Below are 71,071 nucleotides of genomic sequence, written 5' to 3' on the forward strand. Positions count from 1 at the left end.
AAGCAAGACTAAAACGGACTACAGTTACTTTTGTTTAACCAAAAATGTGGGAGAATTTGAGGCCATGTGGTGTCTTAAAAATGCTTTGTGTTCTGTGGTGAATGAGGATCTTATTTTCAGTCGTTTTCTGAACTGACAATGTGTCTGTTTGGTTATTTGCTTTGTGAATAAAAGTGGTTTGAAAAATCAAAAAAAAAAAAAAAAAAAATCTCTCTCTCTCTGTCTCTGTCTCTGTCTCTGTCTCTGTCTCTGTCTCTGTCTCTCTGTCTCTGTCTCTCTCGTCCCTGTTTTGTGTATGTGTTTTATACAACATATAGGTCTATTACGCAGTCTAACTTCACCAAAGCACCAGCATCATCATGATTATAATATGACAATATGGCAGGCAGTGTAAAAAACACCAATGTTCTTTTATAGCCAGAAATGTCTGAACTTGGTCTACTGCTAATGTCTGGCATTAATGATTCACTCTACGGACATTAATGGATCCAGTGAGCTCCCAATTTGATCTAACAAAGGTCAGCAGAGGAAAAACAAAATGTTTAAATAAGTCTTGTGCTCCTCGAAAAACTGTTTCATTTTCAACTGGATGTACATTATCATTTAAAATTGTTTGTATTCAACTTGTATTTTGTCAACCTCAAAATTGCACAAAAGCATATACAGTGTCTGTTTCTGTTGTAGACAGTTTGAACACACACTTTCTTGTGCACGTATATAATATACATATGTTTATATTTAATTTTGTATTATTTGTATTCTCTGACTCTGGGATAGTGAGAAACAGAATTTCGATACCCCTGTATGTGTAACACAAATAAAGGAATTGACAATAAAGTTGATTTTGGCTGACTTTGACTTAGTGATTTTTTTAAATACAAAAAATTAAATAATATGAATAATAAAGATAAGTACAAAATAATAAATAAATATAGGATATGTCAAATATTTGTTGTTTTAAAGAAGAATGTTTCAAAAGACAAGATAAATCTTAACTTAACTTTTAACTGAAATTAACTGTTTGCTCTTGCTTTTATTACAAGCAAACAATTAGAAACACTTATAATAAAATACACCATAATTAAAATATAGTTAGTATGTATTGAAATCAAATATACATTGTCATTTAACGCCTTTCCTCTTACTTTTGGCAGCTCTGACAACTTGCACTGTAAAGGCACTAAGAAACGCGCATTAACTTTATAGCTGCAGCTGGCTGTGTGTGAACAGACTGTACATGATTATAATGTGATGTAGCCTATATTGTGTACGTGTACGTTATGGTTATGTCAGAGCCGTAGGGTTATGTCCTTAAACGCCCTGGCGGTCATGACTGGGGCAGCTGTCTAATATTTCGCTGTACAGGAAACGGTCAGTCTGATCTGGCAACACTGATAAGAGGCTCACTTTCAGACAGCTGTAAACATGGGGCTGCAGGCTCAAACTCTTGTTTCTGCAAAGTGGCTTGCAAACATGGTCAACCGAAACCTCGTGGGACCTGGTCTGCGGATCCTGGACACGTCCTGGTACCTGCCCATGATGAACCGAGACGCCAAGAAGGAGTTTGCAGAAACTCACATCCCAGGAGCGTCTTTTTTCGACATTGACGAGTGCTCGGACAGAACCTCAAAGTTCGACCATACGCTCCCAAATGAGCAGTTTTTCGCAGACTATGTAGGGAATTTGGGCATTGGAAATGACAGCCATGTGGTTGTTTACGACGCCAGTGACTTCGGAGCGTTTTCCTGCACCAGGGTTTGGTGGATGTTCCGCTTGTTTGGCCACCCTCAAGTGTCGGTGCTCAACGGGGGGTTTCGGGACTGGGTCAAGCGAGGACATCCGACAACAGGCACGTATAGCCGGCCTGAAGCAGCGCGCTTCACCGCCACCATGGAGCGCTCCTGGGTGAAGTCATTCGAGGACATGACAGAGAACATTAACAGACAACAGTTCCAGGTGGTGGACGTGAGGCCCCGGGAGAGGTTCCTTGGATGGGAGCCAGAACCAAGAGAGGGTATGTCTAATGTTTGCACTTAAGTACTTTTTAGTTGTTGTGCTGCACATTCTTGGAGAGGTGTCATGGCCATTTCCACTGATCATAATTCCATTGTTGAGGTATACTAAAATAGATTTATATTGTGCATTTTTCCAAACTCACATTGGTTTCTCATACAGCATCTCTGTAAACTACTTGTATTCACTGAATTTCACTCTCTGCCTTTAACGGCTTGTTGTAGCTCCAAAAGCTCCAGCCCCCACCCTCCCTGTGAGCACAGTGTGCTCTGATTGGTCGGGACGTTGTGAATCGCGCTGAGCTCCGTGGAGGTGTTGTTTCCTTGTTTAGCATACATAGCGAAACACAGCAAACTCATCCTGAGCACACACAAACTCACAGCCGAAGTAAAAACAATAAGTGTGGCTTGATATTGAGTAAGAAAAAGGTTGATAAACTCTGTGAGAATGGGTCTGCAGAGAGAATTTTGCCGCGATCCCAACTGTCTGTTATCAGCCTGCAGCCAGGGAGGAGAGAAATCAGCAGAGCTGCCTGTGTGTGAGGAAGTCCGTGGATTGGTCAATTTGGACCAGTCAGCGGGGGCTAACGGCTCCGCGGACGTAACTTAACGGCTCCACGGATTGGTCCATTTCGTTCCGGGTGCGGCATGACATCATGCCGTACCCGGAAGAATCAAATGGACAATGACGTATCTCCAACGAGGCGTTTTGGGGAGGTATTTTCTGTGTTACCCCTAGATTCCACCGGGTCCGTCTGCGCCGCGTTGCGGTTTTGGTCCGGCCTCCTCCGGCGTCATACCCTACCAGGCGCGTTTCAGAAGCATTTCAGAAGCGGAGCGTCTTGCCTGCCGGCTCGCAGTTTTTGTTGATTTGGGCATATTTCCTGGACAGGCTACTTTGTACAGACAAAGTTAATAATAACTGTAATATTCCAGTTATAAACGACATGAATCAAAGATGTGTTGCTGGTAAAAAAATGCATTCATCATCATAATTATTCTATATATACAATTTACACAGTGCCTGTAAACCGGAGGAGAACGCTGGCATTTCTCCTCCTACTTGAAAGACTACGGAGGGATAGGGTCTGCAAAATTAGTTTGTGTGTGTGTATATATCGTATATATAGCTCTGAACGTTCCACTTCCTGCCTGGCCGACCTTACGTTACGGCTGTGCCGCGACAAAAATAGGATTCGATCCTAATTTTAGAAGAGCCCTGCGCCGAGCCGCTTCTGGGACGCTTCTAAGCCGTAACGCGCCGCGTGTGGTGGAATAGCACCCATTGACTAGAGTGGCCGCGATCGCCGTGAGCACCGCGGCGCAGCCGTAACGCGCCCGTAACGCGCCCGTAATGCGCCCGTAACGCGCCCGTAACGCGCCGCAGACGGACCCGGTGGAATCTAGGGGTTAGAGTTTTACTCACTACAGGGTGTACTTTGAGGGTTTTGACTCTGCACACCGTTTACATGCATAAAAACCTTCATAACACACAAGGGGACGGGTAATAACCGGAAAAGCATGACACCTCTCCTTTAATACAAATAAATGTGCCGGTGAATCTGGCGCATTTCCACTACAGGGCCTCGCTCGGCCTCGCTCGGTATGGCTAGGCCTCGTTAGGCCTTGTTAGGATTGGCTCACTTTTATGCTGCATTTCCATTACAGTTTAGTAGCTGGGGCAGTGACTATAGTAACGCAGTGTAAGCCGTGACGTCATCTTCAATGAGAACCACAGAAAACCAACATCAGCCGTTAGCTGTTAGCCCTCAGAGCTCACAGCTCCTCATATCTGTTCAGAAACTAGACAAAAGGTATAAGCGAATACAGTCGCTGGTTTATTTATGTCTGTATAGGCCGTTGTTGTGAGTGTGGACGGTCGGAGCATATACTGCGTTAGCTTAGCCGATCTCCATTTAGAAAACACGCATTTTAAAAGGTTTTTTGCCTGCCGTCTGTCTGCAGACTTGTCAAAGCATTAATTCATGGTTTTTACTAACCAGTATCAATGTCTGTTGTTACACTGTCAAATATGTTCATTTTGTTGTAGTTGTAGCCCCCTTGCCAGCGATTCTCTCTCTAGTTTAGCATACTCAGCCCGACTCAGCCTGGTTGTTGGCCCGGAAAGAACCTCGATTTTATGGGGCCAGAAAAACTGTGTAATAGTAGCCTACCCGCTAGCCGGAACTACGCCAAGTGGAAACGCAACCAAAAACGGGCTGGGCACGGCACGGCACGGCACGCTTAAAGCGAGCTCCGCGCTGTAGTGGAAATGCGCCAAAGTCACTACAAAAGGGCATCATTTATATAGCAAACAGTTCCCCTCAAAATCAATAATGCAAACACATGACAGCAGTGTGTAGCATCAGTGCTATGCTAAATGAGTGCAAAGGTCATATAGTATAGGCTAGGCCATTTCTTTGAATGTTGTCACATTGTGTCCACACAATTTAGTATTGAATTTATTGAGATGTGATTGTTTTACTAAAATGTATTTTGAATGTTTTTAATTTAATGTCACCAGACTTTGTGTAAAGCCCCTAAGGATTGGTTTAAAGTACAAAGTGTTTTTCTTCAAAATCATCAACAAACAAGCAACAGAAAAATATATTTTTGTTTCACAGATCCTTGAATATTGAATATTTGATCTGCTTCATCAAGACTTGGTTGTTTGGTATTTGATTGACAGTCGCTAAGAAACTAAAGCACATAGCCAAACAAATATCATCAGACAATGATTCAAATGTTGTTTATTGATGATTGTTCCACGGAAATAGGTGACTGTATATGTGATATATATATGAATAAAACACATATATACTACAGAAATGTATCACATGAAGTAACCATAACTTGTAAATTTAGCAAATAATGTAGGACCCCATTAAGTAAGAGAACATTTTAAAAACAGTGGTATTTAATTGTGCTACACGTATGTCCAAAGATGTAATCTACTATATTTCTTTCCCACAGGTGTCAAATCAGGTCACATCCCCGGCTCTAAATGCATGCCTTTCTGGGAGTTCCTGGATGAAGACGGCATGATGCTCTCCCCGGAGAAGCTGAAGGAGTTCTTTGAGCAGTCTCAGATCGACCTGAACAAGCCTCTCTGTGGCTCCTGTGGCTCCGGGGTGACGGCCTGTCACATGGTGCTGGCTGCTCATCTGTGCGGGGCCCCGGGGGCCACTGTGTACGACGGGTCCTGGTATGAGTGGTTCACCAAAGCTCCACCTGAGCATGTAGCCACCGAGGTCAAACCAGAGATTTAGTTTACCAATCTGCATTAAAAAAACAAAATCACACTATGATACTGATACATTCTAACGGTAATCACAGTCAAATAATCTTCCAGAAATAAACAGAGTTCTAAACTTAAAGTGGACCTATCATGGTATATTTAAATGATATATTGTAGGGCCATACCTATGTAAGGTATATTTATACGTTTCTGTTTTCAAAATACCAAACAGATCATGCATTTTAGCCATGCCTCATTTCGCTCAATTTGCACTTTTTTTAGCTCTGCTCTGCAAGGGCAGATTCAGTGAGAACAGCACCATCTACTGGCCTGGCATATGTACTACAGCGTCTACAGCGCTTTCGAACGGCAATGGCCGTGGCTGTGTCGTCCTGATTGGTGGAGTTGGCCCAATAGCCGTAGCGCCACTGTCCTGACGTCAGGACAGTGTTCAAATCTGGATCAGTTTTTATCAGATCCGTTGTAGCCCCTTTTTTAGAGATTTGGGTATGGAGGAAAATAGAGAGGGTTGTGTTTTCTGACACTTGGTGAGTTCCCTGGAACACCGGGGACACATATGCATTTTGCATGATAGGTCCCCTTTAAGTATATGCTGTGTGTGCTTGTTACAAAATCAAAATGTGGATTTTAAAGAGGTCCTATATGCTTTTGGGGTTTTTTCCCTTTCCTATGTAGTCCTGCCCTGGGGGTCTTCTAAGGCTAAAATCCCTAAGTTCCCTCCTCTTTTTTTGTTTACTTCCTGAACATAATGACATCACTATGCAACGGCTAGCGCTCCAACACATTGTAATGTACATGATAGGCTACTGGGCTGGACCTGGATCTCTAAAGCGGTTGACCAATCACAACAGAGCCGGCCAGCTAACCAATCAGAGCAGACTGGGCTCTGGTTTCAGACAGAGGGTGAAAAGAGGTGCTGCAGCACAGGCAGAATGAGAAAAATAAAGAGCTTTTTGAACATTAAAGCATGGAGACATGTCACAGTAGAGACACTACATACAAATATAACCTGAAAACTAGTATAATAGGGCCCCTTTAAAACAAAGTCTGTATTTTATAAGAAACCAGACTCTAATCTAGATAATGCAATGTTTGCTTTATTGTATTTTTAAACATGTTAAAATAAACTACTGCTGTCATATTACCAAGACAGGCCTTATTTACTGAGAATAATTTTACATTACATGTTACTTGTTAGACGCTTTTATCCAAAGCGACTTACATACTCAATACTGTGGGCAATCCCCACAGGAGCAATTTGGGGTGAAGTGTCTTGCCCAGGGACACAACGACATGCTGACTGCAGTGGGGTTTGAACCCTGATCCGAACACCAATGCACTAGTCCACTGTGCCACACTGTTTTCAATGTTGCTGTTTTTACTCCCCTTCTCCCCCATTATTGGAGTATTGGTGCCATTTTATGATTTTATGTGATTTGACATAAATCTATTTTGTAATAATCATTTCAATAATTTCTTATTAATAAATGCAAGTTTAAGAATGTGTGTCTAATTTTATTTGGTTGTCTTTTTGTTGGCCTATTATCTTCAACTTATGTTATGTTATGTTAAAAATGTTCCTATAAACCCATTGAGTGTGAGGGAGACTTGGTCAATCAATATTTCTTTGACCTACAGTGTGTTGCCTGTCCTCCACTGACAACTAACACAGCCATGGGCGTAGGAAGCATCCTGAATGTGGGGGGGACATCTTTAACGGGGGGTGTGGGGGCGAAAAAATATATAGATTTCCTGTATTCTGGTGCATTTTAACAGGTGGTTTGATACTTTTATGTGGCTACACTAGCATGACGAAAATGATGGGTACATTTTGTAATTTCATCCAGTAGTAAAGAAAGGAAACATATTTGATTATTAATTCAGAGCTGTCTTTGAATTAATAAAAAGCAGTTTAAATGCCCATTTTTTGTACATTTATATACAACAATAAATATTTGTGAGTGCATTGAGAGATATTGTTGTGGAGAGACATTTATATATAAATCGCAAAATACATTTGTGAATCCTTCTGTGAGCATTTATTAATATTGAGACTGATCTGACTCCATACAGATGTTAAGTTCACCTAGGAATGGTATCATTGACATAAATGTTCAAATAAATGTTGCTCTTCTGTCTATATTGGTCATATGATGCCCCTTGACTGAAATGTTTCCTGTTCAATATCCCCACTGATTTCCTTAAAATCCTGGGATGAGAGTCCACATCACAATTTACTCTCAACTGTCATTTCCCTTTCATCACTCACCTCAGCAATGGACCTCTCTCCACTGTCCCTGTATTCTGCCTCTGACTTACTCTCAAGTGCCTAGATGTCAAGAGAGGTGGTGAAGTGATAATTATTTATTGAGCAGTATACTCTTTCACATTGAATCATAACAAGTCATACTGAATGTAAATACAACTGACTCTAAAGTAAGTCCCAGTCTGTGACATTGACCAAGAAAGCTCGACAGCGGCTCTTCTTCCTCCGCAGGCTGAGGAGGTTCAAAATGGATTCCAGGATACTCTGCAACTTCTACAGGTGCACGATAGAGAGTATCCTCACTGGCAGCATGACGGCCTGGTACGGCAGCTGCACCGACCTCGATCGTAAGGCTTTACAGAGGGTGGTGAAAACTGCACAGCACATCACCAGGACGGAGCTGCCATCCATGGAGGACCTTTACTCCCAGCGGCTCAGGAAGAAATCACTACGGATTATCAAAGACCCCCATCACCCCAGCCACAAACTGTTCTTTCTGTTGCCGTGTGGCAGACGTTACCGCAGCATCCGGGCAAGGACAAGAAGATTCGGAGACAGTTTCTTCCCGCGGGCAGTGAGACTGTTAAACAATTGAACTGTTGAAACAACATCAAACATTCAACTGCTACTCAGTAGTATGTATCTAATACCTAATATATATATATCATTCCAATAACTTGTATATAGACTCATACTGCACTATTCACATCATAACTTTATTTCATTTTTATAACTATTATTATTTTTGTATTGCTCTTGCTCTTATTGTTATTATGTTATGTTATTATGTTGCATTGTTGGAGAAGCCTGTGACATAAGATTTTCAACTGCATAATTACTCTGTAGCTATGTCAGATTGACAATAAAGAACCTTGAACCTTGAACCTTGATTGGACATTTTGAAGACTCAAAGTCCCAAGCAGTAGGTAGAATATTAGCTAGTCTATGTAATGTGCACAGAAAATAAATAGTTAACTGAATACTGGGATGGAAACTCCTCTCCAGAAGTGAGACGCCGCCATCACTGTTAACTGATTAACTGCTACCAGCTGATTACTTACTTTCCTCTTCTTTGAAAAAAATGTTCTTATGTCCATGTTGTCTGGGGGAGAAAACATATCAAACCAAGAGATCGTCAGCTTTGATTTTCGCTGTATTAACCATTTCCTGAACATTTGGTGTGTGTGCCTTACCTCCGCTACCGGCATCGCTTTATACAACAGATCTGAGCTGTCCAACTATGACATCACTCCTTGAACATGCGCGCGCTATGTGAGAATCTGCCTTGGTACAAAGTAGCAGTGAAAACATGGTACGGAGTTTCATTGATTTGGGCATTCTCTCAATAAGCAAGTGGAATGGATTTCATTTGATAGTGAAGCACTGACACAGCGCTCTACAAAGTGCGGCGAGTGGATAGACCGATTCACGGACTTTCCGCATAGTAAAAGTGGGGGGGTCTAAACTAATCATTTGAAAAAGTGGGGGGGACTTGTCCCACCCTCATATAATGGCTGCGACGCCCATGAACACAGCTAAATATTTACTTTTCTGGTTACTGAATAAAGGAGCTTTAACTCAATGCCATGCACTGGACATATTCAAAGGGAAAAAAGAGATGACGCTATACTCAGAGTTAGCATAACAAAACCAGGAGCTTGAACTGACTCTCGGCTCGTCATGGCGGCACAAACCCGGGCTTTGGTGTCCTGTCAGTGGCTGGCAGATGCAATCAGAAAGAACCTGGTCGGACCCAAACTTCGCATACTCGACGCGTCATGGTACCTCCCCAAAACCAAGCGCAACCCGAGGGCAGAATTTGCGCTAAAACACATCCCAGGTTCCTCGTTATTTAACCCGGACAACTGCAGAGACAAGACCTCTGCTTTTGATCATATGCTGCCAACTTCCAGCCACTTCTCCCAGTATGTAGGAGATCTGGGCATCGGGAATGACACACATGTAGTTGTGTATGACACCAGTGACTTCGGGCCGTACTTCGCGCCCCGGGTGTGGTGGATGTTCCGGTTGTTTGGACACGGGTCTGTGTCGGTGCTGGACGGGGGCTTTAAGAACTGGCTGGCTGAGGACCATCCGGTGACTTCTGACTACTCCAAGCCGGAGTTTAGTGAGTTTAAGGCGACCCTGAATGCGTCCTGGGTGAAGAGCTATGAAGACATGCTGGAGAACATCAGGACCAAGAAGGTGCAGGTCGTGGATTCCAGGTCCGCGGGGAGATACAGGGGTCTGGAGCCGGAGCCCAGAGACGGTGAGATGCATATTTAAACCACATGTTTTTCCATTGTGCAGAAACCAGAGCAACTAAATTCCTAAGTCTTACATTTCCTAGGAAAAATGCAGGCTTAGTGCAAAGCTCAGAAAGTTGCATGACAATAGTTAATTGCAATTCTGCCAGTTGTATGCAATAAATATAACTGACCATGCCAAAAAGTGTGATTTCAAACACAGTTTGTTGATGTGCACTTATCAATCACAATGACATCCTTGTAGTAGTAGAATAATTACTCAAGATATTTTATTACAGTATAAAAGCACCGCATTTACACTGTAATAAAATATCTTAGTAAAAGTACTGGCAAAAGTATTGGTATCAAAGTATATTTAAAGTAACAACAGTAAAAGTAGTCATCTTGCAGAATGGCCTTTTCATAATTGTATGTGTTATATATCTTGGTTGTAATTATGTATGCATTAGAGATCTTAAATACTTTATTTAGTGGCCTGTATCTTAATCCCTAAAAAATGTAACATTATTTTACTTCTTTATTTATATTTTTGCGTCAATAATCTGAATCTGTATAGTAACTAGTAACCCTAACGATTCAGTAAAATATTGTCTAAAAAATGTAAATACTCAAGTAAAGACGCTTACAAAAACCTCAAAATCATACTTAAGTACTTGACATTAGTAGATCTGCTCAGTTACATTGTCCTACTGAGTAGTAGTTTTGAAAAAAAAGAAATGACCCAAGATCCATTTACTAAATGTATTTTTCGACATATATCGTTATCGTTTTCAAGTTTCATAAGATTTATTGTCATATGCACAATAGAAAGATGGTCAAACTGTCATGGTGCCAACTGAACCACCTTCATTACAACGAAGCATCTGCTGAGGAAGTCCATTAGTAGTGTCTGAGAGCTTCTGTGAAAAATCTGATTAGAGAACCTCAAGTTGTGTTTGTTTTCTTTATCTTATGTCATTATTGTCCCACATGTTCCCACAGATGTTTCTCACTCCTATGTTTCACCCTCACAGACACACTGCCGGGTCATTTCCCCGGTACCATCAACATGCCGTTCCCTTCCTTCATGGACGCCTCTGGGAAGCAGCTGGATTCTGAAGGCCTGTCCAAACTGTTCAGCGTGGCGGGGGTGGATCTGCAGCAGCCGCTCTGGGTCACCTGTAGCCAGGGGGTCACGGCCTGCCACGTTGTTCTGGCCGCTGATATGCTCGGGTACCCAGGGGTCTGTGTTTATGACGCCTCCTGGCGTGAATGGTTTAAAAGGGCATCTCCGGAGTATATCATATCAGAGGGAAAGGGAAAGAAGGTGTGATAAGAAGCAAGGCTCTTAGTTTGACAAGGGAAAGCTTCCAGAAATAAACAGAGTTCTAAACTTAAGTATACGCTGTGTGTGCTTGTTATTTTCTTCCTCCCAACCCCCATCCCCTCAGGAAGCCTTTTGCCTCCTGTCAGGTCATCATTGAAAATAAGAATTTGTTCTTAATTGATTTTCCTGGCTAAATAAAGGTTCTACTACTACTACAAAATCTAAATGTGGATTTTAAAGAGGCCCTATGCTTTTGGGGGGTTTTTCCTTCCCTATGTAGTCCTGCCCTGGGGGTCTTCTAAGGCTAAAATCCCCAAGTTCCCTCCTTTTTTTTTGTTTACTTCCTGAACATAATGACATCACTATGCAATGGCTAGCGCTCCAACACATTGTATGTGATAGGCTAAAGGGCTGGACCTGGATCTCTAATGGCGCATTTCCACTACAGCGCGGACGGAGCTCGCTTTAAGCGTGCCGTGCCGTGCCCGGCCCGTTTTTGGTTGCGTTTCCACTTGGCGTAGTTCCGGCTAGCGGGTACTATTTCACAGTTTTTCTGGCCCCATAAAATCGAGGTTCTTTCCGGGCCAACAACCAGGCTGAGTCGGGCTGAGTATGCTAAACTAGAGAGAGAATCGCTGGCAAGGGGGCTACAACTACAAAAAAATGAACATATTTGACCGTGATTTAATTGTAATACACGTTTCAAAATGATGCCGAAGTAACAACATACTGATACCAGTTAGTAAAAACCATGAATTAAAGCTCCCATGTCATGCTTTTCCGGTTATTACCCGTCCCCTTGTGTGTTATGAAGGTTTTTATGCATGTAAACGGTGTGCAGAGTCAAAACCCTCAAAGTACACCCTGTAGCGAGTAAAACTCTAACACAGAAAATACCTCCCCAAAACGCCTCGTTGGAGATACGTCACTGCCCATTTGATTCTTCCGGGTACCGCCTGATGTCATGCGGTACCCGGAACGAAATGGACCAATCCCGAAGAGCTATGGCCACACCAGCAGCGGCGTGTTCCTCCTCCAGAGGTTCGAAGAACCGGCATTTCACAGACGAAAGCTTCCAAAACATTGCCCAGTTTGAGGCCGGATATGCACAGCTTGTTTGGACCGTTTGGAGCAGGGGAAGATCCGGGTATACAACCTGTAAGTTTGCATTGTTATTTGTGTATTTATCAAACAAGACTGTTTAAATGTGTAAACTGTGTTGGACTGCTAAGCCATTGACACAGTGCTAACTGTGCTAACTAAGTTGCTAGAGTTTCCATATATCAACTCTAATATCAGCAGATGGCCTTGCATACATGTATCTCATAGCAGGAGAATGTCTGCATTCACACACAAAATACCTATTGACAGTATACTCCGGGTGATTTGCCGTGCGGTCAGTCGCGAAACATAATTACATTATAGCTGGCGTAGCGTGTATGCAACCGATCTAACACACGGAGCTAGAGCTAGATTTGGTCGGAAAAACATTTTTGTGATGCTACGTTGCTAGCGTTTAAATATATCAACTACAATGTCAGCAGATGGCCTTACATGTTTGTCATGGCAGGAGAATGTCTGCAGTCACACACACGGAATACTCATACAGTATAGTCCGGGTGATTTACCGTACATTGTGACAGTACATATACTGCATGTAGCTAACGAGGCTAGCTGTATGCTAGCGCAAAACAATGTATTCATGCAAGTTACATTGTATGGTAGCAGAATACCCGTATACGATTGCAATTATAAACACGTTATTGCGAGCCTAATATGAACCACTAGCTTTTGTTCATAGTAGTTTTATTACACTGCATTATAGTTGCCTTTCCTCCAAGCTAACGTTCATATCGTGTTAGCTACCAAGGTAAACAAAAGCTAGGTTAGCATATTAGCAGGCAAGCTGTTCATTACACAACTACTACTAACGAATCTAAAACAACTAAGTTTCTCTAATATTTTGTGATTTGCATTTGATTTCGTCCAGCCAGATCCTGGCGGACAATCCATGACGGGGACGGGACTTCTACTGAGGCCTCGTGCTAAAAGGCACCGCACCGCACCGGCTGTGCGCAGGCAAGAGGAGGAGGAATGGATGATATACCGTGTATATATGTATATTTATGTTCATTTTGTACATTTCTAAAAATAAAGTTTAATGGAAATACTTAGTAGGCCTATCCTTTCTTCCCTGAATTCATATATTAGCAAACCATGATTTGATTTCTCATCAAACAGTAGTAGTTTATTACAGGTAAAAATAACTTACTCTTTGTTATGTCGGCTCGTAGGCCACAACGGAAAGGCAAGGAGACATACACGAGTTTACAAAACCACGGCACATTTATTGTGGTAAATGCAGAGATAGGTGGTCGAGGGGAGAGGGTCGCTCAGTTCGTCCTTCTGCAGCGCTTTGGAGAGAGACTCCGGGCCGCTGGGATTAATAGCACCGGCTACGAAGGTGTCCGTGATCGCGCTGATTACCCTCTTCAGCTCCACCCCACCGTAAGCCCTGCAACACACCTGCACAAAGGCCCTGGGGCCGTCACACTCTTCTATAACAACAGTTGTAGGTTCAGTTCGGTTAGTTAGTATAAAATATCAGCTGTACCATTACACTGATGTTCCCCGAAAAAAGCGGGCGGAGCCTCTCTGGTGGTTGACTAATCAGAACAGAGTGGCCGAGCTGACCAATCGGAGCACACTAGGCTCACAGGGAGGGGGGGGGCAAGAGCTCCAACGAGTCGTTTAGTGGAGAAAGTGAATACTGCTGAATACACATGCTTGACAGAGATGCTGTATGCGAAACCAATGTGAGTTTGGAAAATTGCACAGTATAAATCTATTTTAGTATACCTCAACAATGTAATTATGATCAGTGGAAATGGCCATGACATGGGCCCTTTAATGCTTTGACAAGTCTGCAGACAGACGGCAGGCAAAAAAACTTTTAAAATGCGTGTTTTCTAAATGGAGATCGGCTAAGCTAACGCAGTATATGCTCCGCCTGTCCACACTCACAACAACGGCCTATACAGACATAAATAAACCAGCGACTGTATTCGCCATGACACAGACAGTCTGTGGTTTGTACTTGTTTAACTTTTGTCTAGTTTCTGAACAGATATGAGGAGCTGTGAGCTTGAGTGCTAACAGCTAACGGCTGATGTTGTTTTTCTGTGGTTCTCATTGAAGATGACGTCACGGCTCCGCCTACACTGCGTTACTATAGTTACTGCCCCAGCTACTAAACTGTAATGGAAACGCAGCATAAAGTGAGCCAGTCCTAACAAGGCCTAACGAGGCCTAGTCATACCGAGTGAGGCCGAGCGAGGCCCTGTAGTGGAAATGCGCCATAAGCGGTTGACCAATCACAGCAGAGCCGGCCAGCTAACCAATCAGAGCAGACTGGGCTCTGGTTTCAGACAGAGGGTGAAAAGAGGTGCTGCAGCACAGGCAGTATGAGAAAAATAAAGAGCTTTTTGAACATTAAAGCATGGAGACATGTCACAGTAGAGGCACTAAATACAAATATGAACCTGAACATTTGCATAATAGGGCCCCTTTAAAACAAAGTATGTATTTGATAAGAAACCAGACTCTAATCTAGATAATGCAATGTAAACATGTTTTAAAAAACTACTGCTGTTTTATTCCCAAGACAGGCCTTATATACTTAAAGCAATTCTGATTTTAAATAATATCAGATGGTGCTATCTTTACAAGCCTTTCTCTTCCATTATTGGAGTATTGGTGCCATACGTCTAGCACTTGCCCCATGTGGGCTCTTGTGGAGATGTATCCACATGGCACAGCCTGCTGGTGCTTTGAGGTAATGCACTTTAAAAACAATCTGCCTTTGAAGACTTTATGAAGTCGTTTGTAGGTCAAATCCCTTTACATAACAGTTGTGAACTGACTAAGATGAAGCACATTTGAAGAAAAAAATTCAGTTTTAGTATGTGATTTGACATAAATCTATTTTGTAATAATAATTTCAATAATTTCTTATTAATAAATGCAAGTTTAAGAATGTGTGTCTAATTTTATTTGGTTGTCTTTTTGTTGGCCTATTATCTTCAACTTACATTTGTTTTCCTATAAACCCATTGAGTGTGAGGGAGACTTGGGCAATCAATATTTGTTTGACCTACAGTGTGTTGCCTGTCATCCACAGACAACTAACACAGCTAAATATTTACTTTTCTGGTTACTGAATAAAGGAGCTTTTCCTCAATGCCATGCACTGTACATATTCAAAGGGAAAAAAGAGATGACACTATACTCAAAGTTAGCATAACAAAACCAGGACGTTGTATTAACTTTTGTAAGGTGAATCAGCAATTGCTCCAATCATGAAAGCACAATATCTTCCTGCACTTATAACAAGAATTAAAGGACGATATGTTGAGACACAAACAAACGTTTCCTATTTTTCATGTTTACTTTCCATGGTCCCCTTTAAAAACGCCCTGCCTAACTGTTCCCTCTAGCGCCCGGAGCTTGTACTGACTCTCTCGGCTCGTCATGGCGGCGGCACCGAGTACTCGGGCTTTGGTGTCCTGTCAGTGGCTGGCAGATGCGATCAGAAAGAACCTGGTCGGACCCAAACTTCGCATACTCGACGCGTCATGGTACCTCCCCAAAACCAAGCGCAACCCGAGGGCAGAATTTGCGCTAAAACACATCCCAGGTTCCTCGTTCGTTGACCTGGACGACTGCAGCGACAAGACCTCTGCTTTTGATCACATGCTGCCAACTTCCAGCCACTTCTCCCAGTATATAGGAGATCTGGGTATCGGGAATGAAACACATGTAGTTGTGTATGACACCAGTGACTTTGGGTCGTACTGCGCGCCCCGGGTGTGGTGGATGTTCCGGTTGTTTGGACACAGGTCTGTGTCGGTGCTGGACGGGGGCTTCAAGAACTGGCTGGCTGAGGACCATACGGTGACTTCTGACTACTCCAAGCCGGAGTTTAGTGAGTTTAAGGCGACCCTGAATGCGTCCTGGGTGAAGAGCTATGAAGACATGCTGGAGAACATCAGGACCAAGAAGGTGCAGGTCGTGGACGCCAGGTCCGCGGGGAGATACAGGGGTCTGGAGCCGGAGCCCAGGGACGGTGAGATGCATATTTAAACTACATGGTTTTCCTTTGTGCGGAAACCAGAACAACTCAATTCCTAAGTCTTACATTTCCTAGGAAAAATGCAAAGCTCAGAAAGTTGCATGACAAGTTAATTGCAATTCTGCCAGTTTTATGCAATAAAATAACTGACCATGCCAAAAAGTGTAATTTCAATGACACAGTTTGTTGATGTGCACTTATCAATCACAATGACATCCTTGTAGTAGTAGAATAATTACTCAAGATATTTTATTACAGTATAAAAGCACCGCATTTACACTGTAACAAAATATCTTACTTAGTAAAAGTACTGGCAAAAGTATTGGTATCAAAGTATATTTAAAGTACCAACAGTAAAAGTACTCATTTTGCAGAATGGCCTTTTCATAATTGTATTTCATTTCAAACCTTTATTTATCCAGGTGTATCCCTTGAGATCATTGATCTCTTTTTCAAGGGAGACCTGCTCAAGTAGGTTCCACATGAAACATAAAAACATAAAACAACAGAACAACAAAAAGGACATCATACAGCATCATTACAGGGATTACAATTTACAATAACTATCCACATGAACAGGTACCAACAGCATCCGATTGAGTAGCATCCAACCGAGCTTTAAAAACATTTAGTGGCACCAGATTGCTCAGTTTCCATTTAATTTGCAGACTATTCCAAGACAGAGGAGCTGCGCATCTAAAAGCTATCTTCCCTAAGACAGTCCTAGCAGTTGGCACATTTAATAAAACCACAGCATGCGATCTCAGGCAGTAGCCACTTACAATTTGCCGTGAGATCAGGGAGCAGATGTGGGATGGACGTTTCCCTAACATGGCTTTGTATATAAAAATGTACCAGTGACTGAGCCTCCGTACAGTTAGTGAAGGCAAACCTGCCCTTGCATACAGGGTACAGTGATGGGTTAATACTTTACAGTTTGTCACAAATCTCAGTGCACTGTGATAGGTGGCATCTAACTTGATCAGGTAATGGGCAGGTGCATTCATATAAATCAAATCACCATAGTCCAGCACAGGTAAAAAGGTCACAGTGACTAGCCTTTTTCTGGCCTAAAGCGAGAAACAGGACTTGTTCCTGTAAAAGAAACCTAGTCTAACCCTCAGTGTTTTAAGCAGGTTATTGACATGACGTTTAAAAGTGAGACAATCATCAAGCCAGATACCAAGGTATTTGTAACAGGTAACCACTTCAAGTTTTATTCCTTGCGTAGTTACAATATCTAAAACAGGCTCTGGAGTCTTTTTAGCTTTTGAAAAGAGCATTACCTTGGTTTTATCAACATTTAAAAGAAGCTTTAGTTCAGAGAGCTGAGTCTGAATAATGTTAAAAACAGCTTGCAATTCAACAACAGCCTCCTTAATGGAGGGACCTGCACAGTACATCACGGTATCGTCCGCATAAAAATGTAAAGTAGCTTCATCCACATTTTCACCTAAACTATTGATATATATATGGAGAATAAAAGTGGACCTAAAACAGAACCTTGAGGAACACCATTAGTAATGTTTAACCACTCAGAAGACAGCCCATCAAAGTGAACACATTGGGACCTTTCACCACCCCACTGCATGGCTGGATATGCCAATACTGAGTAGACTAGCCTCTGCTTTAAGATGCGATGATCGACAGTATCAAACGCTTTGGACAGGTCAACAAATAGAGCTGCACAACTCTGCTTATTATCTAAAATACCCGCAATATCATTCACCACTTTCATTGTCGCAGTGATGGTGCTATGTTGCTTTCTGAAGCCTGACTGATGTTTAGACAGGATGTCATTTGTACATAAAAACTCCTTTACCTGTTCACTCACTAGGCGTTCAAGAACCTTGGCCAGAACTGACAATTTAGAGATTGGCCTATAGTTATTTAATAAGGTTGCCTCCCCTCCTTTCAGTAAAGGCAAGACATAAGCTGACTTCCATACTTTTGGAATTGTGTTTGTGCTGAGGGAGAGGTTAAAAAGAGTAGTGAGAGGTGGAGCAATACAATCTGCAGCTATCTTTAAAAAGAAAGGTTCTACGTTGTCCGGGCCAGCCGGTTTCTTAGGATCTAACTTAGATAATGCTTCATGAACAACATTAACAGTAAAAGGAGAAAAACTGAAAGGGTTTTCCAGACCACATTGTTCAGAGTCACGGATTGGGGTGTTCACAGAAGCAGAGTTAGTCACAGAATCAAACAGAGAGCCACAGGACACAAAATGCTCATTAAAACAATTTAACATGGTGGCCCTGTCCGATATAGAGCCAGATGCTGTGGTAAGGCACGGAGGTAGCTCATTACGGATTTCACCGGTGGATATCGATTTTATGGCTTTCCAACATTTTCCAGGATTATTCAGGTTCTTTGTGGTAACTGACAGATAATACTTCGACTTAGCACTTTTTATTTGTGATCTATTCCTTAGCTGCGTAGCCATTCTACCTCTGAGCCTGATTTCCTAGCCTTTGCCCAGGCCTTGTTTCTCTCATGTAGGAGACTAGATAATTCAGTAGAAAACCAAGGATTGTCTCGTCCCTTCACTCTAAATTTACGCAGGGGTGCATGTCTATCAATGATCTCCATAAAACCAAGATAAAAATAAGACCATGCAGTTTCTACATCATCACACAGATCAATTTTTTCCAAATCAAAACCAAACAGATCATGTACAAAACCCTCCATTTTGCTCCACAAAATGTTTTGTGTCTCTCTTACTGATACTGCGAGGTTTACCCTTTTGGACTTTTGTGTCCCTAATTGCGGCTACAACACAGTGATCACTCAAATCATTAGCAAATACTCCCACAGATGAGTATTTATGGGGAACATTAGTTAAGATGAGATCAATTAAGGAGGATTTATTTGAGAACTTAATGTTAGGGCGAGTAGGACTGTCAACAATCTGAATAACATTCAATGAGATACAAAGGTTTGTATGTGTTATATATCTTGGTTGTAATTATGTATGCATTATGTAGAGATCTTAACTACTTTATTTAGTGGCCTGTATCTTAATCCCTAAAAAATATAACGTTATTTTACTTCTTTATTTATATTTTTGCATCAATAATCTGAATCTGTATAGTAACTAGTAACCCTAACGAATCAGTAAAATATTGTCTAAAAAGTATAAAAAATGTAAATACTCAAGTAAAGACGCTTACAAAAACCTCAAAATCATACTCAAGTACTTGACATTAGTAGATCTGCTCAGTTGCATTCCCCTACTGAGTAGTAGTTCACTTACTACATGTCTTTATCATAGACTGTATAGGTCTTTATCCACATATCATCTCATGCACAATAGCGTAAATTTGGCAAAGAAAATCTTAAATCCCAGGCTCCTCTAACAATGCAACATATAATACTTAACACAAAAAAAATAGTGCAAGATAAAGATTGTCTAACTGTAATTGATGCCAACTGAACTATCCATGCAAACTAACACTAAACTGCTATCTGCTGATCAGTTCAATAAAATGTGTCTGAAAACTTCAAGAAATATCAGATTATAGATCCTCAAATTGTGTTTTTTTTCTTTGAGTAATGTCATTATTGCCCAAGGTTTTCCCACAGATGTTTCTCACTCCTATGTTTCACCCTCACAGACACACTGCCGGGTCATTTCCCCGGTACCATCAACATGCCGTTCCCTTCCTTCATGGACGCCTCTGGGAAGCAGCTGGACACTGAAGGCCTGTCCAAACTGTTCAGCGCGGCGGGGGTGGATCTGCAGCAGCCGCTCTGGGTCACCTGTGGCTCCGGGGTCACGGCCTGCCACGTTGTTATGGCCGCTGATATGCTCGGGTACCCAGGGGTCTGTGTTTATGACGGTTCCTGGTCTGAATGGTTTAAAAGGTCATCTCCGGAGTATATCATATCAGAGGGAAAGGGAAAGAAGGTGTGATAAGAAGCAAGGCTCTTAGTACAAGAGTGATAGATAAAGAGTATCACAGTAGCCTCATAGTGTACTTTCTAGTGATTCTGGGGAGATAGTACATGGGAGCTTGTTACGAAACGTAATAACTAACTTAACACGTTTCAGGTTCTAATTATCTACATTTGCAACGTATCTGACTTTCCTTACAGTTTCATATTTTAGAATGGTTTGCAGTATCTGGAAATAACATGAATGTTTTGTTTGTGTCTCAATGTAGCGTAGTTAAAGGACTCTAAAATGTATTAAGATAGGGGACATTTGATTGTTGTAATAAGTGCAATTTCATGATGGAAGCAGGTCAAGTTGATGTATTGATGAATGTTACAAATGTGAAAATAAATGGTTGGTTTTGTTATGCTAAATTTGGCCACAGTCACAGTGTCATCTCTTTTTTACCTTTGAAATATGTCCAGAGCGCATGACATGGAGGCACAACTCCTTTATTCAATAACCTGAAAAGTCAGAAGGGCTGCACACTGTAGGTTGGATAAATAATGATTGACCAAGTCTTCCTTTCAACTCATCTGAATTAAAGGAACCTATTTTCTTATATCTAGTTGTTACGTGCCAGGCAGGCTGTACTTGTGTGGTTCTCCTTCCCTCCTGTTTTTCTCTTCTCCATGGGTGTTTCTCAATCGCGAGTAAAGCTGCTTCAGAGCCACTATTTCAAGCATACTACGTCATCGTGTGCCGCCGAAGTACTGTTCCAATCTCCAGCATACTTGGAAATCTACCGAGCCCGGCGTACTCCGTTTGGAGAAATATCGAGGCTGCACATGAGTAGACTCCGCGGTCTTAAAATCCCCACAATGCTTTGCGCACGGACCAATTTCCCCAAATCTGTGGCGGAAGATGTAAGGCGGGGCCTCTCATATGACGCACACTTGCTAGCGTGTTCCACACTTCGTTTTCCGAATGCCAGGAAGTATTCTTGACTCGCTTCTGAAGCAAGATGCTCGGCAGACAACACCCCCCGGGTGTTTCTCAATCGCGAGTAAAGCTGCTTCAGAGCCACTATTTCAAGCATACTACGTCATCGTGTGCCGCCGAAGTACTGTTCCAATCTCCAGTATACTTGGAAATCTACCGAGCCCGGCGTACTCCGTTTGGAGAAATATCGAGGCTGCACATGAGTAGACTTCGCGGTCTTAAAATCCCCACAATGCTTTGCGCACGGACCAATTTCCCCAAATCTGTGGCGGAAGATGTAAGGCGGGGCCTCTCATATTACGCACACATGCACACTTGCTAGCGTGTTCCACTCTTTGTTTTCCGAATGTCAGGAAGTATTCTTGACTCGCTTCTGAAGCAAGATGCTCGGCAGACATGTGCTACCAAGCAAGCGTACTCGCGATTGAGAAACACCCAGAGTCTTCTGCACAGCTAATCAGCAGCTGATCAGTACCTGCCTGAAGGAGGCACCCAGGAAGTCTTCTCTCTCTCTCACTCTGGGCCTGTTGCTGACGGAGGAGCCTGCAATTGACTGCCTTATTAAGAAAGTCATTCTTTTTGTTTGGTATGACCTTTGTGAAAGTGTGTGTGTTGAGAGGTGGAGGAGTTAGGTAAGTCTGGGGTACCCTGTGCACTTCTCATCATGTAGATAACTAATGTTAAGACACACTAGGTTAGCGGATTGTTGCCACCCCTGTATTCTGTTTTTGTCCAATTCTGAGTAGTTTAGTTAGTGAGGGTTTTTGTTTGAGTTTTGGTTTCAAAGGATAGACGTAGAGATAGGCCTGGTTTTGTTATGCTTGTTTCTTTTGTTTGGCACAATCCTTCGACTCCTCCTCCTCCTCACACACTGTGGGTGTTTCTCAATCGCGAGTACGCTTGCTTGGTAGCACATGTCTGCCGAGCATCTTGCTTCAGAAGCGAGTCAAGAATACTTCCTGGCATTCGGAAAACGAAGTGTGGAACACGCTAGCAAGTGTGCAGGTGTGCGTCATATGAGAGGCCCCGCCTTACATCTTCCGCCACAGATTTGGGGAAATTGGTCTGTGCGCAAAGCATTGTGGGGATTTTAAGACCGCGAAGTCTACTCATGTGCAGACTCGATATTTCTCCAAACGGAGTACGCCGGGCTCGGTAGATTTCCAAGTATACTGGAGATTGGAACAGTACTTCGGCGGCACTCGATGACGTAGTATGCTTGAAATAGTGGCTCTGAAGCAGCTTTACTCGCGATTGAGAAACACCCAGAGTATTTCTGTAAGTTTTTCTGTTCAGTTCTAGGTTTACAAGAATAAACCTTTTGTCAACCTTTACGCTGACTCTCATTTTATTGGTTGTTGTGTGTTGTCTCCAGGTCCCCTAGACCTTAGTGGGGACGTAACACAAATGGGGGCTCATCCGGGATCTCTATTTACCTGAGCTAAAGACAACCAATAATTGAGAAGTCATTGTAGTTGTTGTACATTGGCTGAAAAAATGGGTTTTGACTTACAGGATTTTATTGAAAGTCCAAGTGTTGATAAGTTGTATTCCTGTCGCAAAGATGACATGTTATGTATTGCAGCTCACTTTAACATTTCAGTAGACAAGTATAGAGTAAAAAAAGAGCTAAGAGATGAAATCCTGCAAAAACTAGAGGAGTTAAAGATTCTTGTAATGATTCCGATGCCAAAAAAGTGCATTTTTTTTTTTTTTTTACATTGTTGCAAAGTTACACTTATGTAACTTGGTGTGAACTGTGAAACTTTAAAATAAATAAAAATTAAGGAGATAATAGGCCCTCAAAAAGAATGCAGCTTCTGCTCAGATTGTTTCAACAAAAAAGGGAAAAAATCGGGATGCTGACGCAGAGGAAATCAAAACTGGTTCAGTCCAGTTCCTGTTCTTGATTTGAGGTGTCTGGCAATATGCCCGATTTTCAGAACAACGTTTTTGCATTGAGGCTTTTGTTACACAATGGTGGGACTTTGTGCACCAGTCAAATGTATAATATTTGACTCAAATAGGACCATAAATGTGTATTAATGTAACAAAATAATTAATAAACTAGTGGGTAAGACTCTTTTTTTTAAAGAGTGCCTTAGGAGATGGCATCAAAAGCTGTGCACTTGTTTCAACCTGCACCATCGTCTTTTGCAATTTGGCATCTTTTTTAACATTATAGGTAATAACTTTTACTTTTTTGTGATGTCAGCTGTTGCTATGCTCCTTGGGGGTGAAAAGCAAAAAAATAGAAAAACAAAAGGCTATTACCACTGGGCAAAAGAGAACGAACAACTCTTTTTGAACGATTCTTCTCGAGGAGTGGACTTGCTTACTGAACCATAGTTATAGGCAGGTAGCACCATTGTTTAAATGTATTATCAATAATCTTAAAGCTGTTAAGACAACATCTTTCATGACTTAAAAGCGCAACTTACATTTTACTTGACTTGATAACAAAATTATATTATAATAGCATGCAGTCCCATCTACTTAAATAATATTTAGAAATAGTGCACATGCCTACTAAATACTACCCAGATGTTATAGATGCAATAGATATTGATGTGAATAAGATATTAATTTATAAATGAACTAAACAAAAAACGGGTAGTAAAAGGTGATTCGTTAAGGAGGAACGAGTCAAAATGAATGGATCCTCCGTAGGCGAGAACTACCCATAATGAACGCCACAACAAAGATGGCCGAACAACTATGACGTGTGTCCCGTCAACTGCCTGAAGGTCCTCAGGAAATAAACAAATTGGGGTCCTTCCTTGCGACAAGCTAGCTGTCGAAACGGTGTTACGAGTCACATTGTTTTACACAACTGTGGTAAATTGTCAAGAATAACACCGATTTATGACGATTAGATTGCAAAGGGAATGTTTAAATAATCCAAGTTTAATTCCGTTTGGTCTTTTTCTTCCTAACTGGCCCGGCAGTTTGTTTTCAAACCGTCGAAAGGGTGTTTTTTTACGTCCGCCGTCAACAGCAGCGACATTAGCGTTAGCATTTAAGCTAACGTTGTAAAACCCACGTAATTCTGATATTTAGTCGAATAAAAAGGGAGGTAAGTTGAGCTACAATGTTCCCTTTAATTGTTTTCTACGTGTTGTAAGTGTTTCCCTTTGTAATGGATTACATTAGCTTGATTTAGCTTGTAATTTCTACAAACGGTAGCCTCATAACAACGTCAATCAGTGTCTTAATTGTTTTTGCACAATTTAATAATACACACACATAACAAATGATAAACAGTGATGGATGAGGCAAAACAAAAAACATTTGTCTTATTTAAAGCCTCTAACTAAATAATGTTAAATAATCAACATTTTATATAAAAAAACAAGATCTAATTACCAACAATTGTTTGCATTCAATATTAATGGCAAACCTGAAATGCTGTAGCTAACATATACTGATTTTACAGAACAGTGAATTGGGGTTAATTAACTTCTCTTTGGTGATTTTTTTAATTGGATAATTAATCTGTTTTGGGTTGTTTATTCCACAGGGAGGCGTTGATGAGCAGCTATGTCTGGTATCGCGCTTAGCAGACTGTCACAGGAGCGAAAAGCCTGGAGAAAAGACCATCCGTTTGTAAGTAGCAGCAGCATGTTGAACCTTATTTAAAATCAACTCTTTGCATCGTCTCTAAGATCTCATATTCAGAGGTGGAAGGAGTACTAACTCAGATCTTGTACTTGAGTAAAAGTAGAAGTACCAGAGTGTAGGAATACTCTGTTACAAGTAAAAGTCCTGCATTCAAAAGGTTACTAAAGTAAAAGTACATAAGTATTAACATAGAAATATAGTTAAAGTACCAAAAGTAAAAGTAGTCATTATGCAAATTGGTCCATTTCAGAATAATATATATAATGATTGATCATTAAAGTGTTATCAAAGCTGGTAAAGGTGCAGCTAGTTTGAATGACTTTGTATACTGCAGGGTAGCTTGTGAATTTACTCCAGGTGGAACTAAAGTCTGATTTAACACTTGATTATATTTCACATTATAATCTACAACGTAACTACGGTTATTGAATAAATTAAATGGAGTAAAAGTACACTTTTCACCTCTGAATTGTAGTAGAGTAGAAGTACAAAGTGACATAAAATAGAAATACTCAAGTAAAGTACAAGTTCCTCAAATGTATACTTAAGTACAGTACTTGAGTAAATGCATTGGTTACTTTACACTTCATATTCCATAATGTCCATGATTGCTACTGGCACAAAGTAGACTACACTCCCTAGTGATGTGTTGTCTCTGTTTTAAACTACACAGGGTTTCGTTGCGGTGCCCACGAAGAACCCTGATGGAACCATGAACCTGATGAACTGGGAGTGTGCCATTCCAGGGAAGAAAGGAGTAAGTAGACCAGCATTAGAATCTTCCACATGCATTAACATTCGAGTATACTTTAGCAATCTGTGTAGTTTGTCTGCCACTTGCTTAACTTCAGTTTAAATCATTGTAATGGCAGCATTTTACAAGATTGTCCTTTTATTATGGTACATGCATCTTAATCAACGTGTATTACAGCTCATTCAATAATATCTGTGTCATGCATATTAGGAATGACCTGATAATGTTACATGTAAAATACATTTAAAGTCCAGAACAACATCAAAAATATGACTGGCCAACATAAGCAATCACCTTTTATACATAATGCTAATTTTGTCTTTTAAACTTCACTCTAGAACAGGGGTCGGCAACCCCTGGCACGCGTGCCACCGTAACCAGTGGCACACTAGGAATAAGTGGAATAAGTGTGGAAAATATTTAAATTTTATTTTCGGATCCTGAACGAGACCGCCGCCAGAGCGCGTCTCCCCGTTACAGAAGGAAGCCATGCACGCAACTCAGCCCCGCTCTCTTTAACTGCAGGCGACTTGCTGCTGCTTTCCTCCGTGGTGAAACGATGAGGGGTGAAGTGCTGCCGGAGCGCGCCCGCACTTCACCAATTGCAGTAGGCTACCCATAAGGAGCTGTACATGCCGCAGTGTTTGCGTGGCTGTGTCTTTAGTTGAAAGCCCAGTGGCGATCTGCTCGTCTCTCATCGAAAATGATATGCTACACAGGGGCGGACTGGCCATCTGTGTGTTCTGGGGAATCACAGAACGGACGGTCGTCATTATTATTATGCCGTTTAAACCAATTATTTAAATTTGTTTAAACGGCATCTTAACAGGTGAAATTGGTCCACACACTGCTTCGTCGTCGTCGTCCCCCCCCCCCCCCCCGTCGGTTGCCGACCCCTGCTCCAGAAGTTTTGGAAATTACACTTTCAATAGTTTCTTTGTTTTTTCAGCTGAGTGTGCAGGATGTTAGCTACAGTTGTTATACAAAGACACAAGGTGGATTTGACTGAAATAGGCCATTGTTCCTCGGGTCATTCGTGTGTCTTGAGTTGAATTCTTTGCAGTTGTTTCTATTTCGTTGTATGTTTACTAAAGCAGTTATTATTTTGTTTGTTTTCTTCATTAGACTTTGTGGGAGGGAGGACTCTATAAACTCAGAATGCTGTTCAAAGACGACTACCCTTCCTCTCCGCCCAAATGTGAGTATAAGTTCACACCTGCTACATAGTTTCTGAAAGTCGGTACCTTGCCATCTTGTTTGAATATGAACCTTGAGCAAAAGATGGCAGTTTTTCAACACTTGCATTATATAATTGTATTCAGAATGTCTATTTAGACACTGCTTTCAATTTCAAAAGCATATTGTTGTATAGTGTATGCTAAGAAGTTAGTTAATAAAAGCTTTATTGAGCTATGTTTCTAGTAGGATATGCATATGTCCCTATCAAAGTGTAGGATATTCTGATCAGATGTTGAACAAAGATATTATTCGATCAGAGCAGCAAAATTGCAATGTTTTGTCACGAATAAAGTACATAACAGATTGTCTTGTGTTTTAGAGATGAATTAAATCACAAAGTGGCAGTTTTTTACAACGACTATGTTGTACTGTGTATGAAATCTTCAGTTTGTCAGTCTTGCTTCAAGATTTAAAATTCTCACTTTCTTTTCACTGACTTCCTCTCAGGCAAGTTTGAGCCCCCAATATTCCACCCGAATGTCTACCCCTCCGGCACCGTGTGTCTGTCCATCCTGGAGGAGGACAAAGACTGGAGGCCCGCCATCACCATCAAACAGGTCTGAACACTCTCTCTCTCTTTAACTGGTATAAACAGTTGGTTTGTTCACGTTTTACCCTGTGAACCTTTAGGCTGTGCAGTGTGTGATTGTCTCCTTTTGCCTCCTGGGTAAGGTCTTCTAATTGTAGGGTTCACTGTCTGAACAAAGCGTTTGTGTGTACTGTCAAGTTGGAGTAACTGCTGTGAAGAAATGAATGCACAGGTTGTGTAGTTTCCATTTCACCAGCTCACTATCACACGCTGACCGGAGGATTGTTGACTTTGTTTTCAGATCCTGTTGGGGATCCAGGAGCTGCTGAATGAGCCCAACATCCAAGACCCAGCACAAGCAGAGGCATACACAATTTACTGGTGAGTGGGACTCTTTTGAGGACGTCTTACACACAGTAGCCTATCATTTAAGCCGGAATCAAACATTTTAGATGTGTGCTCTTGCTGAGTACAACACATTGTATTTATGTTTTACTAAGCAAGGGGGAATAGGGATGCAGACACTTTAAGTCAAGTCTATCTTCAAGTTATTTTACACTTAACTTGAGCATATTAAAGACTTAAAAAACAAGATATAGACACATCCAAAAAGAATCCCTCTTAATCATCACTCATGACCCACTAGAGGTGTGTGGTGGTGTCTGTACTTCAACTTCTATGAACATGTAGCGTCCAGGTGCCACATCCAGCCAGCTTGCATCCAAGATGTAGCTGAAACAAATAAGAGAAAATATAAAAGAACAAGGATCAGAATCAGAAACAGGTTTATCACCAGGTAGGTTGACACGTACGAGGAATTTGACTTGATGTCGTGGTGCGTACATAAAAGTAAAACAACAATTAAAAAATAACATTAAATAACATTAAAAAATATAGTAAAATATAGCAGTATTTACATAGAAATAGAATGGAATAAAAAATTAAAAAAACAGCTGATATTGTGTGCATTAATGTCTTTTGTGTGGCGAAACATCGAGTGATTAAAACTCCTTCCCAGTTTGCTTTCACGCGCAGACGAGCACTATGTTGATATATGGATATAATGCCATGCCCTTACTCTGATATGTTGTCGTGTAACCTCCTGAATAAATTAGCAGCGTACATTAGAAATTAAGTATGTTTTATCTCTTTGTGTTTCAGTCAGAACAGGATGGACTACGAGAAGAGGGTAAGGGCACAGGCCAAGAAGTTTGCCCCCACATAGAGAGGAGCGCCGGCCGCCCACAGCCTGAACTGAAGGAGGTGACACACCTGACGGACCACTCCAATAAGAATTCAGTTTTGAGTATTCTCTTATTATTAAACGGGTGACAAGAGCCTGTTAGTTCTCCTCTTTTTGTTCTCTTTTTAAAGCTCAACACGTTCATCATTTGACCTTCTACAATAAATGTGTAAGCATTTTGAAGGCATCGCTGATGGTCCTCTGCTGTCAACACATGACGTTTGTTATTTGTAACTCTTGTATAATCTCCAGTTTTATCATGAGTGCTGTAAAGCCTGCTCATGCCTCCATTCATTCTGTAAAGTCATAATATCGTATCGACAGAGCTGTAGAAATGTCCAAGCCACTCTGTGTGTAGTTCTCTCGCTTGTGGCGGACGTGGAGATTATGTTTATTGTTAAACTTCCAGTTTTTTTCTTTTCTTGTAATATCAAACCCCCAGGTATTGTAGATAGTGTTTCATGATTACGGGCGGGAACTGGGACAAAGCATTCAGACGAACAATGGAAGTGAATCCTCCCATTGTTCTCCTGATCCCTTGTCTCGTTCCTATCACATATCCATCACCTGAGTTTCCGGAAAAGCATAAAAAGAATACGAAGTCAGGTAAAAGACAATCCTGGCACTTGGTTGTAAGCTAAAACCGTGACGATTATTTTGGCAGGAAGTGGCGCTCTGTCCACCTCAGAGAAGGGAAGCATTACAGGAGGATGCAACTAAGATTGTTGTGAATCCAACTGGAAGTCAGTGTTGCTCATTCAACACCAGTTTCTCATCTGCTTCCCAAACACTTCCCGGGCGCTGTAGATTAGCTGCCCACTGCTCTTAGTACTTGACTCCTGGTACTAGGATGGGTTAAATGCAGAGAACACATTTCACTGTGTGTGCTCTGCATGTGTGACCATTAAAGAGGGTTTCATCCCTCCCAATATTATTATAAACTGCTTTAGTATCAGATAGAGAGGAAGCTGCATTGTAAAAGTAACAAAAACGGTCACTGTGTTCATTTTGGCGCTCCATCAGTTACAAATAGCGTCACTTTTGGTTATGTTCTCCCACAAAATCAACTACAACCCTGTAGTGGATCAGGCGTCAGAAGCTGAAGGATCCTCATTGGAATGGCCTCTCAACCAGCAAAGGACGACAGGAAGTGAAAGTGCACTTGAGAGAGTAAGCGAAAAAGCCTGAGAATTGTTTTGCCTCTAAATATATGAGTGCATGTATATAATATAAATACTGAAAAAAATTGTGGAAGTTATGTTTTATATTGTTTTAGCCAGTTGACATTTGTGTGTGGTATTATGACAAAGAACACAATAAATGGCATACAATTGTGAAATAAAGTTGAATAAAAGAAATAATTATGTGTTTTTGAATTTCTTCTCAACACACCTCCAGTTTTATGGTTAACTGCTTTGTTTGAATTACACGGTAACATGTCACAGAGGCACACAAATGAACCAGAACATAAGTAGATGGGGGGGGGGGGGCCCCTTTAAAATATCAGCATGCTCTTCAAATACAGGGTGTCTGCGGGGTCTTAAAAAGTATTCAATCAATTTAGCGAAAATTAAGGCTGTTAAAAAGTATTAAACGGCATTTTCCAAGGTATTACATTTTGTAGCTTGTTTTCAATAAGTATATACATTGTCCAAAGAGGTTGTATTCTAAAGTGTTCCTGAATGTAATCATTGCGTAGGTGTGTAGTGTGATTCTGTGTAGTTTATTTATGGCATCCCGTTGGATTTGACGTCATCTGAACAGGACATCGCACGCTCACTGCTTGATAGCGCGCGAAGGCCCGTTTACGCCGGTTGTTAAACAACATCGTTATGGGGAAATGCAAGTCTGCGTCCAAATGGTTGGAAGATAAGGAGGAAGGACAATCAATACTGTATATAGTCAATGTGAGGTAAAGTGTGTCGCCAATGTAACTGGTTAAAACTCGAAGAGGTCTTAAAATGTATGGAAATGGTCTTAAAAAGCTCTTAAAAGGTCTTACATTTGACTTCAGGATTCCTGCATATACCCTGAAATATCTCTAATGAACAATGTGTTTGCAAATCCTTTGGTAGGGTTTATAAAAGGGCCTTTTTTTTCATTTGGTGAAAGTCTTTTGAAAAAGAGACTTTCACCAAATAAAGATTATTCTTTATTTAAGCCTGCATTGCTTTAAAAACATTATTTTTCAAAAACGTTTCCTTGATTTTTACTAATTGTTATCAAAGCAACAGGTGAATAGCAAACAGCTTTTTGCCAAATAAATGTGTTTTTAAATGTCAGTTTTTTTTCTATTAGTATTTGTGGTATTGTCCAGAGGTGAAACCTGATGTAATGTTCTCAGGTGTCTTGCATGACATTCTTAAGAAATGTAACACCTTTTGTTTTTCCCTCGTCTCCCGTGCGGTTTATCGTCTCAGCATGACCTCAAATGTCCAAAAAGACGCAAAACCAGCAGAGACACAGGTGAGAACATAGTGTTTTTTTGTCTTTCGTTGGGGGTTGTTGTGCTTCTGTGTGTGTTGTTGTGAGTTATGATTTCCTCTGAACATGCTGTGTTTTAGGGGGGGGGTGGCAGAAAGCCCTCAGGTGCTGTCCCTGTCGCTGCCTCACTACGCTGATCCTGGATCAGTTATTTCGTGCAGCTATCACAGTTTGAGCCACTGTCTTCGCACAAACATATTCCCAGGTGTGTAAATCCCTGGACATTCTTTCGTAGTATGTTTTAATCCTATAAAAGCCTCCTTCAATATACAAAAAACTATTGGTGAGGGTGGGAGCACAATATGTCTGTTATTCAAAACTGTTGTCAATAATTTGTAAGGCTATCATGACATTTTACAGTCAGAAAATAGCACAATCTTTGTTATTAAACTGGATTATTCAGCTGTGAATGATGCCATATAAACTGTATGACATGTTTACTTACTCTCACTCACTTTGGTGAACCTTTAGGCTGTGCAGTATGTGATTACAAAGGTACAAAGACAGACTTTTACAAATAATAATTACCAATCTTTCTGGCTTCGTGTTCCAAGAGTTAGGTCTCAAATGTTCTTGGTAAAACTTGACTACTGGAATATAATACACCCCCTTCTTAAAATCTATGACAATATACTGAATATCCATAGATTTTAGAAATCTGATACTTAAACCAGTGTTTTCCATAACCTTTTTTTACAATTATTTTATAGCGGTAGTGCCTCTTTTTCTTTTAGTATATCCTTTTGCTGTTTTAGTTTTTTTTCCTTTTAACTAACTTCAGCAATCACATATTTCACCATTTGAGATTAGTACAAACACTATCATCAGAACCTTCAATGTCAACATACTTTGATGTGCAACCTTTAACACATTAACCTTCCTGTCAGCATCAGCACACTTTGTGTTTGGTTCTAATTAGCATGCAAACATGTCAAACGCCTGCTAAACATTAACCTACCAAACATCAGCATATTAGCTTATTGAACACGTTCGTTTTCTGACGTTAGCATTTAGCTACAATTATTTATGCCTAAGAGCAGAATCACAGATACACCTGCATGGCTGTTAGTTCTAAGGTCATTCTATTTCATTTTTCACACCTTTTCTTCACAATTTAAAACACTGAACTCTCTAATTCAGGTGCTAATTAACATGGAAATCCCTCTCCAAGGACTCTTACGTTAGCCACCCTCGGACAGCTCGGCCTACGGACCCTCATCTCTGGTACGGCCACAAAACCGACGACCTGGGTAGGTTTCCTCTTCCCTTTCTTTCTTTATTTATCTTGAATTGGTTGTGTATGTTTGTTCTGAAGAATATATGCGTGTCTGTGGCTTGTCTGCAGTCCAGTGGACAGAAAGAAACATCATGAACCAGAAACTCGACAAGATGCTGACGGAAATGAGAAAAAAGGCCCCCGCAAAATGAGGTCCTGCTTCCTACCCTGAGACCACAACACACACTGCGCCCTTGTGATTCACACTTTGGGTTTTCTTTCGAAACGCTAAAATAAAGTGTGAATTGAAACCATGCATGTTGTTATCTCGTTGCTTAACAATAAACAAAAAGAGACAGGTTATATCAGAGATAAAACACCACAAAAAAGATAATTGGTTCATCATTAGGTTACATGTCACTTGTTAGACGCTTTTATCCAAAGCAACTTACATACTCAATACTGTGAACAATCCCCACAGGAGCAATTTGGGGTGAAGTGTCTTGCCCAGGGACACAACGACATGCTGACTGCAGTGGGGTTTGAACCTGTGCTCCCCTGATCCGATTACCAACGCCCTATCCACTGCGCCACACGCCTCCTATCAACAAAAGACATAGCAGCAGTCCTTTTGTTTAGGCTACACCGAACTGTAATTATTTGGGTGTTAATGTGCTAGCAACAATTTTGTTTGTGCATTTATTGAGGAAAATATAGCTTTTTTTGTCTTTCTACTTCAAAATACGATATTGCTGAGTACTTTCTTAAAACAAAAGGCATATAAAACACACAAAAGTCCTTACTCCAACTTAAACGACTTAAACCGCTTATGCTAGCAGCAGCTGAATGGGTTTCTTGTCTCTCCGTGTGTAAGGCAGCAGAATAGAGGTGGTTTCAACAAAAACCACTGAAACTTGCTTTTTTGTCACAACCTGCTGCCTCGCCTACTGAGTCTGACCTACAACATACAGTTTATATCTTACGTTATCTGCAGAAGTCATCACTACACATGGAGAGGAGGTTTAGGAGACTGTTTGAAGTTTATCAGTAGTGATCTACATATTTCTGTTTGGTTAAACCAGTGCAACTCGCAAAGCTGATTTTAGGTGTAGTCAAGTGACATTAATAATGGTATTGAAATATAGCCACATTTTCCTCAATATTTAGACATTTAATAGGCCTACATGTCATATTCTTAATGTCCCTGTTAAACTATGCTATTCATGCACTGCTGTAGGACACTAAAACCATTTTAACTCTTACTCAGCATCCAATAAAAGTGTTAGCTTAACAGGATTTAGTTCTACAGGTTAGCTTGTTTAAGCTAACCTGTGGAATTAAAACACAAGCTATAACAATTTTTCAAAACTATAATGACATCAGCATCAACTATACGTTTTTGGCTTATAACCAAATGTTAGCATGCTTACACGCTCAACTTTAAAGTGAACATGGTAATCACTACACCTGCTAAAAAAAGTGGCATGTTAACTTTGTCATTGTGAGCATGTTAGCATGCTGACATTAGCCACAAGCTAAAAGCAATGTGGATCCAGTAAAGCCTTACAGGATATTGAGCTTGGTCAACTCTGGCCTTTACTTACAGGAATTGAACATACTTTGAGAAATTGTTAGCTAAGTAGGCCTATGGTTTAGTTCCACAATTTAGCTTTTTGAGCTCACTGGTGGAACTAAATCATACTAACCTAACAATATTACAAAACTGTATAGACATTCCCATCAGCCTCAAATAGGCTACCTGTATTTTTTGCTAATAACCAACCTGGAGCTTGCTAACAGCTAAACTTTCAACATGGTAAACATTACACCTGCTTGCTTCCTGCTTTCTTACAGTGCAGACGCTTTTCTGCTTGCTCTTGCCTCTGCTTACTTTTTTCATGCTGATTTTCCTATTTTTCTTTTCTGAAAACTTCGAGCAGCGGCTCCTGGACATTAAAGGTCCCATGTCATGGCTATTTCTACTGATCATAATTCCATTGTTGAGGTATACTAAAATAGATTTATATTGTGCAATCTTCCAAACTCACATTGGTTTCTCATACAGCATCTCTGTATAGTATGTGTATTCACTCTCTGTCCTAAACGGCTTGTTGGAGCTCCTGCCCCCCCCCCCCCCTCCCTGTGAGCCCAGTGGCCGTCTGCGAGACAGCGAGACAGCGAGACACAGCCCGAAACACACAGTGTGTGCTTAGGCTGAGTTCCGCGGTGTCTCACTGTCTCGCCGACCCCACACCAAGTGAGCCAGCTCACACTGTCCCGCTCCTCGCAGCAGCGAGCCTCGCAACAGCGAGCCTCGCAACGTCCCGCCGAGTGTGTGAGGAAGTCCGCGTAACGGCTCCGCGGACGTAGCGTAACGGCTCTGCGGATTGGTCCATTTGGACCAATCTGCGGAGCCATTACGTTACGTTACGTCACTATACCCGAAATACGTCACAATACCCAAGAAGTAAACAATGGAAAAAGAGAAATCTCCAACGAGGCGTTCTGGGGCAGCATAGACAGGTCTTTTCTGTGTTACAGGGTGTACTTTGAGGGTTAGTAACTCTGCAGACCGTTTACATGCATAAAAAGCTACATAACACACAAGGGGACGGGTAATAACCGGAAAAGCATGACATGGGCCCTTTAAATAACTGTTTTGATGTGTTCCAGTCAGGATTTCGTCCAAACCACAGCACTGAGACTGCTCTTGTAAAGGTCTTCAATGACATCCACTTAAACACAGACAGTGGCAGAACTTCAGTGTTAGTATTATTAGATCTCAGTGCTGCGTTTGACACTGTTGACCACAACATATTACTAGACCGACTGGAAAACCGGGTGGGACTTTCATCAACAGTTCTAAATTGGTTTGAATCCTACTTAAAGGACAGAAACAACTTTGTTTCTATAGGTAAATACACATCTGAGTTACATCTACATGCTACCACTGCCTCAGATAATGAAAAACTACAAAATAAGTTACCATAGCTATGCGGATGACACCCACATTTACATAACCATTTCACCAGGAGACTATGCTCCAATTCAAACACTGAGTAAGTGCATTGAACAAATCATTGACTGGATGTGTCAGAACTTTCTCCAATTAAACAAAGATAAAACTGAGGTAATGGTTTTTGGAGCCAAGGCCGAACGTATTAAAGTTAGCGCTGAGCTTCAGTCTGCAATGTTCAAAACAACAGATAAAGCCAGAAATCTAGGTGTAGTCATGGACTCTGACCTGAGTTTCAACAGTCACATTAAAACAGTTACTAAATCAGCATACTATCACCTAAAGAATATATCCAGGATTAAAAGACTAATGTCACAGCAGGATTTGGAAAAACTTGTCCATGCTTTTATCTTCAGCAGACTTGACTACTGTAATGGTGTCTTCACAGGCCTCACTAAAAGAACGCTGCTGCTCGAGTCCTCACTAACACTAAGAAAGTGGATCACATCACTCCTGTTCTGAAGTCTTTACACTGGCTTCCTGTGTGTCAAAGAATTGATTTAAAAAATACTGCTGCTGGTTTATAAAGCATTGAATGGTTTAGGCCCAAAATACATTCCTTTCCTACTGCTAAATTATGAACCATCCAGAACTCTCAGGTCTTCAGGGACTGGTCAGCTTTCTGTCCCCAGAGTCAGAACTAAACATGGAGAAGCAGCGTTCAGTTATTATGCTCCAAATATCTGGAACAAACTCCCAGAAACCTGCAGGTCCGCTGCAACTCTTACTACTTTTAAATCCAGGCTGAAGACTTTTCTTTTTGCCGCTGCTTTTAATTGATATATTCATTTCTTAAACTGCACTGTAACTTTGATTATCTTTGCTTTTAAATGAGTGTTTCTAGATATCATTTTATAATATGTTTCTTAATGCTCTTAATGTCTTTCATTTTTGTAAAGCACTTTGAATTGCCTTGTGTTGAAAGGTGCTATATAAATAAACTTGCCTTGCCTTGCCTTGCCTTGCCTTGCCTTGCAGTATGTTAGCTTTGCCATTGTGAGCATGTTAGCATGCTGACATTAGCCCTAAACTAAACGCAATGTGAAACCACCAGTAAAACCTCACAGGATATTGAACTTAGTCAGCTCTGGCCTTTACTTACAGGAATTGAACATACTTTAGATGTGCCTTCTCCACTATATGAGTCTTAAATAGAAAAAGCAGATTTCATCTTTTTAATTTAGCAATATTTATCTAAAACGCCTCCCTAAAATGATTAGACTGATGTTTTAAAACATTTTATTATGAGTGTGCCCTCCCTTGTTTCTGTTCTCACCTTCTAACCCAACCCTCCCCCTGTCATTGTGGTCTGTGGATTGAGACTGTTTTCTTGCTGCTATCCGAGCACAAACATCTCTTTGGCCTTTTCAGCAGCAAACACAGCGGACTTTGACCTTCAGGCAAGAGATGCAAGCCCTTCTTCTTCTTGCACCTTGTCTGCACACTACCCTTCCCTCGTCTCTCCTGTTACCGCTGCAAGCTGATGCTGACACCTAAGTATGTGCAGGAACTATGGGGGAGGCATCTGATCACCCTCTGGCCCACTGTAGGCCTGAAACCCACTCACAACCAGGCGTGTGTTGACTGCTGGGTTCAAACATATTGTGTTGCAACAGTTTGTGTTAAAGGTGTGTATGCGTTGTGGTTTGTAGGCACTATAAGTACAGCTCAGATGAGTGTTGCACAATGGCCTTTCATTGAACTTTAAGACTGAGATTAACACTTGTAGATACTAAAACATTGATCTTATATTCTGTGCTACACACTGCACTCCCATATTGGCATTTGACTAACAAACACTGGGTGAAAATATACTCTTAAAACTGTTTATCTTTTTCGCCATCCTGTTTCCTTCTCTCTCTGTTGGCAAAATTACTTTTTTCTATATTATAGTTTGATTGACATTCATTTGCATGAATATTTGTTGAAAATGCCTAAGCAGCATGCATTAGTATATATAATGTTGAACCATGTAGGCCATGGTAGGATAAAAAACTAGCTGAACTTGACTTTTACGCCTATTTTCAGGTTCATATTTGTATTTTGTGTGTCTCCTGTGACATGTCTGCATGCTTTAATGTTCAAAAAGCTCTTTATTTTTCTCATACTGCCTGTGCTGCAACACCTCTTTTCACCCTCTGTCTGAAACCAGAGCCCAGTCTGCTCTGATTGGTTAGCTGGCCGGCTCTGTTGTGATTGGTCAACTGATTAGAGACGTCCCGCCCCTTAGCCTATCACTTACAATGTGTTTGAGCGCTAGCCAATAGAAGCTCAAGTGTTACTTATGGCGCATTTCCATTGCAGCGCGTAGCTCGCTTTAAGCGTGCCGTGTCGTGCCGTCCCCTTTTTTGGTTGTGCTTCCACTAGGCCTCGTTCCGGCGCGGCACGGCGCGGGGCCACTTTTTCCCCTCTTTTCTGGCCCTAGAAAATTGTGGTTCTATCGGGGCCAACAAACAGGGCTGAGTCGGGCTGAGTATGCTAAACTAGAGAGAGGAGCGCTGGCAAGAGGGCTAGAACTACAACAAGATGGACATATTTGACCGTGATTTAATTGTAATACACGTTTCAAAATGATGCCGAAGTAACAACATACTGATACCGGTTAGTAAAAACCATGAATTAATGCTTTGTCAAGTCTGCAGACAGACGGCAGGCGAAAAACCTTTTAAAATTCGTGTTTTTCTAGATGGAGATTGGCTAAGCTAACGCAGTATATGCCCCGACCATCCACACTCACAACAACGGCCTATACAGACATAAATAAAGCAGTGACTGTATTCACCATGACACAGACAGTCTGTGGTTTGTACTTGTTTAACTTTTGTCGAGTTTCTGAACATATATAAGGAGCTGTGAGCTCTGAGTGCTAACAGCTAACGGCTGTGTTGTGTTTCTGGAGTTCTCATTGAAGATGACGTCACGGCTCCGCCTACACTGCGTTACTATAGTAACTACCCCAGTTCCTAAACTGTAATGGAAGCGCAGCATGAAGTGAGTCGGCCCTGTTAAGGCCCAACGCGGCCAAGCCGTACCGAGCCGTACCGAGTGTGGCCGAGGCCGACCGTGTAGTGGAAATGCGCCATTAGTGATGTCACTGTGTTGTTGAAGTAAACAAAGGATTCCAATAAAGGCATTTCAGGCAGGAGGCATTAAAACAAGCATAACACTCTGCATTTATCGACTTATTCCCAACATTTTGATGGAATATTAAAGGTGGGGTAGGTCATTTTGGAGAAACCAGCTTGAGTGCGCTAGAATTTGAAAATACACAGCCGGAAAAAATCTGCCACTTCCTTACAGAGCCCCTCCTCCAACTCACACGAACGCACACATGACCAATGAGGGCACGAGATAAGTTTGTGCACAGATGGAAGGCTGACAGGCAGGTAGGCCATCCAGTTATTTTAGCCGGGCTGGCTAAAATGATTGGTCGTGCTTTTTACAGCGCTACGGCTTCCACAGATGACATCTTTTTATGGATTTTTTGTCAAAGCACTTAAGATATTCATTGCTATCGGGATGTTAAGAGCATTCCATGGAATATAACAAAAAGTGTATCTCGAGCCGGTTTCTCAAACTTACCTACCCCACCTTTAAGTCTTACATTCCCCAAATTCCATACTAGTAGCTACATTATAATTTGGAAACATTTAAAAAATAAACAAGTGCAAACTAAAATTGTGTTTTAGCAAAATAGTGTAGAGCAAAATACTAGGACCTACACAATATTAATCAGAGGAAGAAACAGAAATTAAATGTTTGGTGACCTTTGAGTAAACATCTGCTGCTTTAACTCTAACCTCCTTTGTTTCTCTCTATAGATCTGTAGTATAAATACATGTGTCTGCAGTGGTTGCGGCTATAAGAGCAGCGGTTTTCCTGCTGTGCAACTTTTGTGTGTGTGTTTGGTATCTTAATTAACCCCATATGACTCTCAATCTGGTAGCTGTTAGTTCTCTGAATCTTCACTTTAAGTTTCATTTACATAAACCACTTCATTGTACAAAGTGCCCGTTTCCCCCTTCATACAACTCACTTATCGTTGGGATTGAAACAGGATGTGGTGTGTTTTATTATGTTCAGTGCAATTATTATTTTAACGGCGTCCAGGTAGCTGCAGGAGGAGGAGGAGGAGCTTTGTTTATAAAAAAGTCCCCCTCCCTCCCCTGTCCTCCCCCTTCCTCCCCCACCCGTCCTCTCACACCATCACAGCTTCATGAGGCTTCCTGTAAGGCACCGGCTGTGGTAACAAGTGGAAAGTGTCACTGGGCACTTTAAAGAAGAGAGAGGGGCCTGAATGAGGAGGCAGAGGGATGAGCGACAGAAAGAGATAGAGAAAGAGGGAGGGAGAGATTGCTCAAGAGAGTGAGATAGTGATGTGCGAGTAGAAAGACAGAAGAGAAAGGAAATCTTCTAAACTCTTCGGTCCAGCAGAGAGACAACGATGTGATTCCTCTCGGGGACCCCCTGCTACCGAACTGACCGAGGTACTGTATCACTTTTCAGACAATAATTCAAGAGTCTTTATAGATTTTTCTACTATTTTGATGTTTTGCACTGGTCTCTTGTTCAATTGCATTTAGATTATATTTAGTTTTTATACATGCATTTATGATACGATACAATATACTTTATTGTAGGAAATGTGTTCTGGTATCTGTCCTGCAGTTACACAAAAGATTAAAAAAAAATCTTACATGATACTTAAAACACGATAGAAGATATTAACATATTAACACGTGACTTTTGTACATACTCAGTTTCTACATACAGACCTACTGACAATGGCGACCTATTGCACAACCCCCATGACCAACATTCAAACTCTAAATTACATATACGTTACTTTTTAAATGACATCATCAATGTTCCTGAGCTTCTGTTATTACTCAGAACAGAAGTGTTTCCCTTGTACATGATGTTACAAAAACATCTGCACTTTCCATGAACTCATTTACTGTAACTTTAGGTTTGGGCTTTGACGCTAAAACGAACAATGACTCAGACTTGTGAGAAATGTTTAGGTGTTAAAAACACACATTTTCCATTTGTTTGACGTTTGTATCTTCCTCGTTTATTGCACTTACTGTAAGTCGCTTTAAATAAAAGCTTTAGCCGACTGTAATGTAATAAATTAAGCATGATAATTAATAGGGGTGTAACGGTTCACAAACATTTCGGTTCGGTACGTACCTCGGTTTTTAGGTCATGGTTCGGTACGTTTTCGGTACAGCAGAAAAGATGATCACAACACATAAAATATATATATATATTTTTTTATTATTATTAAACTGTGAATAATGTATTCACTCAAATAAATACAAAATATAATCAAATAAACATTAAGGTGCAGCATTTCGATGAACTGAAATAATCTGTATTTGAACTGTACTGTACTAGTACCTAAGCAGCCAGCTTGACATTAGGACTTGCTTGCTTGTCATTGTATTTTCATGTTTTTTTTAAGAAAAATGAACTTGTCCACATTGCTTGCCGAAAGGGCAGATCTGCTGGCACTAACAATGTCTCCTGATGTGGAGGACACCCTCTCGCTAGGGACAGAGGTAGCAGACACAGCCAGGTAGCGCTTTGCTAACATGGCACTGGACTTTTTGCGAGTGATAGAGGCTTAAATGCTAGTGGGAGTTGGGTTTGCACTTCAGTCATTTTTCTTGAGGTACCGGTGATATTCACGTTCGGGTGATGCCTTTTCAAATGAGTGTGCAAGTTTGATATATTGCCAGCCGCGTAACCAATTTTAGTTGAACAATGCAGACAAACAGCTTTGGTTCGGTCCACCTGTCTTTGTCCGTCATCCTTGTACGTAACTGCGAAACCAAAATGTTTTGACTTGTTCGCTCTATGACGCGTTGAACCCAATGTGAGCAAATTACACTGAACGCTGCGACGCGGCATCTGAGATTACTTCCAAAAAGTTGGAGAGCTGGAGCTTTGATGTCAAACACTGGTGGTTTATTTGGAGCTTCGGCCGGAGAATTCACAAGACATGTCACAGGGCCACGGTCTGACCACACAGATGAGATGCCACAATCAATTCTGAAGAAACCGTCCTCTCGTAGAGGTTTTAACTAGTTTGGATGAGGGTAATCAACATTCTTCACTAGATAGACTAAACAGCTGGGGACACTTTCAGTTGACGCTTATGGCCTCGAAGATTTCACACCTTGGGTTCATCAAGCCCCGAGAAGGAGTTGTTCCATATGTCCTCATAACAATAAACTATCTTTGACGAGAGATGCCCGGTCATAAGCTGGCAACAACAACAAATGGCTAAAGCAGCCCCCTCCTTGAGGGAGATAACAGATGCCCGTCAGAGGGCAAAAGGTAAACATCTATGGAAATTATTCCCTGACAATCATCAGTATGGCCAATAAGACGCTGTTAATGCAGTTATTATACTCTCTGTAATAATGCAACCAGTAAGTTTCAGTTATAACTGTGAGTTGCCGCCTTCTCAGGATGAGTTTTATTCTCAGTGTGGATCTAGTATTGTTTTCTCACTTTCAAAACTGCTCATCACTCTGCCAATAACGACTGGCTGATGCGGTTCCAGAGATGAGTATCCCTCCATTCAAAAACGATGCATATAGAGGTGTTTCTAAACTGCTGAGTTACTACATGATCATACCCACCCCTTTATAATAATCTAGTTTAAACACACACACACAAACACACACACACACACACACACACACACACACACACACACACACACACACACACACACACACACACACACACACACACACACACACACACATACACACACACACACACACACACACACACACACACACACACACACACACACACACACACACACACACACACACACACACACACACACACACACATGTCAAAATGTTTCTGTGTATCACTATTGATTTAGGTTCTCAGTATATTGCATTGTTTCTCTCTGTTTACAGTCATATTGTGGTCATCACCATGACGATCCTGCTGTCCCTATTCTTACTGGTGGTTCTGTTTTCAGTGCATGCAGTCAACTTTCACAAAGGCTTAAGAGGTATAACCAAAGACGAACGTAACTGAAACATTTTCAATGTTAGTTAGTTTCTCCTGTAGTGTGTTATATAGGTCTTTTGTGCACGAAATGTTCTGCAAACGCTATAATCCCAAGGTTTCTTCCAGAAGGATTTCTCTCCCACACACTCCCCCCTCAAAGTCCAATAACACTGAAGTTATCTTTTTGTTGTTTCTCTGTGTTTCAAGGACTCTCTTGTGTAAATGACTTCGTCAACAATATCAGCTGCACATGGGAAAGCTCTGCAGCGACTCCCCATGCGGACTGCTGGATCTTTGGTGAGCAGTCAACATTTATCGGCCGAATACTGGGAGTTACGGAAAAAATGATGTAAGATGTTGAATATACACTACTCATTACTGCTTGCCAAAATTTCATGGATGAAAAATGTGTTTTCGTAGGGTATTTATTTTTAACAAGAGTGTTGATTTTTGTATTTTTTCTGATTTAGTGGACGCTGCAAGTTGAAACAACAGATTCACTTTACTCGAGGCTGCAATCTTGTCTTTAAAAATATAGTAAGTCTCTAAAATATAATTCATTTGAACATGTTAACATCTCATTTATGGTTAGCATTGATAACAATAATCAGCAGTCTTGCTCCTATACGCTCCTAAACTGTTTAACTGATCAAATGATGGGTCCTTCCAGAGATTTAGCACTATTAATACCATGCCCTACATCCGTGTGGAGTGTAACGGCACAATGATGGAGAACATCACAGACTACAAACCAGTGCAGCACAGTGAGTGGCTTTTACTTCCTCAGTGACCTTTTTAGGTGCTTCTTAAATGTTCTTTTGAAAATATTGTTAAGAATCGGACATAAAAATCATGATATGATGTTAAAAAGTAAATAACTAAATCCATATCTGTTTTCATATTTGTGGCTTTCAAACTGTAGTAACAATTGTTCATCAATTTTGTGTTCCTACAGTAAAAATGCATCCTCCAGGTGTTCCTAATGTCAACAGCACAGCCAATGAGACGAGTATATCGTGGCGTCCAGGCAGTCTTCCCTCTAAGTACTTAACAACCTTAAGCTTTCAAACTCAGATCAAACAGAAACACCAGACATGGAACGTGAGTGCCGACACTATACATGCATACATGGGCATTTTACACAAAAATAAAAACGAGAATAATAATAATATAGTATAATAATTAGGACATAAGTGTTAGATTAAAGGTTACATCTAAAATAGCAACATTGCCATCCATGCTAGCAGTATGGCTAAAAAGTGTGGGAGTTTGTTTTCTCTATTGATTTTTCATTGTATATTTTATGGTGACATATTGTGGCTTCATCCTACTCGCAAACTGGGGTGTTACTATCTTTTCAAAGCGATGCAAAGGTTGATGCACTGCTAACATTAGCTTTGTGTAAATTTAACATTATGTCGCTTCCCCTTCCACTAGAGTTTGGTCTTAATGTTGCAGGCCTATATTTATTTTTAGTTCAATGATCTGTACATCAAATAAGGCAGTGCTTGGTTTCACACTAAAGTAAATGCAGATGCTGCTTTGGCAAATCATTTCCGGTTGTTGATATACTTCCCTTCTTTTGATATTGGGCTGACGTTTTGATATGCTTTCAGGAGGCCATTATTCTGTCCACTCTTGAACGAGAGCTAAGGATTCCTGCTGGGAAACTAAAGGGTCACTGTGAGGTCAGGGTGAGAGTCAAACCCATTTTAAAACACAAGAATAGCCACTGGAGCAACTGGAGTCCAACAACATCCTGGACATCACAGAATCGAGGTAAAAAGACGTCCAGTTGTCTTTCTTTTTTTTAATCTAAAAGCTTACAGGCCTGTTGAGAAAGTCATCTATTTCGATTCAAGTCCTCACAAAGCACAGATCAAATAAGCTCTAAACTGTAGTTTGGCAAAATGGTGTTCCTGCGAGTCAATTGACTGAAGTCGATCAGCATAATGAAACTAATGATGAAATATTTTAAAGAACCCTTCATACTCACAACATCTTCCACTTGAGATGAACACGGGTCAGAAAAGGCAGGATTAATCAAGTTGTTATGGTGAGAAGTTATGAATAAAATAAAGTATTATCATGTCTGATGGATGTTTGTGTAGGCAAGGAGGACCAACATGCAGACGAGCAGATTAGGTGATGATACTTTAACCAGGCAAAAAGCAGATTAAAGGTCGAGAAGGCGGACAGGGACAGCAGGCAAATGTATTAGAGCATTTGTTTAATTTTTATTTAGGGTCATATAAAGGCCTCCCTAGGTCTAGTTTAGAAAACGTTAGACGTGTGGATTTAATTGTAAAGACTGTATTTTTACAGGGACTGTTGCAAAAACCAAGAAGCTCATACAAAGATTTAAAAGAGGTTTGCAAGTAAAGGAAACAGCAGTAAAGATTTATGGAATTTTATTATAATTACACTTATCCTGCAACTGGATGACTAACGGGAGGACTATTTTCTGTATAAGCTAGGATTTCTGCCCTCCCCCCTCTACTAGGATTTATAAATTGTCTGTACTAATATTGAAATTGTAGAATAGATAATAAAAAAATTAAAAATCCTGAGATGTCTAAGATATGCTGATTCAAAACTATACCTAATAGTAAGGACGGTTCCTCTCTCGGCTGGAGAGAGGGGAGTTTGTCCTAAAGCTGTATTTATGTCCTCCGCCTTAAAAAGAAGAGGCTCATTCAGCTGTGAGTGAGACTAGACTGAGTCCACTCCATTAGAGTAGGAGTATGTAGGGTTTAGTTTGGACATGAGCCGGTGAACGGTAACGGGTGAGCAGGAGGTCAGGCGACTGCAGGGCTAATGAGGGACAGGTCAACTTTATCGGGGCAGACTATCAAAAATGGCGGGAAAAACACACAAAGGCGAAGTGGAACTACTGGAATACAAATAAATCAGGAAAAAACAAACCCTAATAAACCACATAAAAACAAACAAAACGTATGAGTTGAGGAGAATACAAAATAATGTACTTGCATCTTTACACCTTGTAATGTCAGCTCTCTGTTTCAGAACGGCTTCTGAGTCTGACGCAACTGATAATATTGGGAGTGATTTTGGGCGTCATCCTGGGTCTCATCACTGTAACGGTGTTCGTTTACAGGAGTTGTGTGAGCAGGGGGTGAGTATAGTGTGTGTGTGTGTGTGTGTGTGCGTGTGTGTGTGTGTGTGTGTGTGTGTGTGTGTGTGACGTGTGTGTGTGTGTGTGTGTGTGTGTGTGTGTGCGCGCGTGCGTGCGTGTGCGCGTGTTTGTGTGTGTTTGAATCCAGTAAGTCTAATATGATTGCTCCCTTTTGCCGTTTTAGGCTCCTCAAAGGGAAGCCGTTACCAAACCCTTCAAAATACTTCCACACTCTCCACTCTGTCCACGGAGGAAATCTAAAGGTAAAAACTAGAAGGACATTAGAAAAGCACATTTCTCCTCAAAGGTAATGGTTTCAAAAAGTACATGTGTATCCAGACCTGTTATTGTGACTAAGACATCATTTGTTTTTCATTGGATCATGCTAAACCTTTCTCCTAATTGCACAAAAATCTGGCCAGTCTTTTCCCACAACTCTGCTGACAAACAGACAAAATAAAACCAACTCATCGGGTTTAGACACCAGAAAGATTTTTAGTTTTTTTTTGTCATCTCTCCCAATTGGTGTACCTCAGGGTTCAATCCTGGGACCACTTTTATTTTCACTTTATGTTCGCTATTGGCTTCCTTATACATATGGAAGGCCTAACAAATTATCCAGTGGTGTAAGAAGTATTGAGATTATTCAGTTAAGCGACATCACCCGATACAAATACTAAAATGTAACCACAATACAGCTATTGTACTCTAATTGGCATTTATACTGCCAAACAAGAAGGACCCCAATAACTCCATCTTGACCAAGGTTGAATTATAAAATATGTACAGCCTTTTCTATTAGGGCTCTTTTGCCGTTGCATTACCCCTTACTTAAATTCAGTTAGCAGATTTGGTTCAGGTTAAAAGGAAGTAAAGGCTATAACTGAATACTGACTGCCAGTAAAAAATACAGAGTTACAGAAACAGTCCGTCAAAGATTGGAACCTTTTTTTTTTACTTTTAACTGCAAAACCCACCTGGTGTGGTTTCAAACCAACACCATCAGACAAACTCACACTCACAGAGAACTTCTCGTAAAATTAGAGGGACATTAGATTCGATTATAGGTTAGATTCCTCAAAATTAGATTAAATTAGATTAGATTGACTTTGTTGTCCACCTCAATGGAAATGTGTCTTTGCCTTCTTCAAGAACAGCTGCGATTCTTCCAAAACAAATGGCACAACCCACCATTAAAACATAGCATTATGCAATATACAACAGGGCAAATATGAGCAATATATATATATATATGCCGTTAATAACTGTGCAATATATACCTGGCTGCTAAATCCTCAGAACTGTTACAGGATGTGTTTTTTGTAAATTGTGTAATTTTTTTTTAAAGTCTTTAATACTTTTGTATGCATGCTTCTCGGGTAACATTATGCTGTCTTTGGCTCTTTTCTGCTGTAACAATGTACATTTCCCCTCTGTGGGACTAATATTCTAGTATTCTGATTCTGAAATGCAATAAGGTATACTAGAAATTGTAAAAATAAACTTTCTTCAAGTGTATTTCCTACAATAAATCTCTCTTTATTCCAAGAAAGACAAGGTAAACTTAAAGGTGGGGTAGGTAAGTTTGAGAAACCGGCTCGAGATACACTTTTTGTTATATTCCATGGAATGCTCTTAACATCCCGATAGCAATGAATATCTTAAGTGCTTTGACAAAAAATCCATAAAAAAATTTCATCTGTGGAAGCCGTAATACTGTAAAAAGCACAACCAATCATTTTAGCCGGCCCGGCTAAGGCTAATAAAAATGACAAGGCTGTAATGCTAACTAACGTGCTAGCTACTAGCTAGCTTGATCCACACACTCCTCTTTCATCAGACTGGAAGCAAAAGAACGAGCAAGACCCATTGCTGGTATAATAACAACCTGGTACTAAGCACACTAGCATCTTGTGAAAGTTATCTTATCTTAGCCAGCGCCATATAGATAGATTCTATCTATATGGCGCTGATCGTATATATACGGTATTAGCCTATACGTATATCGTAGTGTCTCAATTGTGACATCACTTACGCGACTCTGGGATTTGTAGTCTTTCTAGTTACGTATTTTTCATAGTCTTATATTTCAACAGTTTTACGACAAACTGTGACTTTTTTGACATGGAAATGATTTTTTAAGATTGACAAACATCATATGTGTAATTCATGGCACAATTCAAACGGGATCGAAAGATAAGTTTTCTCTCCCCATTGACTTCAATGCATAATTTTTCCGAAATAAGGTCCCATTACCCGGAAGTAAGTGGGCGTGACTTCGCCACTCTATTGGTCATGTGCGCGTTCGTGTGTGTTGGAGGAGGGGCTCTGTAAGGAAGTGGCAGATTTTTTCCCGTTGTGTATTTTCAAATTCTAGCGCACTCGAGCTGGTTTCTCCAAAATTACCTACCCCACCTTTAACTAATGTGCATTTAAAAAATAAATAAATAATAGTTTCTACGAAAACTAAAAGGTAACGTTCGTTTAACACTTGAAATATCTAAAGGATAAGTTAACAAAGAAAGTAGAAAGAAAGTGAGGTCATACTATTTCTGCTAAAAAGTTAGCAATGATTGAGAGTCCGAGCTAAACATTTCAGATGTGTGTATCTCACACTGCACTGTCACTTTCATATTTTTTATTGTCTTTGCTTTTAAATGAGTGTTTTTAAATGCCATTTTATAATATGTTTCTTAATGCTCTTAATGTCTTTGATTTTTGTAAAGCACTTTGAATTGCCTTGTGTTGAAAGGTGCCATACTGTATAAATAAACTTGCCTTGCCTTTATTCGTCCCTAGAATTGGCTGAACCCTCTGTCAGTGTCTGAGGCCTTCTTCACGGCGCAGCCTCGTGACCCCATCTCCCCGTTAGAGATGTGTGAGAGCTGGGATGTCGCCCCCCCCCCCCTCCTCCACCAGCGCCCTGCTTCACTGCAGCACTCACCCCTCCACCATCTCAGACTCCAGCGGGGTCGTTGATAACTCCTCTTCCTCCTCTTCATCCTGCTTCTCCAACATGGGCTACTTCATCTCCAGCTCCTCCGGCAACAGCTCCGTTCGAACTGACCCCAACCCGGCATACTTCACCTATAGGGAGGATTTCCACAACCATCTTCACCTCAACCTCTGTTCTGCACCTGATACCTTTCCAAACTACGAGAGCTTAAAGAAACCGCCGCAGAGCCCAGACTCCGGATTCGGTTTTGGAAAGGAAGATGAAGAGTTTGTGGAAGACGAAGAGGTTTTTGATGATCATCCTCCTCTTCTTACTCTCCACCTTCCTTCGTGGATGTGCCCTCCCTTCGCTGCTACGACCCCTCCAAGTCCTACTCTGATTTCCCCCGAAAGTCAGCAGGAGGATGTTCCTGCAGCAGGAGATGGTGGCAGCTGGCCTTCAGCGGGATCCATGAGCAGGTCCTCCTCCATGCCTGTCGAGCCATACAGAACCGGGTACATGACCCTCAAAGAGCTGCAGACAACATTCAGCAATAAATCCATCTGAACACTTTTCAGAATCTGAATCAGAATTCCTTTATTTGTCCCGCAGCGGGGAAATGTACATTATTAAAACAGCAGAAGTGTAGTGTAGCTAAAGCAAAGAGAATAGACTTACATGTTTGAAAAAAAAAAAAAAAGTAGGCCCACGTCACAAGTATTAAAAAACACAATAAGTAAAAAACAAATGGCAGATAAGTAGACCATCGTAAGAAAACGAAGTAGCAGTATATGTATTTAAAAAAATGAAAGGTAGAGATTTAAATGTATCTGGAAGAATCTCTGTGTAATTGTTTGACTGATGTTTGTTCTAATCTGATGTGAAAGCGAGCATATATTGTGCATTCTTACAATTTACGTGATGGTTATGCTTTACCCCTCCGTAAATTAAAAAAATCTCAAGATAATGAGCAACGTTTTGATCTGTGCTCGTAAAGTCTGAATAAGCAACCCTTTAAAATGACACAGTTGTTAACATAAACAAATTGTACAAAGTTGAAATTAACTTCACACTTTTGCTTTAATTGTAAAAGACAACATTTCATTTACTTTGCTTATTGAACAATAGTTGTACAGGAGATTGGTATAAGATAAATACATATAGAGTGTATATTTGGTACCAGGGAAGACAGAGTTTTGAGAGACAGTCTGAAAATACCTGGTTAGATGAACAACTTATATTTAGAATATAATGTGTAGGGACGGAGCCAGAAATATAAGAGCAAGTACAAATTATGTAAACTGTTTATACAAATACTGTACTGACTGAAACTGCTGTGTAATTATATAGCTGATATATACAGTAATGCATGTATTATGGTGTAATGTTAAATGTGTAAAATACTGTGGGAACAGTATTTTCTTTTTATGCATTTCAATAAGCTTTATTTGCCTAAGTGTTAAAATATGTATCAAATAACAAAGCAAAGCAAAGTAGACTTCAAACTAAATGCTACTATCAGTTATGAATGTCTTAAAACAGAAGCTTTTTATTACTTTAACTTAAGTCTAAGAAAGACATGTGTTTTTAAGACCTCTTCACAGGGTTCGAGTTATAAACTGAGCTCTATGGGGGTCTTTAAAACTAACGCGTGCTTGCACACACACACACACACACACACACACACACACACACACACACACACACACACACACACACACACACACACACACACACACACACACACACACACACACACACACACACACACACACACACACACACACACACACACACACACACACACACACACAGCAGCAGCCCTCTACTTGCTACAAACTTAAATATGAAAAGGTTCAACTATGCACACACACATCATCTCGGCTCGCGCAGCACGCTCACAGGCATAGATTGCGCAATAATGTATTGCGCACCTTGGAGGTGCAGTGCAGGCATATTGTCATTCAAGAGATGCGTAGTTCTTTTGGAAAACATGTTTTTCTTTTATCCTATTTACCTCGTTAACGTAATAATATTCATTACATTGACACATGCGTTATTTGTGATTACACCTCAACCTCTGTTCTGCACCTGATACCTTTCCAAACTACGAGAGCTTAAAGAAACCGCCGCAGAGCCCAGACTCCGGATTCGGTTTTGGAAAGGAAGATGAAGAGTTTGTGGAAGACGAAGAGGTTTTTGATGATCATCCTCCTCTTCTTACTCTCCACCTTCCTTCGTGGATGTGCCCTCCCTTCGCTGCTACGACCCCTCCAAGTCCTACTCTGATTTCCCCCGAAAGTCAGCAGGAGGATGTTCCTGCAGCAGGAGATGGTGGCAGCTGGCCTTCAGCGGGATCCATGAGCAGGTCCTCCTCCATGCCTGTCGAGCCATACAGAACCGGGTACATGACCCTCAAAGAGCTGCAGACAACATTCAGCAATAAATCCATCTGAACACTTTTCAGAATCTGAATCAGAATTCCTTTATTTGTCCCGCAGCGGGGAAATGTACATTATTAAAACAGCAGAAGTGTAGTGTAGCTAAAGCAAAGAGAATAGACTTACATGTTTGAAAAAAAAAAAAAAAGTAGGCCCACGTCACAAGTATTAAAAAACACAATAAGTAAAAAACAAATGGCAGATAAGTAGACCATCGTAAGAAAACGAAGTAGCAGTATATGTATTTAAAAAAATGAAAGGTAGAGATTTAAATGTATCTGGAAGAATCTCTGTGTAATTGTTTGACTGATGTTTGTTCTAATCTGATGTGAAAGCGAGCATATATTGTGCATTCTTACAATTTACGTGATGGTTATGCTTTACCCCTCCGTAAATTAAAAAAATCTCAAGATAATGAGCAACGTTTTGATCTGTGCTCGTAAAGTCTGAATAAGCAACCCTTTAAAATGACACAGTTGTTAACATAAACAAATTGTACAAAGTTGAAATTAACTTCACACTTTTGCTTTAATTGTAAAAGACAACATTTCATTTACTTTGCTTATTGAACAATAGTTGTACAGGAGATTGGTATAAGATAAATACATATAGAGTGTATATTTGGTACCAGGGAAGACAGAGTTTTGAGAGACAGTCTGAAAATACCTGGTTAGATGAACAACTTATATTTAGAATATAATGTGTAGGGACGGAGCCAGAAATATAAGAGCAAGTACAAATTATGTAAACTGTTTATACAAATACTGTACTGACTGAAACTGCTGTGTAATTATATAGCTGATATATACAGTAATGCATGTATTATGGTGTAATGTTAAATGTGTAAAATACTGTGGGAACAGTATTTTCTTTTTATGCATTTCAATAAGCTTTATTTGCCTAAGTGTTAAAATATGTATCAAATAACAAAGCAAAGCAAAGTAGACTTCAAACTAAATGCTACTATCAGTTATGAATGTCTTAAAACAGAAGCTTTTTATTACTTTAACTTAAGTCTAAGAAAGACATGTGTTTTTAAGACCTCTTCACAGGGTTCGAGTTATAAACTGAGCTCTATGGGGGTCTTTAAAACTAACGCGTGCTTGCACACACACACACACACACACACACACACACACACACACACACACACACACACACACACACACACACACACCACACACACACACACACACACACACACACACACACACACACACACACACACACACACACACACACACACACACACACACACACACACAGCAGCAGCCCTCTACTTGCTACAAACTTAAATATGAAAAGGTTCAACTATGCACACACACATCATCTCGGCTCGCGCAGCACGCTCACAGGCATAGATTGCGCAATAATGTATTGCGCACCTTGGAGGTGCAGTGCAGGCATATTGTCATTCAAGAGATGCGTAGTTCTTTTGGAAAACATGTTTTTCTTTTATCCTATTTACCTCGTTAACGTAATAATATTCATTACATTGACACATGCGTTATTTGTGATTACAATAATGGTTGTTGGTAATGTATTAGCGACCCCCACAGATGTATGATTTCACTGCGTCCGTGGGAGCTCAGACCCTCCTTAAGGGAGCTCAGCTCCCATTGGCTCCCACATAACTCGAACCCTGCCTCTTCAAAACGACTTATATCACCGCAAAATATAAATTCTTCATTCCTGCAGGCAGATCTGGGATTTTGAAAGCAGTGAGACGTGGTTTAGATGTGTTTTTATTATGTTAATACTTGTATTTTACTTTACTGAGCATCGCTTCAGAGTCAAACTGGCTTTGATATCTGTTACAGCTGATCGTTAAGGGTATAAAACTGACCAACTACAGCTACTTTTATGCAATAAAATCATTTATTTTAATCTATTTACGGTCAAAATGGCAGCTGGTTTGCCGCTGATGTGTTTGTTAGTCTATCCAATTTGTTTGTATATCTTTATAAATGATTTCATGCTTTTTAATAAATTGAAGAAATCCCTAATCAATCACTATTTGTCATTATTTCACAAACAGAATATCCTCCTGGTAAAGTTAACAATAAATAATTGTGCTAGTGCCAGTGGAGGAAGAATGACTGATATTTGTTACTTGAGTAACGGTAGTCATCTCAATTGTAAAAAATACTCTGATACAAGAAAAAGAAAAAGAAAATCTCACTTAAAGGTAGGGTAGGTAAGAATGGAGAAACCAGCTCGAGTGCGCTAGAATTTGAAAGTACACAACCGGAACAAATCTGCCTCTTCCTTCAGACTTCCTTACAGAGCCCCTCCTCCAACACACGAACGCGCACATGACCAATTAGGGCACGAGATAAGTTTGTGCACAGATGGAAGGCTGACAGGCAGGTAGGCCATCCAGTTATTTTAGCCGGGCCGGCTCAGATGATTGGTCGTGCTTTTTACAGCGCCACGGCTTCCACAGATGACATTTTTTTATGGATTTATTGTCAAAGCATTTAATGTATTCATTGCTATCGGGATGTTAAGAGCATTCCATGGAATATAACAAAAAGCGTTTCTGAAGAGAATTACCTACCCCACCTTTAAGTGAAACTACTTAAGTAAAACTATAAAAGTATTGGTCTCAACTTATACTTAAAGTACCAAAAGTACTCATTAAGCATAATGGCTCATTTTAGAATCATATTTGCAGTTTTACAAATAAATATTAAATACATTGATGCATTAATGGACTACTGCTACCCTGCAGTATACAACGTCATTCAAACTAGCTGCACCTTTACCAGCTTTGATAACACTTTAATGCATCAATCATTATAAAACATATCATATATATTATTCTGAAATGGACCAATCTGCACAATGAGTACTTTTGGTACTTTAAGTATATTTTGCCGCTCATACTTTTCTACTTGAGTAACATTTTGAATGCAGGACTTTTACTTGTAACAGAGTATTCCTACACTCTGGTACTTCTACTTTTACTGAAGTACAACATCTGAGTACTTCTCCAACCTCTGGGTATAGTACAAGTACCTCTAAATTGCTACAGTACTTGAGTAAATGTACTTTTTTACATTACACCACTGCTGCTCAGTAGTCTAGTTGACGGTGAATTACTGAATTACTGAATCACTGACCTGAATGGAAAATTATGCAATAAAAGTCGTTTTTTTCTAGTTTGAATAAAGATACAGAAATAGACGATATGCATGTAACTGTGTGTGTACAACAAATAATTGTGTATAATATTTATTAGATGGCTTTTTACAGTAAATCATTGAGGTCAGTGGTATTTGCTGCTGTCTCTACACATGCAGTATATTTCCGTTGCACTCGGGGACATGTGTGCAGAGACCAAACAAAATAAACTTCTGGTAGAAATGGGTCACCCTTTCACTTCCTGTGTCGCTGTGGAATGAGGCCTGTAGGGGTGTGTGTGTGTGTGTGTGTGTGTGTGTGTGTGTGTGTGTGTGTGTGTGTGTGTGTGTGTGTGTGTGTGTGTGTGTGTGTGTGTGTGTGTGTGTGTGTGTGTGTGTGTGTGTGTGTGTGTGTGTGTGCGGGGGTTGTGTGTGTGTGTGTGTGTGTGTGTGTGTGTGTGTGTGTGTGTGTGTGTGTGTGCGGGGGTTGTGTGTGCGTGTGTGTGGTGTGTGTGTGTGTGTGTGTGTGTGTGTGTGTGTGTGTGTGTGTGTGTGTGTGTGTGCGGGGGGTTGTGTGTGCGTGCGTGTGTGTGTGTGTGTGTGTGTGTGTGTGTGTGTGTGTGTGTGTGTGTGTGTGTGTGTGTGTGTGTGTGGAGGGGGGGGGGTTACGTGAGAAACAGTGTTAGAGACAGCATGTGTGTAACGTGTGTGTGAAGTGTTTACATGTCCTGTCAGGTGGTCCTGGCGGTGTGTGTGAGAGTGAGCGTGTGTGTATTAGAGTGCGGTTTGACATTTAACTTTGACGCAACCAGCGACTTCCGCTCACCTCACAGAGTTTGAGATATTTAGCCACGTCAGGAACAAACAAGATGTTGCTTTTCATCTGAGTTTGTTCAACTCTTCTTACCTTGTCTCAGCGTAACCTTATTATACCCAGAACACGTCGAGCCACTTCAGGGATTACAAAAGTAGTGATATTTGGAATCAAAAAGGCACTTTTTGTCAAAGTAGCGCAACTCATTTGCACTGAAAAAACTGAAATGTTGACCTTAATTAAAAGCATTATGTCAACATATTTCACATAACTGTATTAAGTATGTTAAAAGCAATAGTATTAAGTTGAACCTAATATATTTTATTTAAATGTAATATTAATACTTTCAACTAACCTAATACAGTTGTGTAAAAATAAATCTGTTGACATAACACATTTAGCTAAAGTCAACATTTCAGTTTTTTCAGTGTGTAAAAATACTCTTACTTAAGTAAAAAAGTACTGGCATCAAAATATACTTAAAGTACCAAAAGCAAAACAATTAAAAAAGCAATAATTAATTAGTAATGGCCCATTTTAGAATAATATACATTAAACTACTGGATTATGATTATTATTCATGTGTTCATAGCTGGTCAAGGTGTGACACTTATGAGTTACCTGTAATTTACTTAAGTATTTAAAATGTATTTGTACACTTAGAGGGACATATTGAAGTGTTTGCTCCACTACATGTATTCAATACCTTTAGTTTCTACTTTACAGATTCAGATTATTGTTACAAAATATATGTTTTAAACCAAATATCACATATTATTTTTAGATTAAGATACACAGCAGTATTTAAAGGTATTCAAATTAGCCCCTCCTTGACCAGCTGCAACATTTAAACTGATACGTACAAACATTATGCTATCAATAACTAAATGTAATAATTTCAAATACATTTAAAATGTTACTATATATTTATAAATGTCTAGATTGTTGTATTTCTACTTGTCTGTAATTATTATATCTCAGTACTCTTATTCATATGATATGGTTAACAATCAACACAAATAACAAAACAGTCAAATAGATAATTGGCAACAACCCTATGAACCCATTGTCTTTGGCAGTGGAGCTGGAAGTATTCAGCACTTTGACTAAAGTAACAGTAGTAATATCACAATGCAAAATACTTTAGTAAAAGTCCTGCAGGAATGGCCCATTTCAGAAACATCTATTATCTTATGTTTCTCTCATTGATGCCTTCCCTTTAATGCTGCAAACGTTTAGGGTGGAGATTGTTTGACATAGCTTTGAATTAACATACGATAAGACACTCTAATGCATTTGTTGATTATATGTTGTATTGTCTTGAAAGTGAAGCTGTCAGAGACATGTAGTTGAAGAAAAAGTTAAATATATGCCTCTGACTTGTAGTGGAATAGAATAAGTTATTTTTAGATATGCAAATACTCAGACAAATATTTCAAAATTGTGCAAAAGTGCAGAACTTTCACCAATGGAGTACAGACAGGGTAATACAATACTGTCTCCTTCCTCTCTGTTGTTGTTCCTCTGAAAGACAATTCTCATATTCATCTCACAATAGACTCAAATATCTCAGATGTACTGTGTTCATTCTGCCACTAGGGGACATTAGAAAGCTGAACAAAAGATAATAAGAACTTCTTCTTCTTCTTCTTCGTTTTGGATCTGCTCGTGTCTTCAGTATAACAAAGAAAACTAGCATCTCAATTATTCGCCCTGATTTAATGAACATTATCTTAATCTCTGTTTTCTCAGCCTGTTTTATTTCATTTAGCTTGTTTGTTCTGTCTGTCAATCTCAGAGGAAGCTTTGGCAAAGAAGAGATGTAGAGAAAGAGAGACGGAGTAAATGAAACAGAGCGATTTCATGAAAAGCAGACCCTGTAAAGTCTGATAAAAAATCTCATGGCTTGTTTTGGATGTAACCCGCAGTGAGGGGGGGGGGGGGGGGGGGGGGATTTGGGGTCGGGATGACCGTGTTTCACCCTCTTTAGGAAACAGAAACACAGCTGCACATCCTCCAGTGGATTCATATGCACTTTGACTTACTGTGAGTCTTCTCTTTTAGGTGAAGTGCAGTTTCATTTAATATAATGTACATTTTATTGATGTTCCCCATTACATTAGACATTACAAAAGAAGTTCCCTTTGCATTGCTAGAGACAACTTTAAAAAAAAATAGTTTAAAAAAGTAATAAAATAATAATAATGAAAATAAATACATTATTAATAATAAATAAAACATGTTTTAGTTTGTAAAAAAAAGCAATACAAAATTAAAATATAATTAAAATAACTTATTAAATATTCAAATGATAAGTAAATACAAATAATGAAAATGTTCTTTTGTTTTGATAAAAAGCAAATAAATATATATGTAATTAAAATAACATGTTAAAAATAATAATAACATAAATAGTAATGATAATAATAAAGATAGTAACTGTCCATTTCTGTATGACCTTGAATAGAGGCTATTTGAGATAATTAAAATAGGGACTAAGAATGTGATATCAAATATTTGGCATCTTGTGGCTTCAATACAAATACATATTGTCGCTAAAGAATGTTTGTCTTTGTGAAAGTATTTTCTCCCTGATTAAAGATAATAATACATTTGAATGAACCGTAAGTCAGGGGTTTTAATATATACGGTGGAATGTTTTTCCTTTTATTATATCGGTACCACTTTACAATAAGACTACCCTTATAAAGGATTCATAAAGGGTTCATAATTAGGTTATGAATTAGGTTGTAAACACTTTATGAATCATTAAGAACCATTTATAAACCAGTCCTAACATAGTTTTCATACATCAACACAGGGTCACTATTTGGCAAGATGACTAAGCCTTATATTGGCTACTTAACGAGAATCAACTCAGTGAGCAACAGATACCAAGGATGCTGGCTGATGAAGAAGACGAAGTAAGCTAAGTAGCCAATATAAGGCTTAGTCATCTTGCCAAATAGTGAGCCCACATTTATCTGTACTGCTAAGCCTTATATTGGCTACCTACAGTAGCTTACTTCGTCTTCTTCCTCAGCCAGCATCCTTGGTATCTGTTGCTCACTGAGTTGATTCCCCCCCCATCCATCTTGATGTTTCTTGGCATCTCTTATGACCATTTATTTACGAGTTACTAACATTTATAGTTGCCAAAAGGGAGCCTTGTAAAGTGTAAAACACATTCCCATTTATTAATGAGTTACTTCCATTTATATATAGACATTTTATTTATTGGGATAAACCCCTTGAGATGCACCATCTCGTTTTCAAGGGGGTCCCGACAATAGCAACGACTTACAGACACCAAAAGCAAAACATGACACACAATACAAACCACGTACAGTCTGTTAAGTAAAATTCAAGTAATACATACAATCATTACAATCATTACAATTTGAGAGACAGTCGAGCAGATCAGTTTCATCAATATCAGTTTCATCAATAACAAGTGCAGACCAGTTGAAAGTGAGGTGATAATGCATGTTTAAACATATCCAATGATGCAAGAGATCTAATAGCAGCAGGTCACGTATTCCAGTCTGTTGGGGCTTTGAACATGAACGCTCTTCTGCCAATAGATTTTTTTGCAGAGGGGACAGAGAAATAAATCTGGACAGAGTGTCTAACTTGATGATTTGGCGAGTAGAGTACAAAATACTGCTTTAAATAAGGGGGATAGTTAAGATAAACGCATTTAAATATCAGCTGAAGCCAATGCGTGTGTCTTCTTCTTACATGTAATGAAGGCCATTTAAGTTGGTTATACATTGTGCAGTGATGTGTTACGAAAAGGACAACCAAGAACAAATCTGCATAGTCTATTGTAGGCTATATGTTGAGTGGAGCAAGATCTGATTTATGTGCATTTGGTATATCACAATAGTCCATAGTCCATCATTTCTAATAAGGCTTAGCAGTACAGATAAATGTGGGCTCACTATTTGGCAAGCAACCGGTCACAGTTGCCCTGTTTATCTCATGTCTTATAAAAGCTTATTAATGATTTATAAAATGTTCACAACCTAATTAATAAATGAATTACAAACTATTCCTAAACCCTTTATACGGGTAGTCTTATTGTAAAGTGGTACCGTTATATCCTACTAGAGTTTGATAGTATTGTGACTGAAAGGATTATCTTTAATTTCAGGGATGGTTTTTATTTCATTTTCAGAGTTTGCATCACACAGAGATCAAAGTTGGGAACCATTCATCTATGTCTGTTTCTAGTTTCAAATCAGCTGTTCCTAAATAAAAGAGGGTAATGCAGGCCTAATTTTAAAATCTCATAAAATCCTTTTTTCAGCTTTTAAATCCTTGTAGATTTGTCAGATGCTTAAATGCTAACCAACTGTCCGTCCTCTAGCGGTTTTTCCTCCGCCGAGCCACAGGAATGTTTTGAAGGCTCACATTTCAACTCATTTCTGGTTTTCAACTTTGAACGCAGTGACACATAATCATGGCAACCACTAACGATATGTCTTGTGTTCTGGAAAAGTGGATGTAAGGTTGTTGTGTCCAAATAAAATTATTCTTCAGGCCTTCAAAAATCTCCATCTTTTATGACACAAGCGAGCGCCAATATCTAGTCATCAGTCGCCAGTTTATAACTCTGAGGTCAGGGTGTGGGATACTGCTTGAGCTTATAAAACAGATACCAAACAGAGAGATAAATGAGACTTACGACTTATAAATGAAATACAACCTGTCAGAACAGTAGAGGAGGACTACTGGGGTCAGACAGGAGGAAGAGTTATGAGCTCCAATAGTAGCGTCTGATTTGTAATGACAACAGCCAGTAAATATTTACAGAGATATCGCAGGTCAGGTGGTCACAGGCGAGACTCGTATAAGTTTACATTGGCCGGAAAACCAGAGGAATGTTCTCCTGATGTAACCGCAGAACATGAAACCTCAACCCTCGGGACCCACAGCTGTAATGGTCAACAGCTGTGCTCGAGGTACACGTGTCCACAAGTCCTGCCTCGTATCCTCTCGTTCTCTGACAGACTGATCATGCAAACAACTCCAACATGGGGTCGTAAAGAAGATGGAGTTCAACCAGCTATGACTCCACTGCAACATGTCTTCAATAGGGAGAGAGTGGATGTTTATTTATATAGTTTTTTCAACACTTGTATATTTATCTTTTTGGCGTCTCTTGGAAGTTTTTGTATTTCTTTATGGTTGTTTTGTGTTTGTTTTGTTCGCATCTCTTAGTAGTTGTTTTAACTCTCTTTGTGTTCGCTTGATCTTTAGTCATTTCTCATATCTTTGTGGGCATTATGCGTCTCCAATTAGTCATTTCATTCTCTGTGTAGACTTTTGCTACTCTTCATAGTCGTTTTTCTGTCTCTTAGTTGTCGTTTTCAGTCTGTGGTTGTACTGAAACAAACTCTTTGGCGTCAGCTGTTCATTTTTTTGGAGTAAGAACATTTTGTGTTAGGCATGTTTTTCACTAACATACCAATTTAAATCACAGTTGACATGAACCACTGAAGTACCTTATTTTTTCCCTTGGAAGTTCAATCTCAGCTCCTAATATATATAATGAGACTATTAAACTGTGTAGCCAAAATACAGACACTCAAGGACGAACACTCTCCATTGAAACCATATTGTTTTAAGCTCATTGTAAATACAGCATGAATCTATTATTTTAGGGTTTCACTCTAGAGCTCTAGAGTGTACATACAATAACTACATTTTTAGTTTGTAAGTTTTTCATTTAAATTAGACATTTCCGTCTTATCAGGGCACATTCTTTTAAGGTGAGGCACAAGGTTACACCAGGTCTGGAAATGTTGATTATTGCCTCTCTCTCTCTCTCTCTCTCTGTTTCAGCTGCAGCAGATAGCAGGGAAAGAGGAATGGAGGAATTCAGCAGAGAGGAAGTGCAGACCTGGGGGGGGGGACGGACCTGTGGTTTAGAGACTTTGTAATTAGACCCTGCAGGGTGGTCCTCAGAGTTATGATCGCACAAACTGCACTGTACACGATTTACCTGCAGCGAAACAACACAGATTGAACTACTGCCTTCTAGTAGCTTTAACAGAAGCATCAACTTGGTATAAATCTGCTAACAGTCATCCCATATCAATGGAGAGACACTTGTTGCCTGCATGAAACTAGGAGGGATCTGTGGGAGACACATAGGGGAGAGCTGCTGACTCAGGACTCTCTCTCTCCTCCGGAGGACTGAAGCAGCTGCAGGACCGTGAACGAGGTGAGATCCATTCAGATTAATGTGTCAGTTATCAGTCTGCATGATCGCTGAATGGGAGAGTTGTTAGAAAATGAAACGATGAACTTCTGATCGCAACTTTTTTTAACGCTTGAACCTCACCGGGCTGCACGAAACCACCAATAGAAACAAATCCGCGTTTATAGGTAATCTGCTAAATGTAGACCATATTTAATTAGTTGTTTCACTGTCTATAGCCCCTTTGGGTGTTTACTTAACTTGGACTTTTCAAACGTTATGGTAAAGATGAAGTTTTATCCTAATTGGATTTACAATGCATATCTACATTTGCAATAAGAAAACAAAAGCGCCAAAACCCATAAAGAAGCCCCTCCTCCTCGTCGGGACAGTGTCTAAATATAGGAGAATAAACTTTGTGTGTTTTCCATTTACCCGTTTCCAGTTCAGATGGGGAAAACATTATGTTATGTAATATCCCTGGTCTGTGTAGGAGCCATATGAAACACACTGGACATCCCAACAGCAGTTCAACACAGCAGCAGATTTACACTGAGTGACTCCAGATTACACAACATCAGGACCAACAATAATATGTTAATTTAATATGCATATGAAGCTGTATTAAGCTGTACAACGGTGTTATTAGTGCAATTGTGATTGTGATAAACACACACAGCATCAGAGTTTATAAAAGTGCAATAGGAGGCTATCAAAACGGTGCTTCCTAACAACCCTGAACATAACATTGGATATGTCAATGGGCCCCTGTGAGAGACTGAAAAATACACAAACAAACAACGAAGCTATGTTATGTTGCTTTACATCCGTTTGTGTCTTTTTGCACTTGTACAATACAATAGTCATCTTGTGTCTCTTTGTAAAGATATTGCATATTCTTATGGTCATTTTGCATTTCTTTGTAGTAGTGTATTGTCTCTTTTTAGCCTCTATTAGAAGTTATTTTGTGTTTCTTTGTAGTCATTTTAACTAACCATTCTGCCTAAGCCATTTCGCAGGGTCTAGTTTGTTTTGTGTCACTTAGATGTAGCTGTTTTGTGGCTCTTTTTTGTGTCTCTGTGGAACTTTTTCATATTGTTTTGCCTCTTTTTTTGTATTGGCCTGATCTCTTGTCAAGATCAAAATCTTTCTGGGCATTTTGCATCTCCAAGTAGTCATTTTATTGTCCTTGTAGTCTTTTCTATATCCATATAGTCGTTTTGTGTCTCTTTTTGTAGTCGTTTCTGTGTCTGTCAGTGGTCTTTACTGGTCTTTTTGTAGACATTTGATTTCCTCCATCCTCCAAATGATCAACATTTTTCAAACAGTTTCAAAAAACCTTCAGAAGAATAAAGTATTTGGACTGTATCTGAGTGTACATATGTAACTAATTAACTGGGAACTCAATGTAAAGACCACAAAATGGTCCAGTTTCAGAATACCATTGGGAATATAATTGGTCCAAGTTGTTTTGTCTGCTGCAACAGTCACAGCGTTCCCTAACGTTTAGAGTATCTGTTTGGTGGTATTTTCCTGAGTTGTGCACCCCTGTATGGAGGATGCAACAACCAGGCAGTATGGATACAGCTGTCCTGTATAAACACAGCAGGACACACTGTTCCAGTTACAGGCTGATCACTGGCACACAGCCATTGCTTTTCCATTCAAAACTACTCAGCTTGGCTCTCTGTATAAAAAAAAAAACCCACTCCACTGACTTTCTCTGGATAAAATAAGCCTTCAACCTTTTCTGAGCTAATTGAGGATAAATTATGGGCTGCCTGCGGGGTAATTTTTCAGGTGATTTATGGTCCTTGTGTGCTCGCTCCATTATTTTGACATTTTCTTTACTTTGGGGATTTGTATGAGAAGCGCATTAGTGAGGAAACATTCTCTGTGGGTGAGTGAGTGCAGAAATCCTCCATGGATTTTCCTTTTAGCAGCCACTGTGAAAGCATGGCCAACTCATAATTACAAAAATGCTTCACTTTATTAGTTTTTCCACAATGTTTCTTTTCTTTGGGGTGATACATGCTTTCTTTGGCTCAGGGTTGAAGATTCCTCTTTCTTTTTTCCGCTGCTCTGGGAGTGACATCCAGGACACATAATGGTCTTATTTCCTGAGAAGCTGCTGAACAACGTCTTGTACATATGTTTCTTAAATTCAATTTAATCGTCTTTGCTTCTGGTGGTTTTCCCCATTTTCTTGTGTGAACTGAGGATGTATGTTTCCCTCTTATTTCAGAAACATTTAACATCATTAAAAGGCAAAAGTCGGAATGAATCCCAATTGGTGAATTAAATATTCAAGTTGTGTTTAATCCACAATTAAACAAAATGAGATGAGTGGTTCATAAAAAGATAGAAGCAAATCCCCGACAGGCTTTTATCTCATCCTGCTCTAATTCCTTCCTCTCTAATTTAACACCGTTTTGTGGCTTTTGGGAATCCCCATGGTTTTGCCTCATCTTAAAAATATGCAGACCTTTTAACTTTTTAACCCTTTCTTCACCAAGACCCCTAAAGGCTTAAGAATTCTGCAAAGAGGTTTTTCTGTTTTAGCTCAAACACTTTATCTAACTTATAATTGTGTCACTTTTTGAAATTCTAGCAGTTTTGATTATCAGATGGCGCTTTTCATTGGTGGGTCAGTCTACCACTTAGGTGCATATTGAAATAGCTCATCAACTATTGGACCAATCAATCGATCAAAACACTTTATTAATCACAGGGGGAATCTAGGTTTTGTGACAGTTGCACAATATTGGAATACAACAACAGAAAAACGTTGATGGAAACCTTGAAACGTTGTTAGGAAAGTTGATGGAAACGTTGATGGAAACGTTGATGGAAGCGTTGATGGAAGCGTTGATGGAAGCGTTGATGGAATGATTTTGATGGAAAAGTATTTGATGCAAGCGTTGATGGAAGCTTTGCCCGAACAGTCCTGAAGCCATCGATGGAAAGGTTGTTGTCAGATATATCGTGGTGCAGCCATGTTTCCATAACGCACATCAAACTACATTCCAGATATCCTGTCTGACTCCTGGCAAATGGCGTTGGATTGGTTACTGGGAAGTTTTTGTACAGGCGTTCATGTTTTCCAGAAGATGGTGCCTACCTTATGACCTTCCCTCAGCCAATGGGAGAAAGGGCTATATTTAGAGGGTTCTAGCTGATATAAATTATTTTCAGCGCGCACTGCCTATTGCTTACAGTCAGATCAGCGACCTCAGATGCCAGAATGGAGTGCAAGGAGCTATTTTACAAGGTAGTCAAAAGCTTAATGTTCAACAGACAATAGCCAACAAGTTCCAACAAAGCAGTTCGGTCAATGCTTTCAGCCTCTTTTGCACTCCACACCAAATGTTTATCCGTATTCAGCCAGAGCTGTCTTAGAATTGATTGGTCAATACATCTGGCCAACAAAATGAATCCAGAACGCTTCCGATGCCAAAAATCCTGCTGCCTACAAACTACTGGCTGTTTATAGAAAGGATCTTCAAATGTTAATCCGTCCATTACTTTGTTTATGTCCAAATACCTCAGCTCTAGTTTGTGCCTGGTTTAGACTAAGACATGGTTAACAATATACCTGCTGAACATCACAATGCTCACTCAATGTTCACTGTAGCGCTGACTCAGATCCAGTTGCAATAGGTCAAGTGAAATAAATCCCCAACATTCACCAGGAGAAGATTCAAGATTCAAAGATTCAAGATTCAAGATTCAAAGGTTTTATTGTCATATGCACAAAGCTACAGTGTAGAAATGACAATGAAATTCTTCTGAGCTGAGCTCCAACAATGCAACATATATAATAAAATACAATAAAAAATAGTGCAAGAAGTCTATATACATGTCAATAGAATATGATATGTACATTAAGACAAAATTAAATACGGTTTATTGTGGTGATAACTATTTATATAAATAAGTAGATTCATTTATAGCTGATTAGTCGAAAACGCTGTGGCTCTTCCAGTCACGTTCTGAACAGTGAATATGAACTACCATCTAATCCAGGGGTGTCAAACAAAATGTCATCACGGGCGACATTTGCATAAAGGTTGCACTCAAAGGGCCGGTTGTAACTATATAAATATATAATATATATATATAAAATAATGTATTATATTACATTATTGCCTCTGAATTGGATTATTATCGGATAGGATAATAACTTAGTAATTAACTACGTCTGAAAGCAGAAGTCCAGGGCAAATAATTGCAAGTCTCTTCAGTGTGCATGTCACAAAACGAGATGCATTGTGGGACATGTAGTTTATGGGCAACCTGCTTCTGTAAAGTGGCATGTAACCGTATAATAAATGTATTATATTCTTTGCAAGCTCTTGCGGGGCCACATAAAATGAAGTCGCGGGCCGGATTTGGCCCCCGGGCCTTGAGTTCGAGACCCCTGATCTAATCGGAGATACAGGGTCCCTCGATTCAATAAAGTGAGACTGAAGCATCCTTTGTGCTCCAGTCAACCCTCACAGTAAACACAGAGCTGATCCCAGATCAAATGCACGCTGAAGGCTCTTTGAGCAGGTTTTCTCTCACTGATCGTGCTGTTATGTTAATGTTTGTTGTTTGTGTTTCATGTATTGTATCTTGGTATTTGTCTGTTGACGTTACACATGGAGCTGCTGTGATGCAAGTCAAACTTCAGACTTGATCTGACCATTCAAGTTTAATCGTACAGTTGTCATCTGATACCCTTCTCTGTTCTTACTCTAGGCACAGATATGCTGGGTGTCCTCGTCCTTCTGTCCCTCGCCTCCCTCGGGGCCCTGGTGCCCCCCCCAGGTTCTCCTCGTGTCCCCTGCAGACGCTGCTGTGATCACCTGGAGCCACCAGAGGGCAGCGGAGACCCTCCTCCGCCAGAAACACAGCTCAGACACAAGCCTGAGATCCACACCTACATCAACATGACCATCCTCAAAGGTACTCCATGTCAGACCACCGTTTGTCTTGGTTGATGCACTTTTAACTGCCATATATGGCCACATCTTAGGTGTTTTAGGATGCTTTAAAAGTCTGCATTTGCTGATAAGCAGAAAACTCTAGAAGATTTTAGAGAATGCTGCAGGTTTTCCAAGTTATGCAATGACTTTCGAAAGCCAAAAGTTATCTTTTTGACATGAAAAATCTTCTTTATCAAGCTAACTCCCACATATTTTCTTCAAGTGGAATTTAGGGTGTAGAAATCAATGGCATCCAGCAATGAGGTTGCCGCCTTAATACCGCCTTAATACCGCCTTCTCACCCTTCTCTTTCCAAGTGTGTTTGACAATTTGAGCAATCACAATTACTTTAACGCTTAATTGCTGATCAAAAACCTTTTTGTCTGTCGATCGACTCATTCTAGATCAGGGGTGTCAAACTAAATTTCATCGCGGGCCACATTCGCATTATGTTTGCACTCAAAGGGCCGGTTGTTACTTTAAGACTATATACAAATGCATATCTAAATATTGAATATACAGTATATAAAATAATGTATTATATGACATTATTGCCACTGCATTGGATGATTATTGGATAGGGTAATAACTTCATAATTAACTACGTCTGAAAGCTGAAGTCTAGGGCAAATAATTGCAAGTCTCTTCAGTGAGAATGTCACAAAATGATTTAAAAGAAAAGCCAAATTCTGGAAAAAAAGTCAAAATAAAAGAAGTGAAATTTAGAGGGAAAAAAAGGTGACATTTTGAAGAAAAAAAGGCAAACTTGAAGAAAAAAAAGTCAAATTCTGCGAAAAAAGTCAAATTTGAGATGCATTGTGCTACAGTACATGTATGGGCAACGTGCTTCTGTAACTCGCCATGCAACCGTATAATAAACATATTATATTCTTTCAGAGCTCTTGTGGGCCACATTATATCATTTTATTATATCATAACTTAGTACTTTTTTTAACATATGTAACATTAAGCTAATAAAGGTATTCTGATTCTGATTCTGATGAAATTAAGTCGCGGGCCGGATTTGGCCCCCGGGCCTTGAGTTTGACACCCCTGGTTTATACAGTGTGAAGAACTCTTCAACTCAGCTTCAGTACCCAACAAGTTACTTAAAGTGGACCTATCATGCTATATTTGAATAATATAGTGTAGGACTATACCTATATAAGGCATATTTATACTTTTTTTTTTTCAAAATACCAAACAGATCATGCATTTTAGCCATGCCTCATTTTGCTCAATTTGAAAATGTTTAGCTCTGTTTTTGCAAGGGCTGATTCTGTGAGAACAGCACCATCTACAGGCTTGGTATATGTACTACAGCGTCTCCAGCGCTTTCGAACGGCAATGGCCGTGGCTGTCTCCTCCTGATTGGTGGAGTTGGCCCAATAGCCGTAGCGCCACTGTCCTGACGTCAGGACCGTGTTCAAATCTGGATCAGTTTTTATCAGATCCGTTGCAGCCCCTTTTTTAGAGATTTGGGTATGGAGGAAAATAGAGAGGGTTGTGTTTTCTGACACTTGGTGAGTTCCCTGGAACACCGGGGACCCATATTCATGTATAAAAGACGTACAAAAGTGCATTTTGCATGATAGGTCCCCTTTAAGTTTGAACTATTCACATCTTACACTGTACTGCAACTTTTATTCATGTACCTGTGTTATTCATGTTTTATTTCTTTGCTTTTTAATGTTTCTAATGTGTTTTATGCTCTTAATGTCTTTCATTTTTGTAAAGCACTTTGAATTGCCTTGTGTTGAAAAGTGCTATAGAAATAAACTTGCCTTGCCTTGCCTTGCCTTAAAACACATCAATCGTTTTCTTAAATGAAACGTAACTTTGTGTTAACATATTCTTTATTTCTGACGGTAGTTTGACGATAATCTCTCTGTTTAGGTGACAAAGGAGAACGTGGCGACCGAGGAACTCCAGGTAAAAGTGGACAAGAAGGCCCTCCAGGCTCCAGAGGTACAATGGGCTTGAAAGGCACTAAGGGCCCGGCGGGGGTCCCAGGAGACGCCTGCAAAGTCCAGCACTCTGCCTTCTCCGTGGGCCGCCGCAAATCCCTCCACAGCCTGGAGTCCTACCAGGCGCTCGTCTTCGACACGGTCTTCGTCAACCAGGACGACCACTTCAACATGTTTGACGGGAAATTCCTTTGCCGCGTCCCGGGGATCTACTTCTTCAACCTAAACATCCACACGTGGAACTTCAAAGAGACGTACCTGCACATCATGCACAACGACACGGAGAAGGTGATCGTTTAACGCCCAGCCCAGCGACCGCTCCATCATGCAGAGTCAGAGCCTGATGTTGGAGCTGAAGCTGAAGGACGAGGTGTGGGTGCGCCTCTACAAGAGGGAGAGGGAGAACGCCATTTACAGCGATGATGTAGACGTCTATATCACTTTTAATGGATACCTCATCAAAGGAACCACAGAGGGGAACTAAAAAAGAGAGGTAATGCAGAAAGGCCGAGCATGAGACTGTTGAGCTCAGGTGGATGGAAAGCAACAAATTGGAAGTTTCACAGACTCACTGAAAAATTGTTTCTTCTTAGGTTTATATTGAGATTAAAATAGAAGTTCACATCACTAAAAAACTGTGAACGTTGTCTTTAATTAAATGTATTATGTCACCAGATTACACATAACTGTATTAGGTTAGTTGAAAGCAATAATCTTAAATTGAACCTATTTACATTTTATTGCTTTCAACTAACCTAATACAATTATGTGTAATCTGACATAAGACATAATACATTTAATTATCAATGTTTCCATTTTTCAGTGCAGGCTTCATCGTGGTGCTAAAATAAAAATGTCAAGAAATTAACTGAATATGCTGTTTAAAGTATAAATATGTCAGGGTTTGTGACTTCAGGGTAATTTTTGTATCCAATCTTCGCTTTTTTCAGTAACTTGACATGTGATGCTAAAAAAACGGTCTGTGTTAATGAAGCTACCAATTTTATAATACTCTTGTGTATTGTTATCACACTAATGTACATGGTTTTATACATAAAACTGTATAGTGTTCAAATGTTATGAGCCAAACATGAATGCAGTTCCCCAATATGACCACTAGAGGGAAGTGTACACCCCACTTACGGTAAAAACGTTGAAAATAAAACAAGCAAAACAGACTTCCGTGTTTCTGTTATTTGAAAGCTGTTTACGACATAATTTAATACCGTTAAAGCCAAAGATAGCCGTCTTAAAACATGGTTATGTAGATTTTCTGTAAGCTAACTCAAGTTTTTGTTGGTGTGTCTGAATTTACCATGAGGGTCAAAAGTTATTTCTGATAGTTGAGTGGAAATCCTAACCCTAATCAGTTCAGCCTAAATTAAAGGTATATTAAAATGATCCCAGAAACAATATGGAGTGGATAAAAAATACCTTTGCCCACCAATGCAAATACCTGTGGAAACCGGGTGGGTGGGAAACCTGTGAGGCATAAAGGGGCTTGGTCTGTCTGGACCAGCGGTGTCAAACTCAAATACACATTGGGCCAACATTAAAAAATGGGTACTAGTCGAGGGCCGGACTGGTTCAATGTTTATTGCAAAACTTATTGAAATGAACTTATTGCACATATTAAACCTGGAACTAACAAAGCTTAAATTATTGCCTATAAAACAACATTAAACATTAAATAATCAGTTGCATTCATTTCTTATGGCAATGGCTCTATCTGCAGCTTTTCCGGAGCCATTTCTTATGATTACATTTTTCCACAGGCCAACCACAGCTTCAAAAAAACAATTTCCCTCAAAGAAAAAAACAAACATGCCCTGTTGTCGCAAGAAAAAACATGCAGAAGGAAACATCCATTGAAACTCAGTGTGCTGCTCTGTGATGCTAGTTCAAGCCAGATACTTGGCATCTCATCTTGGGTGCAAGGTCATCAATGTTTGGGGTCAGGCTCTGAGCTGAGGAGATCCCTCAGGATTGAGTGAAGGTGGTGCGTGCAATATACCGGCGGACCAGATCTAATAGTAATTAAAAATTATCCTGCGGGCCGAAATTAAATCCACTAACAGCCCCCGGGCCTTGAGTTTGACACATGTGGTCTGGACTGTCTCCAAAAGGGTCTCATAAAAATAAGATAATGATAGTAATTAACACAGTGACCCCTTGAGGATGTCACAGAGAGTTGCTCAGTAATCAAATGTTTCTTCCCCTTTTTTCTCTGTGCTTTCTGTCGTAGCTTATACGTTATCTATCCACTTCTGATGACTGTTTGATGTCTCACACATCATCCACATTATACTGTTATAAATGAAGACGGTATGGTTGTAGTTAGTTGGCAGGTTATTTTTTAGGAATAAATAACCAGAAGATTGCTCCACATTTCCTGTTCACATGTTTCTGGCGTGAACTGGAGCAGTTTTGCTTTCCTGTTGTCCTGATAAGAAATATTCCCCTCCCCCATTTCCACAAGGCTTTCATGAAGGGATTATTCTGCTTCGTAGTGTTGAGACAATATTGTTAAATATTAAAAGGAGGTTTTGTGGCAATATTGTCTCACGTGAATTGTTTAGTTTACTGAGGTAGAATGGATAGTGAAACAAAGAGACGAATACATTTTCCATCATGCCCCACATCCTTTATTTCTCTTACAATGAACAGATGACACGGAGGAAACTGAATGCTTTGCTTTTTCCCAGTAGATGAGAGGAGGAACACTGACTACAAAGACTCTTGTAAAGTATTGATATGAGTTACAAAAACATCATTCACAAAAATAGATTTGAGCTTTTGGACGTGTGATTGCATTTTATGCTGAGAATCTGACATCAGGTGGTAATGTAGGACGAGGTTTGGCCGTTAAGCAGTTCAAAGCAAGAAAGCTGTTGAAGCGTCTGGTCGCTGCGGGCAAAAAAACATACCACCTTTTCAAACTGTAATCTTAATAAAGACTGAATTTCCCTTTTACAGAAGCAGCTTCCATAGGTTTTATTCAGCCAATAAATAAATCCTTTCTATCCCTTACACAGTTATTCAATTTCACGGTGTTTGCACTTTTTAAAGAAAATACAGCCAAGAGCAACGTTTCTGACATTGGACAGTAACAACAACAAAACACAAGAAAGGAACAAAATACAAAAAAATCTGACAATCTAAACACTGGTGAGTTGGGAGTGTGTGTTGAAATAGATAAGCTGTGTGTTCAC

General features: G+C 40.1%; 7 protein-coding genes and 2 long non-coding RNA genes across 13 annotated transcripts in view; 7 read left to right on the forward strand and 2 right to left on the reverse strand.

The window, feature by feature from the left end:
• The first annotated feature begins 1,392 nt into the window (after positions 1 to 1,392).
• Positions 1,393 to 5,444, forward strand: LOC117493068 (thiosulfate sulfurtransferase-like). Its single transcript, XM_034143459.1, has 2 exons — positions 1,393 to 2,014; positions 4,986 to 5,444. Exons 1-2 carry the CDS (start codon positions 1,426 to 1,428, stop codon positions 5,279 to 5,281), a joined length of 885 nt encoding a protein of 294 aa, XP_033999350.1. The 5' UTR covers positions 1,393 to 1,425; the 3' UTR covers positions 5,282 to 5,444.
• Positions 4,747 to 8,637, reverse strand: LOC117493069. Its single transcript, XR_004556930.1, has 2 exons — positions 8,599 to 8,637; positions 4,747 to 5,290 (listed from the first exon to the last, which is right to left on the reverse strand). It is a non-coding gene; the product is annotated as an uncharacterized LOC117493069 (long non-coding RNA).
• Positions 8,638 to 9,020: 383 nt separating this feature from the next.
• Positions 9,021 to 20,566, forward strand: LOC117493524 (thiosulfate sulfurtransferase-like). 2 transcript variants are annotated; one of them, XM_034144136.1, is made up of 3 exons: positions 9,021 to 9,806; positions 10,818 to 11,127; positions 20,166 to 20,566. In XM_034144136.1, the coding sequence occupies exons 1-2, from the start codon at positions 9,218 to 9,220 to the stop codon at positions 11,114 to 11,116; spliced, it is 888 nt and encodes a 295-aa protein (XP_034000027.1). In that variant the 5' UTR covers positions 9,021 to 9,217; the 3' UTR covers positions 11,117 to 11,127; positions 20,166 to 20,566. The 2 variants fall into 2 exon arrangements, with proteins under 2 accessions (XP_034000027.1, XP_034000026.1); XM_034144135.1 differs by lacking the exon at positions 20,166 to 20,566 and having other exon boundaries at positions 9,022 to 9,806; positions 10,818 to 11,186.
• On the forward strand, positions 15,617 to 20,553 carry LOC117493523 (3-mercaptopyruvate sulfurtransferase-like). Its single transcript, XM_034144134.1, has 2 exons — positions 15,617 to 16,235; positions 19,856 to 20,553. Exons 1-2 carry the CDS (start codon positions 15,641 to 15,643, stop codon positions 20,152 to 20,154), a joined length of 894 nt encoding a protein of 297 aa, XP_034000025.1. The 5' UTR covers positions 15,617 to 15,640; the 3' UTR covers positions 20,155 to 20,553.
• A 3,312-nt stretch (positions 20,567 to 23,878) lies between the features above and the next one.
• On the forward strand, positions 23,879 to 29,864 carry LOC117493525 (SUMO-conjugating enzyme UBC9-like). Of its 2 annotated transcripts, none has more exons than XM_034144137.1 (7): positions 23,879 to 24,193; positions 24,638 to 24,723; positions 25,412 to 25,495; positions 26,618 to 26,690; positions 27,179 to 27,288; positions 27,562 to 27,641; positions 28,422 to 29,864. In XM_034144137.1, the coding sequence occupies exons 2-7, from the start codon at positions 24,658 to 24,660 to the stop codon at positions 28,483 to 28,485; spliced, it is 477 nt and encodes a 158-aa protein (XP_034000028.1). In that variant the 5' UTR covers positions 23,879 to 24,193; positions 24,638 to 24,657; the 3' UTR covers positions 28,486 to 29,864. The 2 variants fall into 2 exon arrangements, with proteins under 2 accessions (XP_034000028.1, XP_034000029.1); XM_034144138.1 differs by having other exon boundaries at positions 23,882 to 24,193; positions 24,642 to 24,723.
• Positions 29,865 to 31,082: 1,218 nt separating this feature from the next.
• LOC117493526 lies at positions 31,083 to 32,426 on the forward strand. Its single transcript, XR_004556972.1, has 3 exons — positions 31,083 to 31,192; positions 32,128 to 32,237; positions 32,333 to 32,426. It is a non-coding gene; the product is annotated as an uncharacterized LOC117493526 (long non-coding RNA).
• A 7,007-nt stretch (positions 32,427 to 39,433) lies between these two features.
• il2rb (interleukin 2 receptor, beta) lies at positions 39,434 to 49,051 on the forward strand. Its single transcript, XM_034144140.1, is given in 11 exon segments — positions 39,434 to 39,706; positions 42,167 to 42,264; positions 42,471 to 42,612; positions 42,734 to 42,800; positions 42,934 to 43,027; positions 43,219 to 43,364; positions 43,880 to 44,042; positions 45,291 to 45,399; positions 45,584 to 45,662; positions 48,199 to 48,299; positions 48,301 to 49,051. Coding segments are annotated over 10 exon segments (1,581 nt in total). The 5' UTR covers positions 39,434 to 39,706; positions 42,167 to 42,185; the 3' UTR covers positions 48,902 to 49,051.
• An 11,669-nt stretch (positions 49,052 to 60,720) lies between these two features.
• On the forward strand, positions 60,721 to 69,037 carry c1qtnf6a (C1q and TNF related 6a). The gene is given in 4 exon segments (XM_034142439.1): positions 60,721 to 60,946; positions 65,666 to 65,872; positions 67,789 to 68,156; positions 68,158 to 69,037. Coding segments are annotated over 3 exon segments (753 nt in total). The 5' UTR covers positions 60,721 to 60,946; positions 65,666 to 65,673; the 3' UTR covers positions 68,344 to 69,037.
• A 1,442-nt stretch (positions 69,038 to 70,479) lies between these two features.
• LOC117492855 (carbohydrate sulfotransferase 12-like) overlaps positions 70,480 to 71,071 on the reverse strand; it is a 17,223-nt gene continuing 16,631 nt past the window's right edge. For all 3 annotated transcript variants that reach the window (XM_034143263.1, XM_034143261.1, XM_034143262.1), the window contains exon 6: positions 70,480 to 71,071. This exon is cut by the window's right edge and continues 3,645 nt beyond it. The gene's annotated coding sequence lies outside the window, so the exon portion shown is untranslated.

The sequence above is a fragment of the Trematomus bernacchii genome, unplaced genomic scaffold, assembly GCF_902827165.1.
Source record: "Trematomus bernacchii unplaced genomic scaffold, fTreBer1.1, whole genome shotgun sequence".
NCBI classification, from domain to species: domain Eukaryota; kingdom Metazoa; phylum Chordata; class Actinopteri; order Perciformes; family Nototheniidae; genus Trematomus; species Trematomus bernacchii.

Coding starts and splice junctions, on each gene's coding strand:
- LOC117493524 (XM_034144136.1), top strand. CDS start 9,218: ATGGCGGCACAAACCCGGGCTTTGGTGTCCTGTCAGTGGCTGGCAGAT. Junction 9,807..10,817: donor GGAGCCGGAGCCCAGAGACG/GTGAGATGCATA, acceptor TCACCCTCACAG/ACACACTGCCGGGTCATTTC.
- LOC117493525 (XM_034144137.1), top strand. CDS start 24,658: ATGTCTGGTATCGCGCTTAGCAGACTGTCACAGGAGCGAAAAGCCTGG. Junction 25,496..26,617: donor CCATTCCAGGGAAGAAAGGA/GTAAGTAGACCA, acceptor TTTCTTCATTAG/ACTTTGTGGGAGGGAGGACT. Junction 26,691..27,178: donor CCCTTCCTCTCCGCCCAAAT/GTGAGTATAAGT, acceptor ACTTCCTCTCAG/GCAAGTTTGAGCCCCCAATA.
- LOC117493068 (XM_034143459.1), top strand. CDS start 1,426: ATGGGGCTGCAGGCTCAAACTCTTGTTTCTGCAAAGTGGCTTGCAAAC. Junction 2,015..4,985: donor GGAGCCAGAACCAAGAGAGG/GTATGTCTAATG, acceptor TCTTTCCCACAG/GTGTCAAATCAGGTCACATC.
- LOC117493523 (XM_034144134.1), top strand. CDS start 15,641: ATGGCGGCGGCACCGAGTACTCGGGCTTTGGTGTCCTGTCAGTGGCTG. Junction 16,236..19,855: donor GGAGCCGGAGCCCAGGGACG/GTGAGATGCATA, acceptor TCACCCTCACAG/ACACACTGCCGGGTCATTTC.